A 72,089-nucleotide genomic window follows, 5' to 3' on the forward strand; every position below is an offset into this window, starting at 1 on the left:
TAATTAGATATAGGTCTCTTAAAAGTTTGTATTAAGTACATTTGGCTTTAAAGGATTAAGGATATAAATCAACTTTTTATTTTATTTTTTTAATCTAGCCTTTATTTAACCAGATAAAGCACATTGAGATTGAGGTCACTTTTACAAGGGTGACCTGGCCAAGAGATCTGCAACACACGTCACAATAAATAATACATTTTAGTGACAGATTACAACAATGAACAAATGAAAACATTTAAACAGTAATCTTTGTTCGGTAAACTTTGTGAGTTTCCATGAATGTGGAGGATTAAAAATCTTTAGTACCAATTAATCTTGGAATTTCTACTGTTAATTGAAAGTCATCTCCTTTTGTTGCTTTTTGAAATTCCACTGTGTTTTGTTGCATTTTGGATTTTTTAATTGTCTCAGACTAATGGAAATCGACTGACAGAACTGCTTTCATTATAAAAGGAAATAAAGAATTCAAGTACACCAAAAAGCATGGCATGAACTCAACTAAAGAAAGAGACTCTGGTATGGATTAAAAAGTAAAATAAGGGCATGGTAGAAAAAAGTGAAATGTCCAATAGCACAAGGTGCAGATGACTTCTGACTTGTCCATTGAGCTGTCTGTGAGTTTAGAGTGAAATGGGACATTGTTGAGCAGTGGTGGACTTATTTCACATCACTGGCTGCAAGGAGACATTGCAGTGGCTTAACCAAAGTGTGCTTGCACGAAATCCTTAATTGCATCAAGATTAATTCATTAATGCTGAAAGCCCTTGCAAAATCACAACCTGTCACAGGAAAGTTATTCTCTCACCTGCCTCAAAGTTTTTCTCCAAACTCCTGCACCCATTGAAGATGAAGATTCACCTCTAATTTCCATAGGATCTGTCTGTGCTGCGTTGAATCCATGCCATGCACTCTGGAGCCAGTCATGCCCTCTGTAGTCAATGCTTTTGTTTCCTCTGCCGTGGTTTTCTTTGACAGAGTCAACTCCGGCATGCTTAAAACTGAACAGAGTCGATCGACCAGGAAACATAAAAGTAAAGTGTCCAGTCCATTTCAAAATAAAACTCCAGATACAGACTCCTGATTAAAAATCCCATCACTATATTGAAATTCCAAAACCACAGCACTGATGGATCGCTGCAGACACAGAAACTGTGGGTATTAGAGACTAGCTAGCAACCAAAACTACAGATTATAATACTGAAACTTGTAGTATCTCCTTGTTGAGAGGGAGGGCCAAGGAAGTTGGTGCTTTTGTGTTGTTTTGCAGATGAGAGGCGGTATCATGACAAGGATCGTCAGTGTGCCATCAAGCTCTTCTCAAAGAAAGCTGAACCTAAAAGTTCTGTTAAATCTTTCCTGCCATCTAAATCCAAATTTAAGACGAGCACATTTGTCAGCATTTTCACGTGTTAACAGCTACTTCTGTCCAACATATCTAGTCTGTTTCTGATTTTGTTTCACAGAGACTATCAGAAGGCTGATGCCACTGACTCCAGCAGCCCAGCAGTGAAACAGAGAGCAGGTCAGCCGTTCACTGTGGCCCGATGGTTATCATGAATGGATCATTGTACCTACAAGAGACAAGAGCCTCCTAAATCCTCCAGTCAGTCACTCCCACTCTGGAGTGGTGAGGAGAGTGGGGGTCAGGTGGGGGGCTGGAGGGCAGGAGGGGGGTTTGTTTTCCAGAAATGTCGAATAAAGATAATTTAGAAAATGGGCTCCAGCACAGAGCTGCCTCTGTCTCCCCCCGCTCCCCTCCACACACTCAACTCCCCGAGGCTGCTCTGCTCATGTTTGTTTTGATTTGGCTCCCAGATTTGGGGTGAGTGGGGTTGGGGGGTGGGGGGTATGGTGGAGGACTTTAAGATGCATGGCAATGGTTAAGACAGATTGGACCAGAGACAATCCAACTAAACTAGAGGGAGTCATGCTATACTGTAGCTGTAGGCCTCAGTGTTTCTCTATCTCCGTGTTTTTATGACACAAGAGACAGTTGGAAGTGATCGAGGATTCCTGTGGTTCAGGAAATATCAGGAGAAGCTGTGCAGACGCTCTCTCTCCAGGCTCGGAGATGTTGAAATTTGCCACCTGTAACTCAAGTTAGGAACTCATTTTGTCACGCAAGGCGGGGAAATTCTGACAAACAGTATTTTAGGATCTATAAATATTTCTTTATAATGAAACATTAGAGGTAGCAGTCTGTAATGTGCAAAGAATTTAACACCTCTTGCCAAAATCCATCTTTGATTTAAGCTGTAGGGAAAGCGGTGGCTCTGTTTTACTGCATTAGACAGAAAACGGCTTGAAAAAGAAGATGACAGTTTACATTTTTATCTTCCTATTCGTCCCTATAAACAGTTTGATACTGATTTATTTATTTATTTAATTATGACATATGTAACCTGAGTACAGTCCTGATCTGAGTGGGACTAAAGTTACTTTTGCAGAATACATGGCCACCTCACATCTGTTATACTAGATTAGTTTTTACACTAGTGACTTGTAACTAACTAATAGTGGTGGGACAAACCATCAGTGGGATAACCTGTGTAGATAATGAATGAATATATGGATAAACTCTGAGATATTTTTCTACATTTTTGATTCTTAAAACTAAAGTGACTTTTGTTGTGTGGCTACCGTATAAGAAAACTTAATCACTGAAAAAATATGAAAAAAAAATCCTATCAAAAAGTCATCACAGTAACAATGCGTAACTTCAAACCAGTGTATTCAGCACATATTTAAGCCAAAAAAATTGGACTGTAATACAAACAAAAGTAATGCAATATATAAGAAATTTTCTGTTTCTGCTGTCTGATCAAAAATTAGATAAAAAACTGTAGATTTACACTCCTGGTTGTTTTTATTTGAGTAGTTTGTAACAGAAGCATTCTCCACAATGAGTCCTCTTCAAATCTTTATTTTTCCCTCCAATGTTGTAATTAAAACCTGAACCTCAATTCCCTGCCATGTTTAATACAAACTGCCAAAGAGTCTGTCAGCACTAATGTGGGGATTTACTGAGGAAAAATTATTTCTACTGTATAATAATCAATGCAACTGCTGCTACCTCCAGCATAGTCCACACAAAATAATAACACAGAAACAAGAGGCCCATTGATTCTCACAGCCATGATGAGATCTGTAATACTGGCATGACTGACTTTAACTGTAGAGTTTCACCATCTGACTGGGTTATTTTTCAAGACACTGACACTTCATGCTGTATGCAGAACAAATAACAACAGAAACTAAACGGCACTGAAGATAAAACTAAATGGTTATGCTTAAAGATCTCAATGGTGTGCTTACACATGCTTTTATTCACATCTCAGGCAGATCTTTGATTTGTTTTTATATAGCCTGAATTCTCTGTCATTATTTTAAGCTAACAATCTGTGCACACTGTTAATAATGCACACCCACTTCTTTGCAGTCTTTGCACACAAAAATATTTACACAGAAAAGGGCACCCATAAGGGCAGATAGAGGGGAGAGCTTTCCGGGGCCAAGCCATATGGAGGGCCCATGAAGGTAAACAAATTATGGTCCATTATAAAGTCAAGCTCTGATAACCATATTTTATATTTAACCAGAGTAGTAACACTTATCAAAGCAACAAAAAGGAATTTCATTCATTTATGTAGTACAGTATAGCCTTTACAAAATATAAACCCTCTTTCTTAAAACAGAATGACCTTTCTTGGTAATGTTAACACGCTGGATGGGTATACTGAGTTAACCACTTGGAGAGTAATGTTAGACCTCCTGGCTAACCCATGATTTGTACGAACATAAAGATGCCCGAAAATAAAGTAGAAGCAACCCAGATAACTTTAAGGAAAAATAATTACAATATTGTAAAAATGGGTTAAAAATGTCTTAAATGGGTTAGAAGTGGAAAAATTGGTTAAAAGAGGCAAAAAGTGACCAAAAAAAAATTACAATGGGAGTAAAGGGGCAAAAATGTGGCAAAAATTGATAGATAAAGTAGTGAAAATGGGTTAAAAGAGGCAGACAGGAGAAAAAAGTACACAAAATAGGTTAAAAGTGGCAAATGTCACAAGAATGGACCAAAAATGTAGTGAAAAGGAGTTAGAAGAGTGGCAAAAAAGTGGGTTAAAGAGGGGGAAAGTGGCAAAACTATCAAAAAAGCAAAAGTTTTCAAAAATAGACGGATTAGGTAGTGAAGAGGGGTTAAAGAGTAACAGGAACAATGGTTAAAAGATGCACAGTGGCCAAAATGATCAAAAATGGTTGAAAAGGGGCTAAAATGTTTTCAAAAAGTAGACGACTAAAGCAGTGAAAGTAAAAGAGTGTCAAAAATGGGTTTAAAAAGGCAAAACGGGACAAAATATATCAAAAATGGGTGAAAAGGGATAGATACAGCAGTGAAAAACAGTTAAAGAGTATCAAAAATTTGGGGGCGCAAAGAAGGTTTTCAGATGATTCATATGGACGTACCAACATACTCAGTACTCAACCTATTGTTTTGTATTTTTCTGTAATGTCCAAAAAAACTAAATAAAAAGATTTGGAAAGAGTATCAGAAACTGGGATGCAGGAGATATAAAGGGCTAGAAATATAAAAAAATGGGTCAAGACTGAAAAAAAACAGGCTATAAATGTCAGAAATGAGCAAAACAGTAGTGAAAATTGGTTAAAATGTGGCTGAATAAATCATTTCAACATCTTTACCCAACATAGTTTGACATACTTGTCATTTCTAAATGAGGTAACTGTCAGCCAGGCTGCTAACACCACTGCTCTGATCTAACACACATGCATGGATGTAATTAATAAATGGGGAGGGTCTGTTCGCTGGGTTTTCGGGGGCAATTCTGTGAGCGGGCCTGTCTACAAACATCAAAACTGCACTCACAGATACCAGACCCTGGGTATTTGTAATAAATGGTCCACATGGATTTAAAAATGGCTTTCTGTTTACTTACCACATCTTTGTTGTAGTGACTCATGTGATCCAGTTTGCACTCTAGACATATTTTGGTTCACTTTGACTCAGCATACCAACACTTTCTGATTCACTGGTGCTCATGATATGAATATGAGCAGAATCTAAGTGGCCAGTGATGAAGACACTGGGGTAAAGAAGAAGAAGGAGACAGAGGGATCATGTCAGACAGAAATGAAGAGGTTCAGACATACAGAAAAGCATGACCAGAGGTAAACCTGACAGCATATTGCAGTTAATTAATGGTACCCTTTACCTTTTAAGGAAAAGTGTGCATTCTTCTATTGGCCAGATATGATATATCATTATACGATTTACATCACTGATCTCAAAATTTCTGTATCGTGATATCCTTACCAGGGGCAATGTACTGTATTTGTGTCCTGAATGACCCTGCAATTTGTACCCATAATTCAAAAGTACTGTAGGTTTCAATCAGGTCCTAATGGCTGCTCGCTCATGCTGCTGGCTCCTAAAATATTTTTCCATGAGCAAAGACTGTGAATATGAAGTCAGAAAACCTCCAGATGCAGCTCAATAAGATCATTAGATACATTTATTGACAGTTTTTCAGACCTCATCCAACAGGAGTCATGGGATTTCACTAGATATGGGGATAAAATTGTAGGTTAGACTGTGACTGGGTCACTACTAACTACAATTTGCTTTTTCGGCCTGTAGATACCATAAATAGGACTTTTAAAGTGAGGAACCATCAATATTGCGTGAAAGTGGAACTAAAATGTTGAGTTCTTCCACACACGGATGAAACCAGACTCAAAAAAGTTTGCAGGAATTCGAAAAATTCTTCAGTTTGTAAGCCTCAGTCAGGTAAAGATCATAGGCACTTCTGTATCTGTTAACATCAGTGAAGCATACGTTTCCTTTAAAATAGCATTAAATATACATGTAGGGTTCTGTGTGTGTTTCTTGTATAAGTCAGGAGATCACAGTGACATAAATTAAAAATGTCAGCTTTTAATGGACACTTCTTTAACAAATCACATTTTCACACAGCTTGATCTCATAAACATTTTATTATAAAATTCAAACCTCCCACATGGAAAACTCTGAAGTGTTTACTGCTATGTTCGGAGATGATGAGATGAAAAATTGAAAACTCTAAATCACAACCGGTTTTATGGACAAAATCTGAGCTACATTCCTGTGTTTTATAATTAACTGCATGTTTGCAAACACTGACTTCTTTTACTGCATATGCTGTACTTATAAAATATATACACATTCTTCATGTTCTAGCTTCATAATTTAACATTTTAAACATTCTTCAAGACTTCATAGAAAACACAGATTAGTCGGACGATTTCAAGTGGCAAAGACACAAGATGGCAGCTTCATTACAGCTGATCGATATTAAAGACACTGTTGTTCTTTCCCTTTTTGCTGAACAGCTACATGCAGACTACGAGAAGAAGAGAGTGAGACAGAGAGACAGCTGGTTTGAACAAAAGGATCGTCACACAGGTAAAATGAACCCCATAAGATGCAGCACAGCACATCTAAACATACATACAGCACTGCAGGACATGAATGGTGTCAAACAATGAAGAAAAATCCTTCAAAATACATAAAAAAAAACTTCACTTTGAAACTTGAAATTAATCTCCTGTCTGAGTTTTTAATGACTTTTGCATTTCTTTAGAAATGACTTGGTAAAAATCCTGCATGTTTAAAGAAGGGGCGTGTCCAGGCTGTTTTGAGTGGGGTGGCCAACCGGGGTCATGAAGTTTTCTGTACACAAACAAATAAATAACAGTTCTTTACCTTTCTTTTTCATACCTGCTGCAATAACATTGGAAGTTCAATCCATTTTTAAATATCTGCACAACTTTTTCAGCTTAAAATGTAACTTCATCTCTTAAGGGCTCAAAATGAAATGAATATATAGTGGTATGCCTGAAAAACTTTGGGTTGTCTAACCTGTAAAATGACATTTATTGGCAACAGTGAAAGAGTGTAAAAGAGCTTTTAGCAACTTTTTATTGACTCATTTCTCTTGAGTGCATCTGTCTCATTTTATAGATCTGTGTGCAAAGTAAAGCTGGTAAAATTTCAATTACATCGCAACATAGCCTACTGCAATAGATGAAATTCTTCTTTATCTAAATGTATGCAATATTATGCCCGTGACATCATGCAAAAATTCAAGCGTTTCTTTGTAAATAATTTTTCCTTATCAAATGAGAATGACATAAAAATGATCATTCCCTTTGACACAACTCGTATCTAATTTGCGATGTGAATCAAAACCAACACAAATATATATTTTATCAAAATTATAAAGCCCTAGTTTAATCTATCATTGTGTTGGTTGTAATGTACAATGGTTTATCGCTTGTTTGCTGAAAATACATTAAATAAGAAACTTAAAAAAGAGTTGCATCTTAATTTGCCATTGATAGTGACAGTGCAACATCACTTTTCATGCTCCACAGTGGCCAAGCCCTCATTTCTGTCTAAACTGGCCTTGTATTTGAATGGCAGTAGATTAGGAAACACTGGTAACAAAGCGAGTAAACACAACTGAGTTGCATTTTGAGCATCAAATAATTAAAAGGCCATAACATACCACATATTTTTTAATCCTAAATTGAGAGAATGTAAAGAAGAGCTCAGTCTCTGTGGGCCAAAACTAGAGTTTATAGTGGTCAAATAAATGTCGGCCCTTTACTGTGTTTCCACCGACATTAAGCTAGTAATCGCTCTGTAGCTGCAGGAGCTTTAGTCCGCTCGCCTATAAACAGATATAATCTTTTAAAAGCTGACAATCAACTCATTTAACAGGGTTAAAACACGCATAAGGTAGATGAGGTTGGTTTATAACATCTCTGGTTGGGCTGAGCAGTTTGGGATAATAAAAATAACCTAATTACTATTTTTCCCATATTGAGATTTAATGTCATTATTTTTTAAGTTCCTCACGCTCTGTTTTTTGTTCCAACACAAGCCATAATCATTCTATATTATAACCAACACAAGTTATTACACCAGGGCTGAAAATTTTTGAAAAAAAAAAAAAAAAAAAAGCTGATTATTTTGACTCGTATTACAAATTCCATATAAAGAGAGTTATCATTTTTGTATGATTCTCATTTTGATTAAGAAAAACATACAAAACGAGGAAAACATTTTTTAATGTAAATTATTCTAAAAATGACACTTGAATGTTTACATTATGTGCAGTGCATTAACATTTCTGCTGCAATTAAAGTATTGCACAGTTATTTTGACTCACATTTAAGGTTATTGAAATATTGCACCTTCTGCTATTTGAAAATTGCACTAGGCCATGTTGCGATTTAAGCTAAATTTTAATGAACTACACAGCCCTAGTCTCTGGTCACAGCATGGGGTAGTTTATCCAGCTTGACTGAGAGACTTTTAAAAGCTCACTCACGCACATAGAACTTTTTTTTATATAATTTTAGGATGCCAATCATTATTCTGAAATGTCATCTTTTTATGCAAAACTCATTTTTTGGATTTGGGCTCTTAAAAACCATTCCAGTGTACAGTTTATGTAATTTAAGCTTTAAAATTGCTTATGACCCAGGCTTTTCCATTTACCACCATTCAAACCTGGATGCGTTATAGCTATCAATAGCAGAACTGAAAAAAAAACTCACACAACTAGATCATTTCCCCAAATTGTTCAGCCTTAGTACAAAGTACTAACTAAATACAAAACGTAGCATGTAAATGCAAAAACACTTGTTTCAAAACTGTCCAAACTACTGGTTCTAGCACAAGCCCTGCCTCTGACCAGGCACATTTTGAATTATTGTTTAGGATTTTTTTAGATGGCACCTATAGTTTAAGGGGTGCCACCTTTGGCCACCCTTCTGGACACACCCCTGATCAAAAGTACACATGCACTCCTGAAAATTTCCATACAGTTTCTTGTGAATTGCCCGTGAAATCTTCCTGAGATGGTTGTTCACACATGCAGCTCAAAGTGTGAGATGATCCTTCATTAAAGTCTGTGACATCCAAAGAACAGTGTGACAGTGGCGGGTGAAGCCATATAACACTATAATGAAGATATTTTGCTTTCAGTGCTACCTGTTCAACATATCAAACATCTACTGGAAAACAAAAAAATGTGGTGAAACTGAGTGCATGGAGATCACACCAGCTGTACAGTGTAAAGTCAGTGTTTGTGCTCCTGTTGCAGGATCTAAATGTCATGAGTCCTTCTCACCCCACCTGCTTGTGGGGAATTTCTTGAATATTTCTTGCTGCATTCTCACATAATCTCACCCTGACTCCATGTGGAAAATTTACTAGAGAACTGTCAGGAAAAAATTTCCAGTAAAGTCGAGGTGAGGAATTTGGATTTTTGCATTCACACATGCAGCTCATCGTGAAAATGACGGAAGTTTTCAGGATTTGTATGCATATGTGAGTAAGGCTTATGTGTGGCCTTTTTTAAATTAGTAAGGCTTGAACCTAGATATTTACCATAAAATCACTCTCATATTTAGACTGGTAAACTGGCTAAACTCATACAAAACAAAGACTCAGACCAGGTAAAGTTCTCCTCATGAGCAGTGTTGTGGACAAATTCCAGGCATGTTATGTTGACCTCCTCACACCAGCAGCTCAGTGTTTCCTGGCTTGTTTCTTGAGTGTGAAAGCAGTAATAAAGACAGGGGTCTTTTAAAGGCGTGAAAGGGGGCTGGCAGTAGGGAGGAAGAAGAAGCAGAAGTAGGGGTGGGGGGTGTCTCAGGAAAAGTTCAATAAAACAATCTCACGTGGGGGAGGGGCTGCAGAAAGCGCGGTGGAGAGGCGCTCCAGTTAATTTCAGTACTTGATCCCACACCCTCGTCTGTCCTTTGACTGTGCCCACAAATATTTGAAGTGTGGTAGCTGCAACAATGCTGAGGCCCCTGAAATGGAGAGCAGAGCAAACAGAAGCTGGATGGCTCCAATGTTTGTCTAACGTCTTAATAAGGCCACACTCCAAGTACCATTGAAACCAAACTAAACAAACAGAAGAGTGTTAAAGGCTCACAAGATGGCAACACGGTCCAGTGTGGTTCACTTCCTCTTATCCTCACCTCAAAGATCTTTTTCCATTTTTGACAACAGGCTTTCCTTCAGCTTAGCAACAAGGGAGCCGATCTTGGAGCGGTGTAAGGCATCTGTGAAGAGCTGAGTCAGCAGTCCTGACTGGCGTGTGCACAAAGATGAGTAAGTATGAAAACTGTGTGGCTGAGGAACGCCTACACAAATCACTACTGTTCTCACTGTCAATCTGCCACGAAACTTAGGTGACAAAACGGCCTGTAGCTTCTTTAAACTAACAGTTAAGCACATGAACATCAAGTGACAGTCAGTACGTTTACATGCAATTAGAAGAAGATAAATCAAGGCTCATTTATGCTCCCTTCAAGTACGAAAATAGATCAGTGCATTTAAAACACTGACACCGTCACTGCCCACATACTAGTCTGTTACACTGAGGAGGATGTTAAAAATGTATTCACATGGACCTCCATAACTCCTTCATGGTGCTCTGTTGTAGTTGTCTGTCTGTGCCCAGGTGAGTTAACGTCATATATATGTTTTAGGATCAAACAACTCATAATAATGGGCATTTTTTCTTTGAAAGCAAAGTTCAACCATCTTCTCAAAGTATTCCTCATGGTTGTGTTTTTGCTGCTCTGGCTTGAAATGTTGGCTATATTGCTCAACATCTCCCCATGATTACCAGTGGTACTGCAATGTTTTAGGTTCTAGAAAATGTGCAGAAATACAGAAAAAAATAACATAAAGGGGCGGGAAGTTCCATCCTACCCATATTCATTTTGAATGCAGAGCATAAATGAGCCTTTAATGTGTTGGTCCAACTAAAACTGAACAAAATACATGCAAATATGTCATTCCAACTTAAATGATATTCAATCTAATTTCTCTAAGATGGACCAACACAATGAGATAATGCAGCTAAAGACTTATAAATTTTTGCATGTAAACACCTCAGTCAGTTCCAAACTGGACTATGCGTACTAAGCATGCCGCACTGTTTCCATGCCAGGCTTTGACCTAGATGTAGCATAAATTCTAACCATAGCAGAAGTTGTCATCTAAATTTTCACTCACCATAAGGGACCAGTTTTAACTGTTCAACAAATAGCCTCTTAGCCTGCAAGCTAAACTGAAAAAGGTCTAGTGGTAGAGTTCTAGAGGTGCCAATACCTATGTTTAAAATAGTATAGAATCAGTATAGAATCCCCATCCAGGCACAAGAGATTTCATAATATGTAAACGTACTCTTCGAGGATGTTTCATGCAAAAAATGTAAGCTTCTGGGCACTGGTTTGACTCAGTGGGTAGAGTGCATGCACCCATTTACTGAGGCTACAGTCGTCACCGCATTGGTTGCAAGATCGATTCCTGGTCTCTGTGCATGTCTGGTGCATGTCGTCCCCCGCTCTATCTCCCTATATTTCCTGTCTCTCTCTCTAGTGGTCCTTTCAAATATATGCGTAAAAAATCTGCTCCTTACACTGTCTTTTTAACATTTTTTTTCCTACAGACATTATCCTGTGCTCCCGCTCAACTGCTATGATAACAGAATATCAATTGAAACGCTACAAGAGGTAAGTGATGATATTTGTGCATTTCTATACAACGTACTGCTGATGAATACTGTCAAAAGAGCAGAGCCACACAAAAAATAATCGTAAATGATGTGGGTGGGATGGCCCCCTTTGCCACCCAAGTATAGTCTGATTCTGTGGAAGACACTGGGTTCTGATAGCTACGTTTTTTTCATTGTTTCTTTTGGTGTATGGCTCCTACTATCCCAACATTTTCTGTCATGTTTGGCCCTGAGACAGAAAAGAGTCTAACAGGTGACGTGTTCTTCTCAGTAAAATATCTCGTCTTTCATTCAGCATACCAGATGCCAGCATTAAACTGAATGGACACAACAGACTGGCTGCTGATGTCTGTTCATGCCACGTTGTTTGCAGACTGCTGATATTTGACAACAGGGCCTAATCGGCAGGTGCAGATGTTAAACCAATGCATCGATGGATCCCTTATCGCCACCTAGTGTAATGGTAATGGTTATAGACTGAGACAAAAACAGTTATCAAGTTCAATATCCTACTCAAGCTATAACCATAGTCAACCTAACTGTGCATGTAAACGTACTGACTGTAAGGCATCTGTGAAGGCAGCTGTCCTGACTGAAATGTGCACAAAGGTGAATTAGTCTGAGAACTGTTTGACTGAGGAATGCCTGAATAACTCATTACGATTCTTACTGTCAATCCATGACTATGTTTAGAGGACAGAGGCCTGTTGCCTCTCTTATCAGGCAGTTTTAGCCCATGAACATCAAGTCAGTCCTTGGACAACATGTCTGTTATCAAGTCACTTATTCCTCACTAGCTCCAGTTAGACTTTTAGCTCCATGGATCCTTCAGAGCAACAATGAAATGCTCAAACTTCCAGCTATATCTCCATCAGATGTTAAACCCACAGTCAGCTCAGTAAAATATCCATGCTAAGGAGAGAAACAGGAGGGTCATGAAGCTGGCTGACCCCTGTGAAGCAGAGGAATGGTCAGTAAACACCTCCTCTCTGTCGTTTTTCGGGTCATAGTCTTCATCCTCGTACATGTCATCCACATCAGGCTGGTCTGAAATAACAGTGCTGTCTCCTATGGAGCAAAGTTTGCTCATGTTCTCCTTGACCACTTCACAGAAAGGCCTCTCGACCCCATCACAAACACAGCGGTTCAGCAGCATGCCGTTCGGGATGAAGAGCATCTGCTGGATGGTGGCTTTGCACTTGGAGGAGCACTTCCTGCCGTTAAACAGCTGGCCGCAGTACGACAAGTAAGCCGTGAGGGAGGTGTGGCAGCTGCTGTCCTCCTCGCAGCGTTGCCGGGCTTCCATGCAGCCGATCCCCCCGGCGTCGCTGGGGTGTCTGCGGGGGAGGCACGGCTCGATGGCTCGCTTGGCGCTCTGGCACTCGAGGTCCTGTGCGCAATCGCAGGTCTCCAAGTCAGGCCCGCTGCGCGTGTGATTGAGGCGTATGAGCGCGTTGATGCAGTGGCTGGGACACTGCTTCCTCGTGCCTCTGATGTTACCTTCACAGGCTGCTAAATACTGACTGTACGCGAGGTCGCACTCGGGCTCTTCGTGGCACCGGAGGAGCGCCTGCCAGCAGATTAGCTGGGCATCTAAGGCCACCAGCACCCACGGGAGAAGTGCCAGGGCGCTGCACCAGCATTTCATGCTTGGATGGAGTTCTGCTTCGGTGACGTGAACTTTCCCCACGAGCACATTAGAAGCAGGAATATTTACACACCGAGTCTTGCAGATTTAACTCCATAAGAGTTCCATTTTTGCGCCTGCGTCGAAGAAAATCCTTGCCACAAGTTGGCTTTACCTTTCACTGAAACGGGATTTAAATCAGGAAAATCTCCACGCGTGGCTGCAGAAAGTTATTCCAGGAACATGTCCGTTCAGAAGTGAGGACTCATACTCCAATGTGTAGTCTGAGTCAGCTCCATGCCACTGCTGCAGGACACCGAAACGCACCGCAGGGCTATCCAAAGTTAACGCGCACTCTTACCACAGTTATCGTCCACAACTCAGTTAGTGCACTTGAAATCATCTTTCTGGCCATTGTAAGATTAGATTCCTCTTCCCAGCTGCACAACTTCTCACATCCACCCGCAAGTTTCCGTGTTTTCTTTTTTCACAACTTGTTAGAGGGTTGTATGTGTCGCTTTCTGTCCCGCTATGTGCGTCTTTGTCCCCCTTCTTGCTGTTACGCTTCACGGTCCGCCGAGCATTTCCCCACAACACCCCTCCCTCTGTCGAAAAAAAGAAAGAAAAGTTTTCCTTCCCCCCTCTCTCGCTCTCTCATTTACAATCCTGGCCACCGATTGGTCGTCATTGAGGAGTCAGCCGTGGGACCCACTTCCAAGCCTGCAGCAGCGAGGCTCTGCGCACAAATCCTCTCAGTACATGACGAGAGATAGTCTGGAGCAAAATGTTTATGATTCAGCTTGCATGAAACCCATCAGATCTGTGTGGTCCTCTCCTCTCTTGGAGCAAAAACACAAGTGAAAGACAGGGGGGGAGGCATGCATGGGGAGAGGGGGGCTTGCAAAACGCATTCCTTTGCAAGAAGCTCACATCTGCAACTTCACTGCTCCAATTTTCAGCGCAGACCAACAAATCTGTTCCCTTTTAGCCACAGACAGAGAAGGGGGAAGCTCTGTGATAACTCTCTGCTTGTTGAGGGTTTCACTTAAAGGTTCTCGCTAATTGTGGCTCTTTCTCCCTCACTCTGCCCTGCCTCTCATTCTGCGCCGTTTGTAAGCCTCGATTGATAGAGGAGAATGGAGGAGAATAGTATTTTCTGGCCCGTTTCACCCCAATTGTGTCAGATTGGCCATGCAGTGGCCCCGTGTCTTTCCAGGCCGCAGATTGTCCACGCACTGCGGCCTATCAATGGAGAGGGGGTTCAGCATCAATATATTTTACAGCCATCTCCTTTCTCTCCGCACTCCAAAACTACCAATGGGCCAGGCTTCTCTGCCATTCACATGGTAACTAACTTGATTTTTTTTTTCTGCACCCACTGAGAGTCTGTGCCACTTTAGCGCCAGCTCCATAAAACCAGATGGATGCCCGATCTGGGATCTGTCCAGGACTACAATATGACACATAGCTGCTCTGCAGCATGAAGACCGGGCAAAGAATTAGCATTAAAACTGCATGTGAGGAAACAACATTATGTAACGCAAATCAATTAGGGGTGTTGACTGTCAGTAATGAGAGGATGTTGTGTCACAATGATGCAGCAATCTTTCTGAGTTATTTGGTACGGAAGCCCAAAGAGAATATGCCACCATATGTTGTTTCTACCCCATTTTTCCATCACAATTAGTAAATTTTGGTTGCTTTCTTTAGATCTTGCCTCCCTGTCTCATCTTGGGGAAATGCTTGTTTATGTCAAAATAGCAGATCTGAACTGAAACAGAACAGAATGCCTTTATAGTCATGGTGAAACAGGACACAGTGAGACTTGGGGTGCTACTCTTTGGAGGGTGCATGCATTAAAAAAATTGGATACTGCATGTAAAACTTTGCACATAGATTACTGAGGAATATCCATATAGCTCAGCTGGTGTTCAAACTATGGCCCAGGGGCCAAATGCAGCCTGCTGTTCGTTTTTGATTGGCCTATAGCAATTGTTGAAACTGAAAAGAAATGCATCCCACATTAGAACATGAAGCTAATGCTTTATTATGCTTGTTGTTGTTGTGATTGAATTGAGACAACACCGTAGATGGTAATCTGAGTGAAAACCAAAACAATGATATCAAGGTTGCTAACAGTGGTTCTCAACTGGTGGGTGGGGACCCAAAAGTGGGTTGCAAAACCTTTTTCAGTGGCCTTTAAACATGCTTATTTTGCCCCGTTGCTTCAATTTGTTGTGTACTATTTTTCATTGAATAAATCTGATTGGTCAAAAACATCCAAAACTTGGATTGAAATTTCTCATTTAGGAGCTGATGGTGGGTCCCGGGACCCATCCAGTCCAGAACCACAGATTTATGACCTCCTGATGGATTACAGGAGTTGTTCCTCCACCTGCTCCATGTCAAGATCCAATTTTCAAAGCATAATTTTCACCAACATTCCTTTAAACTTAGGCGGTTTGGTGCAATTTGCTCTTGTTTTGTGTCTGAATCTGGAAATGAGTCATGAGCGTCTCCCTTCTGTAAGGGTTGTTCTCATTCTGACCAGGAGCCTAGCCAGGTCCAGCTGGGGTCCTCTGAAATCTTATTGCCCTCCCCCCCCCCCCAAAAAAAAAAAAAAACAGAAAGCGATTGGCTTACCTTGTCAGCAATTGTCTAAACATTTAAGAATCATCAGGCATATTTTAACCTACATTGGGGTAGTTATACTACCTTTTTTATTCTAAAGGTGAGGTATACTGAAGTAACCTCCCATCCTCATATTTTCTGTATGTGTCCCTCCATTGTTAAAGGTTTGGACACTCCTGATATAGCTAAAGAAAACCACCATATTACACTTAACAATGAGCGCTGTGATCTGGAGAAAATGACTGAAGTGAAAATGTTATCCACAGAAAACAAGTCTTTTTATTCCATGATAAAGAGAGGAGATAAATACAATCATGCTGGTTATGCTGAAAAGGTTCGATCTTGCATGTATGTCCACTTATTGCTTCCATAATTTTGCAAACTGTTGGCAATGATGATATTACTGAAAGGAATTCTATCTCTTTGGGATGATCTGGATTATTTTGACCTTGCAAAGCTGATGGATTTGCCAGACGTCATCAGACAAATCCATCTTACAAAGCTCCAATCTATTGTGCCGAACCAAAACAGCTCTGCCCAATCAGCATTTGAGGAGAATAAATAATAGCTATGGATTTAGTTGTGCAGTGAGCATATAGCAATGGCTACCATCAGTTTAGTAGTTAGCTTGGATGTAGCTGTAGAAAAGGGGCAGTTTAATCAGACCTCCACCACATTTCTTTATTAAAACAAGATCACAATCACAGCCTCTTAGCAGAGAAGATATTTTTGCACATGTCCAGATAAGATTTGGCAAAAATTTTAGCCTCTGACATGCTTCGCTGTTCATCAATACGGCAGCACTAGCCTGTAGAGCTCAGGTTAGCAGTGGAACAAGTCTACTACCTCCTTTTGACTTGTTGCTGTGATTGGCCCATCATGAATGTGACACACAAAACATTCGTCCAGTTTCCTGCTGAAATTTTTTGGAAAAGTCCTGCCCTTCCCAAATGCTTTGTATTGGAGGTTTCCCAGCTGAATGTGAAATATATCCATGCAATGGAGATATGACACAGTCTGTTGTGTCAGGTTCCATTTAGAGAAATCTCATATAACTATTATCCAAAATGTCCCTTCTCTTCAAATTTCAGATGAATCTGCTTGTTGGCTAAGCCATATGACACCCTCAGTATTGAACATGAATGTTATAGCTTGGTCCAAAGGGGTCAACTGGACTTCACTGAGCTTCTTGAAGACACCTAACCTCTCCTTCAGAACTGAATAACCCTCTGTCAGGAGAGGCAAGACGTCTTCAAGAACCTCAGCAAGTCCAGCTGCCCCCTAGCTTCAGAAAACCATGACCTGGATGAATGAGAACCTATAAAGACATTAATGTTATACCATTAAGAATAAGTCCTAATGTGTGGTCTTCCTCTGGAGGAGAGGTGTTGAAAGAAGATCATCCCTCATAACAAAAATGTGAAAATAAAGATACTGAGAGCAGGAGCAGACTCCAACCTTAACATAAACATGTCTTTACTCAACTCTCTCTGACTGTATTTCCTGTCTCTCTTCATACATCCTTTCAAAAACAAGGCAAAACAACCCCCCAAAAAGTATCTTTAAAAATTAAGAAGGCTGAGTTTATCAAAAACTGTAGGAAATTCTTGCATGCTGTTGAAACTGCATGTGTGCAGGAGTTTACCTGCAATTTTTGACAATTAAAACAACAAATGACCAACTGTAGGGTGCCTGGGACTTGTATTTACTGTGATATCAAACAGAAATCAATATTGTTTGATTTTTATTTAAATCATGTTGAAGTTTAAAACATGGTAAACATCTTGTTTGAAGAAAGCACAAATGAGACCTGATTTACTCGCTGTGAGTAAGAATACCCAACAGAACAGGCTGGACCCCTAAGAAACCCAGACAGTGGTTTTGATTGATTGATTCATGTATGTCAGATCAGTAGCATTCATGCTAGTGTCCTAGCTAACAGTTTCTCAATTTTGTACCTAAAAAGTGTGTCAAACTATAGCTGGGTTTTGATGTTGGAATTATTTATTTGTGCTACTTTTTAACCCCTTTTCAACATGTATACCACATTTTAGCTCATTCTTTCTGCCACTTATACTAACTTTTGTTTTTGACACTCTTTTGGTGACTTTTTCCCCAAGTCTAAACCTTTTTGCCACTTTGATTCCAATTTTGAGGTTCAATTTTGACAATTTTTGAAACCATTTTGTGTCTTTAAGCCAATTTTTGCCACTCTCTGCCCATTTTTGCTGGGTTTTTTTGTCACTTTGTGCCACTCTTTTTGGCTATTTTTTCCACTTTATCCCATTTTTCCCACTTTTTGGAATTTTTACCAGTTTTTCCCTTAATTTGCTGCTTCTTTTTCCAGGTTTAGCCTTTTTTTTGACAGTTTTCGCCCATATCTGCCCCTGTTTTAATCAATTTTTTCCCTTTTTTGCTCATATCGACCTTATCTTTTTTTTTTTGCCAGTTTTAACCCATTTTTGCCTCATTTTGTCCACATTTGCCACTTCTCTTTGGCCTTTTAACTCATTTTTTATGTTTTTGCCAATATTTCTACATCTTTTTTCCAATTTATACCAATTTTTGCTGATGATTTCTACTTAGTTTTGGCTGTTTTAACCCCTGTTTGATGCTTTTTGGTCGTTTTCCCACTGTTTGCCCCTTATAAACCTCGCTTTTATGCCACTTTTGGCCTATTTTGCCACTTTTTTCACAATTATGTAATTAATTTCCATTTAAGTCTTGTTTTTTCTGCTTTATTTTCTTACATCCTGATGTTTGTGCACATCATGGCTTGGCTCTGAAGTCTGACATTACTTTCCAAATGTTGTAGTACACTGAGCCCATCCACACTGTAAACATTACCCATGAAAAGGTAATTCTGTTTTTAAAACAAGTAATTTACATTGTGAAAAGAGCTATACTGTACCACAGCACAGATAAATGACATACATGTTTTGTTGCTTTGATAAGAGTAGTTTGATTCGGGTTGAAAATGAAATATGGCTTATCACAGTTTACAGTGGACCATGATTTTGCTGACCTCCATGGGCCCCCGGTTTGGCTGGACCCCAGAAAGCTCTTCCCTTTGCCCCCCACCACCACAGGCAGCCTTGAGAAGATCTGCCAATGCATTGAGAAGAATAATTTAATCATGTAAATTAATTATTTACACTTACGAAGAACTATAACAAGACTGGATGATAATGAGAGAATAGTTAAAAATCCACTAGGGGCTTGTAGAAAGGCTTTCCCCTGGTACAATACTAAAATAATAATCACAATGTATGCATAATTTATACACATATACTTATCTTACAATATTTAATACACACAGAATTCAAATTATGATATAAGAGGAAATGTTTTATTTCAAAAAGGTAATTTTTTTTTTGCTGTACAGCAGCCATTTTTGCTCCCTTATTGGTAATTCAGGTCTTATTTTTGCCCCTTATTTCTTAAAACAAGATGTTAACCTAGACTCTCTGAATAGGTTTGATTGATTTAAAGTGTAATAAAATATTTAAAAGTGGAAATCAGTCAACAATAACCTGGTAAGATCTGATTTTTTTGCATTGTGCAGCCTTACTCTTTGATGCTTTTGCAGCTTTAAGTGTGTTTTTGTCTCCCCCTGGTGGTGTGGTTGCAGCACATATCAAACTGCTGGTAAATCACTGCAAAAATCACACAACACAGTTTATTTTACTAAAAATCAGTTTATTGCGGTTACAACTGAAAAATCACTGAGATACTTTCAGAGACAGAACCATGGAAACAAAGAAACAGTCAAAGAAGGAGGAGTGACTGCACGTCACGGCAGCCGCTTCCTCAAAATGAAGCTTTAAATCTTGAAGGATGACAACACAAAAAGATACATTTGTTTATTCAGATTATGATTATTATCATTAGTATTGAGTTACTGAATAATTAGTTTTTGCACACACTCATACATGGCAAACAGTTTACATTATGGCTTCTATTCCAACCATTTATAATCCGTCATGATCAAACATGACAGATTTATTACCTCTATTAGAAAAGGACTTATTGCAACTTTTCCTCTGCTTTATAATATTTATAATAAATGTAACAACACACTTCATCTATCACAGGACGACGACCACTGTACTGAAAAGATTTAGCTGTTGCCTCAGTATTCACTCAGCAGAAGTTTGGCACACAGAAGGAGATTCCCTTAGAAATCAAGCTAAGACAAAATAGCAGAGTAAACTGCAAAAACTCTAATTTTAGCTTGTGCATTGTCTAAAACCAAAAAATTGACTGGAATGCAAAAAATACCTGTCTAGTTTCTTGAAATGACATGTCTTTATCTAAATAAGGTAGTACATCTCGTTTCAAGACATTTGAGTGAGCTCCGCTTGCTGCAATTCAGGCTTTAATTTTGGCTGTTTATACCCTAAAAAAAGATTTTTGTCTAGACTTGTTAGGCAAAAATGGTACATAATAAGTGCAATGAAATATTTTTGACTAAATATTAGACAAATACACCTGTTATTGGTGAATTTTTGCAGTGCACTCAAATAAAAAAATTGCATTAAAATATAACATAAATCAAAAGGGGACAGGTATGAGATGAAAGCTGACGTCACTCTCAGCACCACAGCTACATAAAATCAAACACCGGTCAAATGTAGCGTAAATGAATTCAACACAACATCAACAACATCCCCTCTGGACTCCCCTCTCTTGTGCTTGTCTTGAAAACAACATGGAGAATACTGAGTTACACAGTGAGCCCACAGTGTTGCGTTACCATCAGCAGCCACAGAGTGAGCTTTTTTTTTTCTTATTTTTTACAAAGACATCACTAGAAATATCACATCAGCTAAGCAACACGACTCCACCAGCACAAAACAGCACCACTGAGACGCAGGGATCAATGAGATGGAGGACAGGCCGATGGTCATGGGACGGTCGACGACACTTCTGATGAGAACAGATGAGCTGCTGCTGACAGCAGAGGCAAACAGCAGATACATTTACAGCTTATACAACATAATGTGGATTTATACGCACACCGCAGTTACAGTTTTACATGTTTGTGCTTTTTTTCTTTCATGTTTTCTCAACTGCAGCTTTGGCATGCGCCTCATAAAGCAGTTACATCTCTCTCATCTGAGCAGCTTTGAAGGTTTTTTACATTTGGGTGTAGATCTGAGGTCATTTCTCACATCAGCAGAGCAGGTTTTAGGTTGTACACATCATTGTCGTCACAATCATAGGGGAGATAAGGGCTGGTTGTCATATTGCTCATTACAACCAATGGCAGGGCTCTGTTAATCATGTTAGTATCAAATATTTAACCTGATGCACAACCCAGAAATTTTCTGGTTTTTATGTATTTTTTATTTAAAAAGTTTCCAGGTACTTAGTCATTTTGTCTCTTGCTAAAAAGCATAAAGAGCAGTTAAATTGATTGCTCAGACAATGCATTATCAGGGATTAGTGGCACAATTTTGGCATTCAGATACCAAGTGACTGCATGTTAGCATGTAAGTCCATGCTATGCATTATTCATTATTCAAACATCATGGCAAGGCACAGTGATGCAACTCTAGGACAGGAATTGTACAACAACAAAAGATGCTGTTACATGAGTAACAATGCCCATTTGGCATGGATAGGGCTTGCCTTGTTATTCGGTGTGCTTTGGGAAAAACACTTTGAAATCCACTTAATTATCAACACGTCTTTATAAACGATCTGATATTTAGACACACTTGCCTGCCTCTTATGCAAACCATCATTTCTGTGGCTCTCTTTATGTCCATCCAGCCTTGCTTGGGTTCATGGGAATTTCAGCTCATTTTGGAGATGTGGACTTTTTGTCTCAGCTCAGCAATTAACACCATTTCAGCTCACAAACGCTCTTATTTTGGTACCATTTTGCCTTTACTATGCTTTTAAACAAGAGCTGGCATTTAAAATGTATAGGGGCCAACTAGCTATGAGTTAAGAAGGTAGTTCTGCATATTTAACAGCTTATTTCCTCAGTGTAGTCGAATGCTTGCAATAAAAGGACACTTTAATACATAGTTTAGCTCTTAAATCTCCTGGGGGGCTGGGTAAATTAGTAACAAGGGTGTTGGGATGTGTTGTTCACAGATGAGCTTAAAGATGGTGCCAGGAACTAGTTCTCATTTGAAAGGTGTTTTCCTTTTTGTCAGTTTTTGTTGTTTTGAAGGCATAAACTAGTGATGGGAACTTCGGCTCAGATGATATCTGCCTACTGGCTGGGATGTATGACACAGCTGGCATAAAACATTTATGTTACACCATCAAACATGAGTCCTTAATGCATGGTATGTCTGGGGTAGAGGATAAAAGATCATCCCTACTAACCAATCAAATAACACACAGACACACACAATCTATAGTTATAATAATATAAAACAGCTGGGATCTGGCTCTTATCGTTCATGTAAAAGAGCTGGCTCTTTGAACCGGTTCGTTCATGAATGACCCATCACTAGCATAAACAGGCAAACTGGTACCAAATGAGGAGTGGTGTAGATGCTGATAGACCAACTCTTATTACTGAGCTGAGACAAAAAGGCCAGATTGCTAGAAAGAACTTAACTTCCGATCACTCCAAGCGAGGCTGAATAGAGCCATTCTTTTTTGTTTACTAGGGGATCAGAAGGTAGTCTCAATCGACATGGTGGTCTTACATGTGTGCAAGTACGTGTGTCCACAGAACCAGCCTAGTCTGGATGAAAGCATCCCAGACTACCTCTGAGAGCAGTCTGAGCTCTCTGATATCGAACTGTTTTGGTATCCAAACCACCAAATCAGATATAAATCCGAGTTAATGCATTGCACTGACAGGGTAAGACACGTATTTGACCACTTTTTTATTTACCTTAACCTCACTGATAACTACAGGAACAGCTTAACCTATAGTTATATGTCACTGATTGTTAATAACTTGCTGTTTGAATAATCCACACATGTAAAAAGGATACCTCTTTAACCTCAAGACCGTAAGCTTCCATCTTATTAAGAAATGATCACTGTGATATGGACTGATCATAAGCAATCCTCAAAAAACCCCTGATCTCCCCTATGATGGACTGCTGGACTTTGTGCCTCATATCTCTCTGTACATCTATCACAACAACATCCATACGAGTTACATTATATGCAGGGATTTTTTGTCTTTCTGCATTTTTTATGATGGTTTCATGGACTTCATTGCAAGCCACATTGCCATTTAGGGACAAGAAGAAGCTTCCATTTCATTGCAGAACCACAGATTTGCTCCCTATGCAGTTGTTAAAGTAGAGATTATAGTTTAAACCAGGAGCACAGTTATTGCACACACCTACTGTGATTCCTATTATGATACAAAATGCAAATCCACATATCGGTTGTTGCTTTACTAACACCAAAAGTAGGAAACAAACAAATACCAATAAGAATCTTTGTAAAAAGTAGCTTACAGGTGTTTATGATCTAAAGAAGGTAACCAAGGCACACTGAAGTATGGAGAAAGATTTTTAAAAAAGGCTTTATAATGATATGTTCAGGAAAAGATTAAAACTAGGATTAATGCAGCACACAGGATGTGTTCATCAGGGCACCAGGTGGTCAACACCAGTAAGCTACTTAAACAAAAATCAGCCTTTTGTTGCTTTGAATGACTATTGCACGAGGATTTGTGCTTTTGTGCATGGAATAAAAACATCAATGTTTTCCAAATACCATATGTCGCACACACAGCCTCGCGTGAGCCAGCATCATCGTTGTGTATGTGCTCAAACAAACAGCTCATCTCAACGATGATGAGCATTTCTTCATCGGTGAAGTCATCCGCTGTTTGTTTGGAGGAAAACCTGCACATACACAACAACGCACGCACCTGAGACCTCTGCTGCAGGATGGTATCACCGCTCACTTGAGGTACAGAGAGGGAGGGAGGCAAAGGAGAGACGGAGGAGTAATTCTTGGAGGAGTTGCTCTGAAGGCGGGAATAATCTCAGTGTTTAAATCTCAGTGGAAGACGCCGGATTCACAGTCTATGGGGTGCAAATGGGAGGCTGTCGAACTTTTCAATGCTTCGATACTTCTTGTGTTTTAAATGATACAATCTCAGCTGTTGTAATGATCGGCAGCATCAAAAAGTACCAGAGCTTACCAAAAAGCTGCTGCAAGTGTGGGAAAGGCACAGCTGAAGTTGCAAACATATGTTGGAAACATGCATTTGTGCAATTTCAACAGTGTTTAATAGTTTGTCTGCAAGTTTAGGCAATTAATTTTTGTTGCTTTGCTATTATACAGGATTCTATTTTATTTAACTTTTACTGTAATTGTATTGAAGTTTCAAAAGGTGGTTCAAGGTGGCTAATTTCTATGAATGACATTCAAACTGTTGGGATATCTGAGGGTCACCTGAAAGGTCCATATTCTCAGTTCCAGTAAGTGAAACATGACTCTGATTTGATGTTTTTTTCTGCAGCTCCTGTCTCCCTTTGCACAGCTCCAAAAACTGTCATTACGCGGCTCTGCCATCTGACATTCCACCCAAGCACTGAGAATATTTTTTACCCCCAGAGCAGCTCTGCCTTTGAAAAATATTTGTACAAGTCAAACTCTAATCTTGTGGGAGATCACATGAGACTGCAATTCTCCGTCTGCTTTTTGAGGTCTTCCAGTGTGGCTTGCGCTTTGTCTTTCAGCTGGTCGATGTCCACGTTCTGGATGTTGGACAGCTGGCCCAGCACCGACTGCTTGTGCGTCTCCTCCTGGTTGTCCTCAGCGATCATCTTGGCCAACTCTGTGGGCAACACCACGTCATCCCCCGCCTGCTGGATCTGGGTCTCATCCAGCTCATTCTGATGCAGGCATGTCCACACAGACACACCCATCAGGACAGGAGGAAAGAGGACAAAGAAACTTAGCACAATCTGACTGCATTTTATAGAAATAAAGAGCTGAGCTAAAGGCCAGTGTTGCTTTTCCACAGTGAGTAAACGTACTCATCTTTAATGTTTACATCAGAGCTGGATCTGTTTACCTTTGGTAGTCTGTACTTGTCCCGGAAGTGACTTCTAACTGTGGCTCGCTCTGCTTTCTTCTGAGCAAAACTGGCTTCTCGTTCTTGTCTGCAAGAGAGGAGAAAAAGTTTGCTCAGAGGTGAAGAATATGCAAATCAATCAGTGCTGAAAAAAAAAAAAACCCTGCAGAACTCCAAATAACTGCAGTTCCCCAAGTGCCCACTTGAGGCTGTTTGCAAAAGCAAGGAAGCCCTATTAGGTTTCATATTAGGATGCCTGTTTTAAAAGTAGAAATATACATGTTTATAGCCACATTCAACAAGTTAATTCACTACCAATCACACATCTTCATTAGTATATTTTTCCAGAGGGGTGAATTTTCTTATTACTTAGCTGTTTTGATTCACTTAAGCCTTGAAATTACTCATAAATGTAGAAAATTACCGTAATAACTTGTGCAAGTGGCACGCTTTCATGATCTATTTTTGAACCATAACAGTTGTGGGCAACTGGTGGCTTGTGGGCCACATGCCACCCTCCCTCTCACTCATCGTGGCCCTCAAATTAATTTCAAACATTTCTGAATTGTAAAAATGAGAAAACACAATACAGTCTGCCATGGAAGCATGAAAAATAGAAACGTTACTACAGTTATCTTTCAGAACTGGTATAAACTGGTAAGAAATAAGAGATGTAAATAAAAATACACTCAAATAACTATTAACTGCTCTATAAAGCATTTAAATGAGCTTAAATTCTGTGTTAATCTGATTAAATTAAACATAAATATTTGTATTTACATAATGAAAATGATACATTTGTTCGTTTTGGTAAATTTAAAGTTATAATAACTGTCCAATTGAGAGTATGCAAAGTTCGTAACAACCTGGCCCTCTAGCAGTGAGATTAAAAATAATGTGGTCCTCTCAATAATCAAAGTTGACCATCCCTGATCTATAAAGTGGGCTTTGTCATATAAACCAGTGTGACTAATATACTGGAACAAAATCAGGAGACATGCCTCGTCATTACTGCAAGTACAGCCGTCACTATCACTGTGTACGCTCAAACATGCCATTTTGATTCAAACCAGGCTGGACTTGACACTTTTTAACAGCTTTTCTCCCTCATTAAAGAGAAAGTGGTATAATGTTAAGTTAATAAATGTCATGGAGTGCTGATTTGATTGGAAAGACTCAACAATTAAAGACAACAAGGAACCAGGCGAGGGTGGCTGTCTGGCTTGCAGGAGGTCATGATGGACACGAGTAATCAAATACTTATGGCCGTCATTATTAGAGTTATGTTTCATGAATTGGGCACTGCACACACGCTATTTTAGACAAGGGATTCTCAAACTTTTCAGCCTGCAAAATAAAGGTGCCAGAGACCAGGGATGCCCCCTGCACCTGAACGTGGTTGAAGCATTACTTTGATTTCAGCATAAATCTCACCAAATGAACTAATTTTATGTATATATTTCTATAAAGATTGGTAAAATAAACAATTTGAAAATCATTTTAAAATATTCCTTGTTTTTTGGAAGGTATCTGGCAACCCCCTCTCAGTGTCTCATGACCCCCAAGGGGATCCTGACCCCCATGCTGAGAACCACTGTATTAGACTGCGGCATTTCGACTTATTTAGAGTGAAATGTGTGATTGAACTTTCTGGGTTCATCAAAGATGAAAGAAGAAATAAGTAAATAATTGACAATGCACAGAGGTTTAACTTCTGCAGCCATGGTTTTGGCTGTATTAGCACAGAGCTACAGAGACTCTCAAAGGACACATTATCCAAAAGTTGAGCAGCACCAGTTAGCAGACATTGCTTGTTACAAAACTAGATCAGAAATGATCAGCCTGCCAATCCAGCAAAACTGAAGCCTGGAGATACTCAAGTTACATCTGGTGGAGGGAGAAGGCTTCTGCAACCAGGCAGTGTTTGTTTAAAAGTCCCCATCTTGGCTAACAGCAGCTACTCAAGTGGAACAGATGTAGCAGGAAAGAACAGGCAAACTGAGCGTTGACAACATAGTAGTGACTGTTGCTCTTCCCATTAAGTTATGTGTTACTGCTGGCTGTTTTGTCTTGAAGGGGGATTTTAACTCAGAGTAGAAGTAGTTGTCTCGTTCAAGCTACTGAGCTTCATGTTGATTTTTTCTTTGATTTAATGTTGTTTAGGCACAACTAATAACCTCCAGTTAGGGTATCATTTCTTATTGTTTATCTAAAATGCTGATGAGCAGTGCTATACAGAAAGAATAGTGGGTCACTGGCAGGTTCATGTGCAATGTCTTTTTTTATGGTAAACATGATTGGAGTGCTCATTTGTATAAAGTTGTGCAAGTACTCGAGTTCTGAAATTCCCATGAAATCCCATCCCTAGCAGGCGGTGTATCATTCTTCACAACTATCACTGCTAGCCGAAGGCTCAACTACACAAACATTGCATGTTATGGACTTTGATGGTTGCAATGGAAACTGTCATATACTGGAGGGAAGTTAAATCTTTTTTATCTGGAAGACCCCAAAACAGACTGTGTCTTATACGCCAGTACTACTAATGTTCTGGATGTTACAGGTAGGTGCATGGCTGATTTTAATAACTGGCAGGCACATTGTAGCTGTTATTAGAAGCCTTTAGGCCTGCCCAACTCCAGCTCTTTGCCTGTTTCTAATCAGAGCCTAAGTAGTTGCTTGGATGACAGCCATCATTAGACTTAAAAAGTTCACTTCCGAAACCAAGGGATGATGTCAATACAGCTAAGTCCATGGTTTATGCAAGGTTTCATATGAAAATAATAGATTAATTTTATTTGAAAAGCATTTCAAACAACTCCTCCTTCTTTTTTTACTTGTTTGAAGCTTTTGAATAGTAGTGCTAACTCCTTGTGTCACGTTTATGTGAGAGAATTTCCCCAAATAGTTCAAAACAACCCCATCATCCATCATCCCCATTGTTTGGCTTCAAAAGTGCACTTCAGAAATGGAATGGTGATGTCACTGAAGCTAGGTCCATGCTTACACAGAGTTAGATATAAAATGATGTAGCTGTAGATCAGCTTAGTCTGAAAAACAGTCTCTCAGTATGTGTCACCTTTTTTACATGTTGGAAGATTTTAAAACAAAGCTGACTCCCATCATCACATTGATATAGAAGATTTCCCTGAACAGTTACAAACAACCCCCTCCATTTATATGAATAAATTAATAAAATCAATATTTATTGTCAACTAATTTTGTTGAATTTCTTCTTCATAAAGAAACTTTGAACCTTGGAGGCCTTTGAGCCTAGCCTGACCCCCTCTTTTTGCTAACTACAGTGTGAGGAGCCAGCAGAAGGCGGAGCAGCAGCGGCAGCGATGCCAAAGAAGAGGGGAAGTGAAGCAGGAAGAGATGCCCTGCTTATGTTTAACAGCCCCAGAAGCAGCTTCCTGCCAATCCTGCATGCCTTTGAGTGTTTTTTTTCTCTTGCTCTTGGGATGTGGACTACTGGAGGTAACCTACTAACTGCTCTCACTACCACTCCCCCACTTTCACAGCTGTCAGACCATCAGATTTATCCTGAATTTACCTCCGTTAAGATGTGCAGCATTGCTGTTTGCCTCTTCAGATGCATTCGAATGTCTGAAATCTGGACTAATTTCACCTTTTATGGCTGAAAAATATCATTAAAGCTGCATCTTTGCAGAAGTGACAGTTTTAGGCAAACTACAAACACAAATTAGAGGTGACACTCAAAGTTTGTAATTGCCTGGAGTCTAGCTTTGCAAACAAGGATTGGTTTGGGGCATTTCCTAAAAATATACACATCAGCTTTTGGGGATGTGTCTGTAAGCGTGTTGTCATTTTTATCCCCTGGACAATCCAGCCTGCAGTATGCACTGCCTCCAGCAGAGGGCAGGCATCAGGCTGCTGTGCTCTCTCCACTCAACATCACTGGAATATTTATGGCTTCAGTCTACTTCATAATGGCCCTTGTAAATAGTTGCAGAAATGCTTCTAACATCATGAGTCAACAACGTGATTTAATGCTTAACAAACTAAAGGCCACATTTAACGGAGCCAGTGAAATATGGTTGGTGCTTAAAACAAAATAACCATGATAGATGATGCATTTCAAAGCAACATTGTGCCTAAAGAGATCAAATCAGCAGTGTAATCTAAAGTCAGAGGGACATCGGGCGACCACGGGCGTGTTTTACAAAGTGTTTGCACCCAATGTGTCAGAGGAAGGTCGTTTTATCAGGAGATCCAACATTCAGGGGGCTGTCCACGCGAGCCTGAGTTCACTTTAAATTAACATGAGTGGACCAGACACCAAATGGCACACAGACCCATGCAGCGCTCACTTGCAGCCAATAAGCAGAGCTGTGTGTCTTCCCCTCTCAAGGGCATCAGATGACCAGGGATGTCACTGTGGCCTGGCTGCTGAGGGTGATAAAATGTCTACATGTGACATGTCAGAGAGAGAAATCCCAGCCCCCGCTCCAACCTTATTCCGCTTTAATGTGAGCAGGAAGGCCTTCTCAGTGATATATGCTCATGTTTAGTGCCTCTGACTAATATTTCACCACCACTGAAGGTCACATTATAGAGGCAGAGCGCTGAGCATCTGAACATGCTTCTGTTGGATGAGATGAGCGTTAATACTGCCAGAATTAGGACTTCACCTCCCACTTGTGCCTAAAGTGTCTGCAGATGTCATCGAATTGTTCGTCTGGAGTGGTTTTGCTTATGGAAATGAGCCATAGATGGAAAATGGGATAAACGCCTTTATGATAAGTGCATATTCCTGAAAAGACCACATTACTCCGCCTACAGACTACTAATGTGTACAATTACGATCTGCTACTTTCCTAAAACTCTGTTTTAAAGCCTTTATTCCACATTATTAATCTTTTGTATCCCTTTCAAAGGCTCATATGGGATGTTGAGCTCCAAGGGAACATCACACTAATCAGTAGTGAGTTTCTGTCTTCTGGGTGAACTCTTGTTTGTCAGATGACCTTGCTGTTACCTTGTATTGTCCTCCAGTGGCTTGGGGAGATAGCAACCATGGCAAATGTTTAAATTAGTGAGAAATTAATATTAAAAGGATGCAACTTTGGGAGTGAGGCAAAGACAAAGATGGCAACGATGGAAGAAAACTTGAGGAAACAATGGAAATACACATCAGATGTGTTCTAAAGATGTAGAAAATATCTCCTCCAGAATAAACTGGAGATATGATGGAGTCCAAAGCATTCAAAATTCAATTATTAATATTTTCATGCAGCAACACATTACTATCATGGGAATTTTTATGCAACATGGAGTATTTTCCATGACATCATATGGGTTAATGCTATTTTCCCCACTGAAATCACCCAAATTAAGCCACTTAATTGAGACTTTCTTACTCATTACTCGGTCCCACGCACATCTATAGACACATGTTTCGCCTCAGGCATGAACTCTGCACACATCTCCATGAACGAACGATTCCAGGAATCCCAAATTGAAATCGGAGCTGCACACTTTGGAGAAGCGGAGACGCACAGAGCTCCCTGGGCGAGAGGAGCAGCTGTGAGAGGAGCGCTCGTGTTATAGCACTGATGCGTAAAATAGCGCACGGCGCACTGGGAGCGCTCAGCTCTTTACACACGAAAACGCGCTCTTCAATCATGCCATGTCTCCGCTATTCTACCAGCAACTACAACAACCTTTTAGTACAACTTTACAAGAAAAAGCGTCAATTAATGCCTTACTTTTCCTCCTCTAACTGTTGCTGATACTGCTCGAATTCCTCTTGAGTCATCCCCTGCGCCGCCGCTTCTGATTTCTCTCCTTCAGGTTTCTCCTCCGTCAGTCCGCCTGTCAGGTTCTTCAGCTGTCCCCCCACCATGTGTTTCACCATGAAAGCCATGGCTGCGACGCGGAGAGTCCTCTACTTGATCGGAGAAGAAGTTGAAGGCTTGATGCGCTCTTTGATAGAGCGGTGAAGGCGGATGATAGTCCGTCAAATTGACGCTCAAAACAGCCGCGTGGAAGTGCAGTGAAAACGCATTTAACTTTAAAACACTGGGCGCGTGAAATTAAACCGTAAAAAAAAAGTCGGAAATATTCCAACGGCGCGTCGGAAGCTGGCAGTTTCAGCACCACTGGCCGTGGACAGCTCCGCGTCGTGAAGGATGGAGCTCAGTTATGAGTCAACAAGTTTGGCGCTGAACTCTACCAATCCTGTGACTCCGTCCGCAGCCACCACTCCCTCCACCCAATCCCAGGCATCGCCGGACTGGGTGTGCGCTCGCATGGCGCGCGTCGGCAGCGTGGGCTGCTCCCGTGATTCGCCGTCTGATTATAACTCATGATGGAGTCAGGCAGGGCTCCGCGAGGGGCAAACAACACGTGACGAGCCTCAGTGTCTCCTGGCGCTTTTTGGTGCCTCTGTCTCTCTCTTGGGGGTCATCTGCGCGCTCGAGCTCACAGTGTGTACACTCACAAAGAGCTTCATAATTGCAAATTAGTCAAATGGCTGTCTATGACCCACGGCTCGAGATCTGTTTATTGACTTAATCACTTAGAACTGATCTGACTTGCTGCCTTCTGTGTATGATGGACCAGAAAAGCTCTTATTTGAAATTTGACAGGAGATTAGAATGAAATAAACGCGCGTGTTGTGTGCGTAAGTGAATGCATCTGTACGTGCGTCTCCAAGCATGGAAATATCCCCCTGCCTCTAACATTCAAGAAGAAGACATGGCATCCTAAAATTAGAAATTTTGTGTCCAGTTGCATCACCATAACATTCTGTAGTGACTCATGTGTCTGTAGTACACACAGCTGAGTATATAATATCACTGTCTCACGCTTATTAGCCCTCCTATAGGATTTCCTCAGCAAAGTCTGCTCATGTGTCTGTGTTTGTGGGTTTGATGGGTTAGGCGGTTTAATAGTTCAACTTCAGTCTTCAGAGGAGATGGTTTATAAAAAGACTGGATGTCACCGTGTGAAGAAGTGTTCAGCTGTAAAGTCTCACTTCTGAAGAATGTGACCTACATGTGTATGTGAGAGGAATATTTTAAACCCCTCTCTATGTGAGATTCTTGACATCCAAAGTGTGAAAAAGGAACTTTGATTACAAGTCAACAACTTCAGTCCTGATCCTCGCAGCAGTCTGACACCGAGCCTGGCCTACTTTTTTTTTCGGTCCCTGTGGATCAGGAGAGACAGAGCTCGTCTTAGTGTCTTTTTTGTCACCAGCTTAGCGAGGCCCTGTTAGCCTGTACCTGGCTCACTTTTAAATCTCTCTCTAACTTCAAAGCTGCCAGCGCCGGAAAGATTGAAATGTAGCACAGAGAATAAGATCAGGAGTGTAATCTCTGTGAAATTTAATAAGAAGAATGAATTTGCCTAACCAGCGTGTTTCTACATCAAGTGATATCTTCTGGATGAAGATGTTGGCACACATGATCTCATAGCTCACTTTTGCAGGGATTTTCTCTGAGCTCTGACTACAGGTGATCCAGCAGGTAGACAGCAGGAGGTCTGACATGTATTACACAGCCTAACTCGATGATGGGGTTCCTACGTTTCACTGAAGGAGAATACAACCTTCACATGAAGACAGCAGAGCGTCACAGAGCAGCTGTTTCAGCCTGAGACCTGAATGCAGGTTCTGGATCGTAGATGGCACTCCTGATGCCTCAGCAGACCTGCAGGACCCTTCTTTACTCATTCTGGGCAGGAAGAACTGCTCATTCGTGGTACTGCTGCTCTAGATCAGTGGTTCTCAACCTTGGGGTCAGGACCCCATCTGGGGTCGTGAGACACTGAGAGGGGGTCCCCAGATTCCCTAAAAAAACTAAGAATATTTTTTTATTACACAGTTGCCACTTTACACCAATTCTAACCCATTTTCATCAATTTTCCTTCATTTTAAACACATTTTTGCCATTTAACACCTATTTTTGTCTGTTTTAAACTCTTTCCACCACTTTTTTCTACCTTTTTTTGCCACTTTTAAACCAGTTCTTGCCATTTAAGATTAATGTTGCCTCTGTTGACCCATTATTGCCACTATTAACCCCTTTTTACCACTTTTTTACACCATTTTACCCACTTTTTACTATCTGATATGCCAGTTTTTGCTAGTTCAACCAATTTCTGCAAATATCTGCCTATTTTCCCTTTCTTAGTTAACATTTTTGCCAGTTTATATCAATTTTTCAATTCAATTCAGTTTTTCACCAAATTTCCCCATGTTTTTGCCAATTTAAAGCCTTTTCAGTTGAACTCCCTTTTACCACTATTTATGCCATTTTTTCCACTTTCACCCATTTTTGCCATTGATTTTTTTTTTTTTTTTTGGCAATTTTTAAATTGTTGCCACTTCTAACCCATTTCTGCTTCTTTTAAAATCCATTTTCACCACTTTTCCACATTTTTTGCCATTTTTTTTTTAGCCATTTAAGCATTTTTTAACCCATTTTAATTTATTTTTTTGCAACTAAAGGGATCCACATTTTTAAGAAGGCTATTTACTACACAAATAATGAAAAAGATATTTATTTCTTTGATCAGCATGATTATTTCATCAGGTCAGATATAAATTATGGTTATCACAACTTAACTTTATAATGGATCATGATTTTGCTGACCTCCATGGGCCCCCAGTTTGGCTGGGCACCTGAAAGCTCTCCCATTTACCCCCCTTATGGGTGACCTTGTCTGCAGATGACTATCTTGAAAGTGCATGGCTTGTTGTTCCACCTTCAAGTACAGTGGAGGTCCCCGGTCCGTGGCACTTCTATTTTGGGGGTCGCAGGCTGAAAAGGTTGAGAACCCCTGCTCCAGATAATCATTGGTGGTGGACGGATGTTGGAAAAAAGGTCATTCAGATGCCTGTCAGCCCAAATGTAGCTTAGTCTATGAGGTAGACATACATGGCTCACTCTAGAGGCTGCATATCTGCTCTTCAGTGTGATTCAAATGCAGTGATGGTGACAAGACAGCTGAGCTGCTAAGGCATTCAGGCAGAAGTGCCAATTAAGACAGTGCTGTCAAATGTTACCTACTCAGGATGTTCTCAGCTGGCCGACTGAACTATTAAACACTGCCACACTTCCTAATCAGCTCAAGAATAACTAGTCGGTTCTAGGGGAGCTCACACTGCTCACTCACTGAGTGTGAATCAATCAGTGCAGTGCCAGGTGTGATAACCCCTGATTGAGACCAGGTGTGACAAGCTAATATAGACTCTTGGGTTAAAGCGCTGCATACTGACTCATTATCTCACCATCAGAGATAGTGAGAACGTCTCCTTGTGGTTTCCTGTGTGGTTTAGTAAGTGTGAGAGTCTGCTTTAGTACTTCTGGAACTTTTCTATCTGAATTTTTAAGAGGCTTCTGGCTGCAGACCTCTATGGCTGAATTTTGGACTCATCTGTTGCAGACCTCTACAATGGGGCGCTCTCAACTGTGGGGCAGGAAGTGATGTACATTACACTTGTTGAGTTTTTCCTTAGTTGTGTTGTGTGTTATCTTTAATCTTATTCCTCCCCCCTTTACCCTAACCCTAACCTTTAGGGTTCCGGTACCTAACCCTAACCCCCTTTGGGTTTTTGTTTAGTTTGTGGTCTTTTATTTTTAATCTTATTCCCTCCCCCTTAGCCTTACCCTAACTTTTAGGGTCCTGGTGCCTAACCTTAACCCCTTTTTGGGTTTTTGTTTAGTTTGTGGTGTGTTATTTTTAATTCTATCCCCTCCCTGTTCGCCCAACCCTAACCTTTAGGGTTGGGGTGCCTAACCCTAACCGTCGGTGGGTTTTCTTTACTTTGTGGTGTTTGAAATTTAAATTTATCTCCCTCAGTAAATTTTAATTCATAAAATTCTGCTGTTGGGCAAAGTAGCCACCTACAGTAACCTCTGACACACAGCAGAAAATATGCATCATTGAGTATGGCATTCTGGTTCCGGCCCAGGTTATGTACGTCATTTCTTACCCACACAGGTGAGGTCGCCCACTGTAGAGGTCTGCAGCCAGATTCTCTTGTGGAATATTATGAGATTTACCACTTGCTCTAAGATTGAGGTTTGTTAGGTGCTGGATGCCATTATCCAGCCTTTTTGTTTCTCTTATAACAGCAGTATGATGGCTTTCGTGAGTCATTCTAAGATAATTTTTCTAAGTCTCCCACAGAGACTTAGAAAATTAGTCAGCTGTAGGGCAGCAGTGGTTTATTTTCTCCCTATTCCCAATGTTATTAAAAACTGGAGCTCATTAGTTTTGGTTTGTTACCGTTTTGTTTTGCCTGTTCCCCTCCTCATATTAATTGTTCATGATTTTAGTGGTTATTATTATCTTCTGAGATAACTTTCTAGTCCTGTTTTTCTATTTCCTGAAAGTGGTTTAATGAATCATTAGTTTTCTTCTTCTTGGTGTAGGCTAAAAGTCGTGTCTAGGCTGTAACACAGCTACCCACCACCAGCTGTGGCTGTACTCTGGATCTGGCCAGCTCCTCTCACTCTACTGCCTGGATGTAAACCAGCCGTGCATGGATGGTAAAGGAGCAGACACTATTTTGAGGTAGAAATGAAGATATACGGGTGCATCTCAAAAATGTAGAATTCATTTATCCAGGTGATTTACTTCGGAAAGTTAAATTTTCATGTATTCAAGATTGGTCTCATACAAGGAGTAGACTGAGGCTGGAGTCAGTGGATCAAGAGCCACTCACAGTAAGTGAATTGGATTAACCCATGCTGACAATTGCATTGAATTTAGTGCACTTTGTAGGGTCTTCCACCTGTGTGCAGCACAAAAGCTGAAGGACGATTTTCCATTTAGAGTTTTTACCTTGGCACTTGAAGCATTAGCCAATCACTTGATAAAGTCTGGCGGTAATTATCTGCCTAGTTTAATAAAGAATTAATGTAAGAAGGCAGATTTCCAGAGAGCTTTATAGATAAATAGTAGCCAGTGTCTTTCCTGTCTCACTTTTCCAGGGCAAACCAACTTTATCACACAGGGTGCAATGATGAGTGGATTAGCTGTCACCGGTGATAAATCTAAGGGCAGGATGATAAACTGAGTCTAAGGGTTTTATAGTGGAGGAAAATGACATTTCCATAATCCAAAACAGGCATGAAGATGGCTCTGGTTAACTGTTTTCTACAGGCCAGTGGGAACTTGTGTTTGTTTCCGTACAGATGTCTTATTTTTTGTCTTAATTTAGTGGTTTGTGAATAAATAATTTAATAGAATTCTTAATGCAGTTTTAGTATCAATATTCATTTACCTAGTCATGAAAGTGGTATATAGGTGAAATATTCTATACGTCACTAGTTCCAAAGTATTGTAAGGCAGGGCCCCTGCAGGACTGCCATGGGGGGCAGGGCTCAGGTGATGGTGTGTCTGAGTGCAGGTGTGCTGCTGTGATTGAGGAGCACTGAGTCTGCTGTGGGGATTCCACGTGGTGAGCGATGGCTGCTGGGCATTGTGTGGCGGATTTTTTGCTTGAATATGGCTGGATTAAGAGGTATGAATCAATTTCCAATTTTATAATGTATTAAGGAATGAGAGCTGTATAGGTTGATCATGTGTTATTTATATCTAGGCTGTGTGGGTGTGGGGCAACTCAGGAGAAGCTGGAGTGGACTTTTCTGTGTCATAGCTGACTCAGTATGTGATTTTATTAATGTATGTGGAATTTGAACATTTGTTTTGGATGTGGTGGCTACTTTGATTATTGATTATTGCTTTTTCTGTGTTATGGTTTTAAAGGTGAGTTGGGCACAATGGAGTAAAAGGAAAACTTATGCCTCTGTTTTATTGTTTGTGTGTTAGGGCTTCTGTGAACTGACTCGCCACAGACGGCACAAATTGATTGATGAACGACTAATAAAACTGTGTGAAGATAATCCGACCTTGAGTTCGTGGTACTTGTGTGTGTGACTGGGGTGGACAACATGGCTTGCTGGGTGTTGGCGTTAGCAGATAGCTGGTCTACAAAAGCTGCAAATATCAAATAGATATCATTATCATATTTTTCCATTTATACTGAGTGCATATTGGTTAAGTGAATTTAAAAGGAAGCTTTGTTATCACCTCATAAAGATTAACCCCACTATTGTATAATTTGTGATTAAATTATATTGTCACCGAAAGGTAACTAAAAGTGATAACACACTGGACAGCAGTAACATTATGAGCACAGACAGGTGAAGAGAATAGCACTGATTGTCTCTTACACTAGAGCCAGTGGGATGGATATGTTAAACAGCAAGTAAACACTTTGTTCTCATAATGAGCAGGGAAAAGGAAGGATGTGAGTGGCTGTGACAAGGGCTAAATTGTGATGGCCAGACTATGAGGTCAGATCATCTCCTACTCTGCTCTTGTGGGGTGTTCCCGGTCTGCATCGGTCAGTACCAAAAATGCTCCAAGGAAGGACAACCAGCCAACTTAAGACAGGGTCATAGGCAGCAAAGGCTCACTGACATGCACAGGGAAATCCAACTCGTGTTGTCCTAGCCAACAAAAGAGCTACTGCAGCTCAGATTGTTTCAAATGTTCATTTTAGTCCCAAGAGAAAAGTGTCAGATTCAGTGCTGGGCAGCAGCAGCACAACAGAAAGGAACATTATTGGTTTAACTACATTTTCCAGTAGCTTTATGGTACTGTTGATGTTCTCTTAATCAAACAGATTTTCAGTAGTTCAACTGTTTTATTGATCAAGTAGTGAAGTAGTATCTAAACAAGCAAATATCAGCAGCAAATTCAACAAAGCCCTCTGTCACAGTCTGGATCACACTCGTAAGGGTGAGCAGAAGAAGCCAGCTGACACATCGACATGCATCTTTGAAGGACCATTTACCTCCAGAAGACAGTAACTTCAGTGCGTACTTACTGACTCTCATGTCTCTGCAGCTGGTGAGCGTGCAGACGGGTGTGCATAAATGTACCTACCAGGGAGAAAAGGTGAATCCAAAAATAAACTAACATGACAAACCCTATAACGTTAACCATTGCTGATGCTTTCTACACTTTTTAATGAATATTCTTACACATCACCTTTAACAGACTATGAAGGAGAGAGAGGCTCTGATAAAGTTCTTGCCTTTTTTTGTACTCAAATCTTAGTTTTGTCTGTCATCAAATCAGCAGCACGGTATGGTAAGCCAAATTTAGCTAGAAATGTACAAATTAAAGCTGATTAATTCCTGCAGATTCTCATCAAAAAGAGGCAGTTGAGGTGATTTGGACATCCGATCAGGAGGTCTCCTGGTCCTCTCACTGTGAGGGTCTTCCAGTCACGTACAAGGGGGAGAAGATGCCAGGTAGACCTAGAACCCATTAGAGGGATTATACATCCCATCGGGCATGTAAACACCTCAGGATCCCACAGGATTTGTTGCAAAAATCCCCCATAAGGGCCTGACAGCTCACAGGATTCAAAGGATCTGCTATGTTGCCAGACACCACACCACTGATTCAGAGGTCTGGTGGATGCCTTGGTGTTTTATTGTGTAGTAACCATGCAAAACAGATGGATTAGCTAGATTCCATATCAATTGATTTATATTGCAAAGCTTCAAGCTCAAAGGTTTGTTGCTGGTTGGAGCATGAGCATGACTGAGCTACAGTCAAGGTTTAGATGTAATGCAGGTATGTAAACAATGGTGACTGGGGGAGATGGAAGTAGCTATTGCAGCAATTTTATCAAAACTAGACAACATTTCTTTTAAAAGATGTGCAAAGACTGGTACAGAAAGCTTTTCTTGGTTAAAAAAACAAACATGTTTTTGCTTTTTTTTCTGACTGGCTGTGGCAAGACTTGAATTCAACAACTGGCTCCACTGATATTGAACATCACTAATGGCCGCCTCTTGACTTTGTGTTGTGTAGTTCATTCCCAAGGTTGATGCGTGCCGTCTGTGTCATATGTTTTGTTGTCTTTTTGGCATTCAGGACATTTAAAGTATTACATTTCTTATGCACTTCTTCTTCTTATGCAAAAGAAAAAAACACTCTTTTAATATATTGTGTAAACTAAAACTAAAAAATTTTAACTTCTAGTAACAACGTAGAGTCCTATATCAAGCATACTTTAACTAGAAGACAAAGATCATTATGAGCACAGTTACACTCAGGAGCTCTCTTGTTACCCAAAGAGACAAGCAGATTTAATGCCATCCAGAGGAGGGCAGAGTTTGTTTGGTGACATTTGGTTAACAAGATTCATTTCCTGTTTTACTGTCCATTTTATGATGACTCATAGATGTACTTTTTAGGAAATATCTTTGATTGCTTTCATGTGGAGTGTTTTGCAAACTCCAAGTGGGCTTTCATGTGTTTTGTACCAAGGAGAGGCTTCAAAGTAGCCACTCAGATCGATGGAGGGCTGCAGTGATGGTCTTTCTTCTGGGACTTTGTCCTGTCTCCACACAGGATCTCTGGAGCTCAGTCAGGGTCACCATAGGGTTCTTGGTCACCTCTCTTACTAAAGCCCTTCTTCCCCAATTGCTCAGTTTTGCCTGGTGACCAGTTCATTGAAGAGTCCTAGTTGTGCTGAACTTCATCCATTTTAGAAAAAATTGGAGACAACTGGGCTCTTTGGAGCCTTCAGTGCAGCAGAACTTTGTTGGCAGCCTTCCAAAGCCTATTGGCTAAGCAGGTTGTTTTTCAATATGTTTGTTAAAATATGACTTGTGTTGTGCAAAACTCTGGGTAATGAGTTTCTTCACCACATCCAGAGTGACTCAGGAGATGCATCAGCCCCTTTGCCAGTGTGTTCTTCACGTCCTTTCCTGGCATTGTGTTCGTTGATACGGAGCAGCCGGAGGGTTTCTCCAGGTCATGGAAGGCGGGAAGTGTGGATGAGAGCAGCAGGCTCACATTAGCTGTTAGCAAAATCTCTCTGGTGTAGTGGCCTGGTTATCCAGCTGCTTGGCTAACAATTAGCTGTTGGTGTGGGCCTGCTGGTGGATATGAGAGGCGCGCTTACTTGTTAGACTTCAGTGGGGGAGCCCATGAAACAAGCTGCTGGGTCGATGGCCATTGGCGCGGGCTAACTGGTGGAGAAGCCCACACAGGCAGCTGTTGGGCTACAAATAGGTGTTGGCTGGGACTTGCTGGTAGAGAAGCCCACATAGCCAGCTGCAGGGCTACAGATAGCTGTTAAAGTGGACTCGATGGTGGAGAAACCAATGTAGCCAGCTGCAGGGCTACCATTAGCGGTTAGCGCAGACTCGTGGGTGGTGAAGCCCACATGACAAGCTGCTAGGCTACTTAAATATGTTGGTGAGGACTCGCTGGTGGAGGTGGCGACAGAGACCTTCCCCTAACTAAGAGGCAGGACTGTTGAGCAGACCAGGCTCATCTCTGTCGAAGCTGCACTCGGGCTGGAAAGGACTAGAAGGGGGGGCAGGGGTGGGAGAAAAGCAGGAAAAGGAGAGGGACAAGAGAAACAACAAAACACCAAATGAAAGACAGATTTATGGCAGTGGGGCCATGAAATCATCTCCAATTTTGTAGGAAATTGCCATATCTTCATTGGTGTTGGTAATAAAATATGAAAAATATCCAGTAGCGGCTATGATTAATTGAAAAAATGTGATAGAAAACAAAGAACGCAACAATGTAGTATTAGCATTAACAGCTAGGATGGTAATGAAATAAGGAGAGTGAAGTCGTATTGCTCTTGGATTTAATGAAACTGTTCTAGAAATGATTATAGAAGTAAAACTGATGTCCATAGATGAAGCAATGATCACTGTAATACTGGTTTTACTTTGTCGTGTGTGTGCTGAGGGCAGATTAATGAGAAAAAATGAATTTAAATGTTTGCCAGGCTGACTGAGGCTGCAACATAAAAAAATTGGAAAAAAATTTAGAAGGGTCCAAAATCTTTCTGAATGTCCTATAGATAAAGAGCATCCAGTCAATGATGAATAGCCTGACCTAGCCCACACACCGTCTGCGTTTGATAGACGGATATGAAACACGTCCCATGCCATGGTTATGTGGAAAGTCTATCCTGTCATTTTATAAAACATAAGGCAAGTCATCATGATGTTAAGGCTGATGTAGGGACTGTTTTCACATCTGTTTTTTGAAAAAACTGCACACTGGCATTAAGCTTTTGATGGCAGCTGTCTCTAAAAATGTCACAATCAGTAACATTTTGAAAAATAACATGATATTTCTGAATTGTCTGCTTAGAAAGAGGTAGCAATCAGCTGATTACACGCAGAGCTCTCATCATCAAAATGCAAACTTCACCTGAGTCACAGAACCTGATATAGAAATAGACTGTTAACACTGCCTGGTTTCCGCTTCTGCTCAGTGAAAATGCGTAATTATGGTCTGTTTGACCGTATATGATGTATAAGTGCCTGTGAACCTTTTACACAGATGTTTGTTATGAACAACATGCTTCACTTCACACAACCTGACATGTAACTCTGACTGCACAAACATCTGTGATTAGTTGTCATCAGTGTGTTTCTCTGATTTGTTTTGAAAGAAAAAATCAGGATGAGTAAAGCAAATGAAGATAGAAATGCAGATTTTGTGTTGAAAAATTAAAGTTTGAGTATGAGTATTTGAGCCAATAACGTCAAACGCTCTCAGAAGTATGACGTAGTGTGGTTGTAAAGCGGGGGTGATTATGGTGTGAGTCAACCTTACTCAGAGCGTCATGCCAGCTCCCGCCCAGTCACACTTCAGCCTAGTTCCACTTGATCTTCTGGGATTAGGAACCAGTGTGGGAATAGCAGAGATGGGTTTATGTACACCTCCACACATACACAAACATACGCTGATCCTCAGTAGCAGAGTGTTGCACCTTTTGTTTCCTTAGACATGGGATGACAAGGGATTAGACTCATCAAACAAGTGTGCCTCGCAGCAAACAATATGCACATTCAGGGAGTTTTTAAATTCACACAGGCGGGATGACGCCATTAGCAAGTCACTAGAGTCTGTCTCCAGAAAATCAGGGTGTGAGTGGCAGCCCCCTCATGAGATGACAAATATCACACTAATCCCATTAGAAGTGAAAAGTGCTCTGTGTACTCGACGAAAAACTGGTTTTTGTAAAAAGAAAGCATCTGAGGCTGTTCGGTTTGGCGTACGATTGGCTGAGATTTCTTTTGACCTGCGTCAGGCCCGGTCCAGAGATGGAACAGGCAGGTGGGGTCACAGCAGCGAGGCACCATATGGCGGAAAGCGAGTCACTCCAGCAGCATAGGTCTGATGCCCCGCAGGCTGTCTGGGAGGTGTTGAACTTCACCGCTTGTCTGCCTGGAAACTGTCCCCCCAGTTAATGTCAATGAGACCCCCAGGAGCTGAAAATAAGGGCCCTAAAAAAGACAACCATTTAACGCTGACATTTTTGACATTTAAATCTGCATAAACTGGGAAAGAAACCGTTTGATGTTCATGTTACTGTCGTTGGCAGAATAATCCAAACAGCCACAGGGCCTCTCTCAAATCACACCTTGTCTCCTTTCACTCTGTTAGCAACTGCAGGATAACTCAACATGACACACAAATATGGTCCACGTCAATGATCATATAAAACACCTCTAAAAACAACAGTCTTTCAACAACATCTGGGAAGTGAGGAGACCAGATCCTGGAGTTTTGGTAGAGGAATGTTGTCCCATTCTTGTCTGATGAAGGATTCTAGCTGCTCAACAGTCCTGGGTCTTCTTTGCCGGATCTTTCCTTTCATGATGCACCAGATGTTTACTGGTGAAAGATCTGGACTGTAGGCAGGCCGGTTCAGAACCCAGACTCTTTTACTGTGAAGCCATGCTGTTGTGATAGATGTGGAATGTGGTTTAGTATTGTCTTGCTGAATTATGCAAGGCCTTCCCCGACAGGGATGTTGTCTGGATGGGAGCATATGTTACTCCAATCTCTATATACTTTTCAGCATTGATCATGCCTTTCCATATGTGTAGGCTGCTTACACCACAGGCATGAGGTCACTAAAAAGCAGGCAGTGATCCAGATCTGGACCCCAGTGCCGTCCAGTATTGACCCATGCGTTCCTGTTATGTCATTTCGAAGACCGCTCCTCTATCAACCTGTACAGTTTTTTTTTTTTTATTTAAAGTGCTATTACTTGAGCAGCTGTCTTGTCTCAGCAGTAGCTACACGTGACGCTACACGGCCAATCAAATGCTTCACTCAGACGAGACACTGTCGGTAAAGATGGCGGGGGTTTGAGCAGCCTACAGCTGCACAGAAGCACAGAGAAGTCAGCAAAGTCACAGAAACGAAGTGGAGGAAGTGATAGGGAAGAGTAAAGATGCTGAGCTTTTACATAAGAAAAAGGTGAAAACAAAAAAGAGATTTTTAGAGAATATTAATTGAAGACCCCTGCCATAGGCACTAATGCAGCCTCATACCATCAGAGAGGCAGGCTTTTGAACAAGCGGGATAGTCCCTCCCCTCTTTAGTCCACAGGACACAGCGTCTGTCCATCTTGTCGTAACGTCAGAAAGATCAGCAATGTTTCTGCATCTGGATTAAGAATAATGCTTTGGTGAAAAAGCTGATGACAGATGAAAAAACATATAAAGAGACATCAAATCTGTCAGACTTTAGCATAAAACCCCCAAAATACCTAAGACAGGAAAAGCGAGCTATAGAAACCTTAACTGCCAATATGCCATGCTGTAAACGTGATCTACTGCTGTAGACCTGGAAATTATAATTCAGGGCATTGTTGACTTCTTTTGAAAGGACGTTTGAAATGGACCCTTGATGAGCTGCTTTCTGGCACCATTTCTCATGGTTGCAGCTCCACTTGGACCAGCTCATCTGATTCAGTTTGGATGAGAAACTTTTACTTTTTTACTCCTAAACTTATCTTGTGTCAATGTGAATAACACCAGGAGGACATGTGTTTCAGGTGAGCTGATCTTTAATATTGCCAATAGAGTATTTTAGCCTCTCAGTATGATCAGATATATTTTATTAATCCTACCGAATTAACATGCAGCGACAATTAAATCCAAACAAGTCTGTGAAATATATTTCCTGCAAAAGTGGCCTCTACAAACAGGAGCTCATGCTGGGATTCAAATTGCACATTGGCACTGTTAAAAGTGTGAAAAGAAGCAGGCAAGCAGCTAAGGGACACAGCCAGTGACAAAATTCACAGCAGGAAAATACACAGATCAAAAGTGAGAATGATGAAACACAATTGCTGGGAGAATTGGCTGAAATGGGTTGTGAAATTGAGTGTTAACAGGAAAAGGGACCCATATGGGTCGGACACGTTTCAGAACAGCCCTCCCTCCCCAAAATAATAAGATTGCTCTAACGCAGCAAAACAGAAACCAGGAGCACAAAACGGTTTGAAAGAGATGTTCAGAGCAGCTGAGACAACTTTGGTACAGACAGACTTACAGGAGGCATGATCCAGAGTCAGTATCAGTGAGGCTCCATTTAAAAATGCCTGAGTAGAAAGAAGAATTTAACATATTTACAGCAAGAGACAGTTACAGCCTCCATAAATAAATCTTTACAGGGGTATTTTTACTCTGATTGTTGGTGTTGCTAGCTTTCTGCTAAGTGTCATAACAGCTAACAGTCATTAAACTCAACCCCAGGGCCAGGTTTGTGCTGCTGCTCCTTTTAAAAAAAATTTATTATGCCAATATCAGCAAGTTCACACAGAGTGCTGTTTGAAAAGTCTGTTTTTGGTTTTGGTTGACTTGAATTATTCTGTGATTTATGGAAGCACTTACAAGAATACTTTTACTTACCAGAGTCGGTTTACATTACTTCAAAAGTGTTGCATTAATAACACATAAGAGCAGTAGTACGCTACCATGCTCAACCAAAAATCCAAATTGTTGAAAAAATACCTTTGCAAGAGCCTCAGTCCAAACCTGGGGTGTGTATATATAAAGATATGTATTGCATGTTCCCTTTTGTGTGTATCCCATGGAAGTGGACAGACAAAAAAAAACAAAAAAACAAAAAAACAAAAAAAACAACTTGATATCTTAATTTGATTATTAAAGCCTCTAAGTGTGGGAAACAAATTGACTGACATTACTTGCAATGGATTATTTCTGAAGTCCAAAGTTTTTTGAAGGTTTCCTTGGGGGTAGGAGCAGTGCGATATTTAGCATAGCAACATTTTGCAGAACAAACAGAAACAAAATCAAGTATTGATAAGAAAACTATAAATTAGTCTTTACTCACCAGAGTATATAAATTTGTTTAATTTTTTATTAAGTTTTGACCCTCCCTATTCCCAATGGGGAGGCTCCCCTTCATGGAGTCAGCCATCTTGGATTTTTGCAACATAATAATAACATAAACATAATCAACTGGAGGCCCCCAGAGGATTATTAAATTCAGAAAGTTTGAGAGGGCAAAAATATGGCATGCTATAGTTTAACTTTTTTCTTGAAGTCTTAGTAAAACCTTATCAGACAAGAAGCACACTACTATTTCTGCAATGTGGCATTGTAAACACATGCTCATTATTGTTATCTTGATTAAAGTTGCCATTTTCCATGAAATGCTCTTTGAGAGTGCAGTTTCCCTCCTCTGAGAATCTTCACAGATCTGTTTCCTGCATGTGCTTTTGGCCAACCACAACACAGCATATTAGCATCAAACTCAGTGATAGATATAAAGAGGGCTCCACAAATATGTAGCTAAAATGTTTCAGTCGCCCCCTTGTGGCTGGCTGCAGTAAAGGCGATAGAGACTGATCTCATCGTTAAAGACTTCAAGTTCCAATAATTTTGGAGGGAAATTATATTTTTAAAAGAATATTTTAATTAGACACAAATATTGACATTATTTCAATGTCCGGCCCACACAGCGTCAGTCAAGAAAAAGCCGGCCCTTGTGAAAAATAGAGTTGATGACCCCTGTCCTAAAGTATCACTGATGGGGAGAAAATAACAGAAATCAATTTTTAACATTTCACTGGTTGCCACAATTAGCATCAGAAGTGGGACATCACAGACTAGATTCTGTCTGTTAGATGTTGCTAATATTCCCAATTTTTACACACTACACCTTTAAAAGACCTACAAGTTGTCACAAAAGAGCCCCACGTTGAGTACGATTAGAGTGTTTTCACATAACCAAAATTTAAAACCCTTTTACAGCTGCACACATGTTGATTTACTGGCTTTTACTTGCAGAGCATACACAAACATCCCAGAAGAAATGCAACAAGTATCCTACAGCAAACACAATTAAACTACACATGATTCTCACCATATGAGACAGGTTTAATTAGACTTAAGACAAAGTTAGAGAGATCCTACCATCACTTTCTGAGTGGAGGATGACTAACCAGCAGCAGCAGACAAGTTTGTTTTAAATCAGGCAGCTGAAGGCGCTGTATTTTGGTTTAATTTGATCCCCTATGACAGGGGCCATCAACTACATTTGAACATTGGCCAACTTTGTTCTTTGCAGATGCTTTCGGGGCCAGACTTTCAAATAATGTAAATTTGAATTGATATTTTGGTGTAATTAGCATTATTGTATTAGTATACACGTTTTCTTTTCAAATGTAAATATTTTTAAAAAATTAAATATGAGATCAGTCCCTATTGCCTATACTGCAATAGGGACTAATCAGGGGAAAATTAAAGTATTTTCGCTACATGTTTAAAGGGCTGCCATGTTGTCCATCACTGGGTTAGAGGCTAATATTCTGCATCCTGATTTGTTAAAAAAAAAAAAAAAAAAACCTATGCAGGAAACAGAAAAATTGTACTCTCCAAGATCCTGAGATAGAAAGTTAACACAGAAAAGTGCAGATTAAATCAGGACTGTGCTGTTAAGTATGTGTATGTGTGAATACATCACATTTACTAATAATGGCTGCCCAGTGGATTTCTGTATAAACACATCAAAACATTTCTGATTAAAACTGTTTCAGTGTTAAAAGTTTTTGGGTGGATTTATTAGCTGTAGGGATCTAAAGATCCCCAATAACCACAACATTTCCTTTCCTTCTCATCTTTTATGGATTTAATTGTCTTTTTCAGGCCAGATGGGGAGCTATGGGGGCCTCCACTGCCCAGTATGAATAAGTTTGACACATATTTGCTTGCAGTTAAATAAACCCATATGATTAAACACACATAAACACAGAGTTTCAGCTGCAGACACCAAAGTATTGACCAGAGATGTTTGGTTTTGGCAATCAGCTACCAGAAGCATATATTTTTTTGTGTTGATCACATGTTTTTAATATAATTGGCTGATAAGATACATAGATTACCCTAGAATATAGTATGGTAAAGTCCTTGTAGCATTGTTCCATGTCATGTTGAATCGTTTCTTAGTGGGTCATATTGTTACCTTCTCAGGGGTTCCCATCTCTTGTATCAGCCACACTGCTTCAAAAAGCATTGCACAAACTGGTGTTAAAGTGGTTGAGTGCATTTTTATCTTACAGTCTGTGTCACAGTTTAAGAGTCTGTAAATTCTTATCACTTGTTTTGTCTTTTTAAAAAAACTTGTAATCACTTCAGTAACTGTCAGCACTAACCCTGACTTGACTTTCATGTCCTTTTTTCCATCCGAGTGTTGTTGGATCCACATGCAGTGCACTCAGAGTTCCTTATTTTCTGTTAAACTGCTGTTGACCCTTTAAACCCCTTTAAAGAAACCAGCTAACATCAAATAAATCTGGTATCTTCATGTGTGCACGAGCTTCTTCTCAGTGCATGAAGTTGCATTAGAGTAAGTCGCTCTGCTGGGTTTTAACCTTTCAGCGTTGTTGCCTTGCAGTGACCGCCAGAGTCCAAAGTGGGTTAAGATGCTCCGCAGTGAGACAGACAGGCAGTGATTTCATCAGTGAGCTGGACTTCAGAATGATCAAATAGGGGTGAATTTTATCCCGATTATATTAAGTAGTCACAGTAAATCTTAAATATAGGAGAGGAGAGTGACAGTGAACAATGAAGTAATGAGAAAATGAGAGCAATTAGGATGTATTATAAGGAAGTATGTTATTATACAATAGAACTCTCCATGTTAATGTAGTGAGCACAAAGCCCACTCAGGGCTGTAATGTCTCTGCTTATTATCCCTATATACGTCTCTTACACCTCTCCTACACTGCTCTCAATTTCCTTACCCTCCTCTAACCCTTTCGTCTTATCCTCCCTCCCCCTCTCTGCCAGCTTCCATCCCTCCCTCCCTCAAATCTCTCACATCCTCACATCCCCCCCCCTCCCCCGTCTTCCCAGCCTGATTTAGACCTCTAGCCTGAGAGGAACATCAGAGCACAATGGGTTAGTGCCGGCTGAGCTTAAATGGAATGAGAAAACCGGAAAATTCTCTTTCATGAATAGATGCAAACATTCGGCGGGGCGAGGGTGAATGAAGGAGGGAGAGGAGGGTGAGATAAAGAAGGCTGGGATGAAGGAGGAGTGAGACAGTGATGAATAAAAATGGCAGGAGACGGGGTGAAGGTCAGTGAGGAGGGGGCAGTGGCTGGACAGAAAGCAAGGACGGGTTTAATTTTAAAAAGTCGTTTGAACCACAAATTGTTTTGTGACATTTGTGGCCTCTTAATAATCTAAACATAATCCCATTTTTGTGTACGCTGATTTTTTTAGGAGGAAGGTCCTTAACTGCAAAAACTTTCAATTACACTCTGCTTTGAGTTTAATATTTAGCTCTATGAGGATTTTTTTTATCAGAGGAAATCCAGCAAACAGTAGCCTGGATTTCAACACTGGAATTTTGTGGAAAACAGACTGAAATCAGGTTTGGAGTCTAAGAAATCATCTTTTCAATATTTGTTACAACTTTAATGATAATTCCATTACTAACAATCATTTTAGTGTTTGTTCCAATGTTTGTGATAGTAATAGTTCTCATAACAGTGATATAGTTGTGCCTGCAGAGGTGGGTAGTGATGAAACACTTCAGTATTGGACTTAATGAGCTGTCTGACTCCGCCCCCTGAACACGCCCCTCTCAGGAAATGGATGTGGGGTCAGGAGAGGAGGGTGGAACTTTCTTCTAATCAAGGCAGGCCAAACGAATCTGGGGCGGGGCTGACTCCCCTCATGACATCATGAGGAGAAAATCTGAGAACGGCTTGTTTTGGGAGGGGGGGGGTCTCTACAATCCCCCCTGATTCTTGGGGGGATTGCAGACAGGCTGGGACTCATATTTTTGCTTGAAAAGCCTATTTTGCATAATATGTGACCAATAAAACTAACTTGTTACAGTACTTTTGCGTTACCTCGCCAGCAGAATGGACGATGTGGAGCTGTGGATTTCTGACCCCCGCTTGGACGACTGTGTTTGCTGTTACAGAGGAGACTGCCAAACGAAATTTCATTGTATTTTTACTATGCAATGGCAATAACCTATCTATGTGAGCTTTGTAGGCAGTTTCTTTGACCTCATGGCTTGGTTTTTGCTCTGATATACAGCCGTGAGGCCTTCTTTGGAGAGCTGTGTGCCTTTCCAAATCATATCCAATCAATTTAATTTACCACAATCAAGGTGTAGAAACATCTCAGCAAAGATTGAGAGTAATAGGAGGAACCTGAGATACATTTCAGGTGTTTTTCAGAAGCATCAGAATACTTGGTTATATTATAGTTCAGTTACAGTCAGTATTTTTCTTAAATTCTTACTTGTGTACTCTGTGGACATAAGAAAGTGGGTACACTCCAATGAGACTAAATAATAAGTGAGTATACTCAATGTGCCTGCGTTTGCCCTGCACTGCGCCATTGCTTCCTATAATAATAATAATTGTTGGTTATCAGGGGGAGTATTGCTCTCCTCCTCCCCCTTAGCAGGCAGACCAGACTCAAGCACCACACAATGCATCAAAATAGATCTATAGTGACACTCCAGCAAGGTTGACCACACCAATTCAAGGTCTTTGTTTATTTTGTCTATTTATTTGTCTTAAAGGTTACTCCAGATGCTGGAGGTCCTAAAAACAAAGGGCCTGGTCCCTTGACAAACACACCCCAGACCCTGAGGAGGAACAGGGATGGACCGTTATATTGATCAGGATTTATTGGTTGATTTTTATTTGATTTTTTGAGAGTAAACAAGTTCCTTAAAGACCTTAAAGACAGGGTCTGAGTCCTGGTCTTCAAGGAGATGCACCTGTGCGTCGACATCAGGACAAATCCTTGTTCTTATACAGAGACATACACAAGATTAATCTTTTATGCACTATAACAGTGGTTCTCAACTGGTGGGTCGGGACCCAAAAGTAGGTCGCAAAGCTATTTTTAGTGGGTCATGAAGGCGTGCCTGGACAAACTGTGGGATGAGGTCCATGATGTATGGAAGGTTGAAGCAAACAGATTAGTTTTGTTTTACTCTTTTTTTCCATAGGAACAAGTATATTTTTGTGGTTTTATTGAGATCTTAACTTTTCAAGAGGAAACAAAACTGGTTGTTGAATCTTTAGGTGCTTATTTCTGGAAATATCCAGGAAAAACAACCAAAATGTACACCTTGCTTTGAGAAACGGAATAAAATGCAATGTATTCATGCCTGTCGGTTTAGGGTTTTTATAATGGTATCCCTTCAGTTTTTTTTTTTCATATATGATACTATGATGATTTATATGTGTTCCTGTAAAGCGTCATTGGCGCTATATAAATTCAAGATATTATTATTATTATTATTATTATACAAATTTCAATATTCTTTGGTAGAATAATATAAGTTGTTGAACATTTTTAAGGAATTTGGGTTGTGATTTTTCATCAAGGAGGTGGTGGTGGGTCCTGAGGCCAGACCAGATGAGAACCACTGCTCAGTAACACAAAGAGGGCAACCCTAAACTCATTTAACTCTTCTTTTGTGGGTACTTGTTGAAAACTATGCTTCAGCTGCTTGTTTGGTGTGAGCATCGTGCTTTTATCTTGAGTGTCACTCAGGGTTTGAGGGTCTAAAGCTACTAAAAAAACGCTACCTGTACAGCTTTCTGTCAGAACGTTAACTTCGCCTGTTCATTGAGAGATATTATGTCAAGTTCACAGCAGCAGGGAGTTGTTACTGGCCCGGATGAAGTTCACGCTATACCATCCCATTCTTGTCCTTTGGTGCAATGGATTCAAGTGCATATCTCCAAGCCTTAAAAGACGTCTTGATCTGAACTGCTCTGTTATCTTTTGTTTTCCTTCTGCATGGACTTTAGCCAACGTCATGTGAGTTATGTCAGACAACATGCATGAGTGCAAATGAAAAGGGACATTTGATTTGTTATGCAGATAATTAAGGACCTTAAAGTAATGATAATTGTTCAGAAAGCAGTTGCAATGTGATGCATTACAGTAATACATTAGTTTGTGATTTGTGACCCCAATACTGGGACTGATCTGCACCAACTTTCATCAGAATTGAGAGTCAAACCTGTGAGTGGAGCAGTGAGAATGGCAGTGAAAATGGTGCCTGCTCTTCTGACTGTGGCTCAGTAGATAAATCATCACAATGTAAGTGGTTTGATCCCCAGCTCCTGCAGTAACATGTCCATGTGCCCGTTGGTCAGACACTAAACCCCAAAATGCTCCCCCTGCTGCATCAGAGGCATGTGAATGTGCATGTATGCATATGAATGTGATTTGTTAATCATGATGGCTACTCTATATAGCAGACTTCATCATCAGTGTGTGAATGAGGAGCAAGTGTAACCTGCTGTGTGGAGAAAAAAGGTCAGATGACCAGAAAAGTAACATGCAAGGTTAATGGTACCACATTACAGTTTTGTTTTATGCTTCTGATACTTGAAAGAAATCCTGATTGTGGTGCGATTTGTCCAGAATCATTTTGCAGTAGTGGGTGGATTTCTGTCGACACAAACATTACACCCTTTTTTGCATAGAGGAAATAGCACCTTTTGGGGTGTTTGGTGCTAACAAGGAGGTATGAAGACAACCTGAAGTGAGCAGATTTAATCAGCCTGCAAAGAGGAAGAAAAAAGAAGAGTGCACATGGACAAATCCAACGCTGTCCAGCTCGGACTGCAAAGACGGAAATACCTCTAGGTGCTGACAAAGTTACGTCATACCTGACGGGATCCGTGTTCGCTGAAATGTCAGTGGCTGATCAGACTTGAAAGCAGCAGCCATGATTTTGAAACCAGATCTTATCTAAAGTGAATTTTGCGTTTAGTGATTGTGATGTGCTGCTCACTTATACAACCATGTCAGCTGCTAGAAATATGAGATGCAAAAAAAAAGAACAAAACAAAAAAAAAAAAACCTGTTAATTACAGTGTGAACATTTTGAGACATTTTCTGGAGAAATTTGCTTAATAATTAACATCTAATTAACACCTTCAAATAGTCAGTGATGAAACTGTCATTTTCATATCAGTTTTGATACGTGGAAATAAACATCTCAACATTTCTTTCTTTTAGAAATAATGGAAAAGGAGGTTTTCCTTAACATGTCCTTTTAAAATTAAATTGTTGGTCAGACATGAAACATCTGCGCTCATGAATTCTGACGAACTAAATCCTTCATAATTTGAGCAGCAGTAACATATTTTATCGATTTGTCCCCAGCATGATGTCCTTGTTTCTAAAGCATCACCCTCTTATCCAAAGTCACCAAGATTATGATGGCCTAAGTTCATAATTTAAGACTTAGAAATGGCAGTATAGAAAAACCAGTAGATGATGTCACTTTGGCTTTTTTTACAGTCTGTCATTGAATCCAACAAAAGTAAACTTTTGGTAGTAGATTAGTGCCATGTGACTGGCATTGCTGGGTCATTTTTTCTGAATTTGTGGCTCTTCTAAACATGTGCAACTGTCACTCTACATTTGAGCTTTGTAATTTTCCCTTGTGGCTAAATATTGCCTTTAATTAGCAAAATTGTCACAGGCCTGCCTAAATGATGCTTCTGTGGTTAGGGTATCTTTCAAATGGTTCTCTTCATGCTTCTTTTATGGACATCAAATTCTGTAAACACATTCAAAAGGAAATCACATAATTTCATTCGACAGTAGTTATATCAACTTTCACCATAATTAGTTTTGATAATATTTAAACTAATTTGTCTGCGGTTATTAATTAGGTCTATGACAGACCACATCCTGGTACTTCAGGCCCTCCCTTCCTGATGTCTGCCCTTTTACCTGGTAACAAGAGTGCTGTAGAGGTGCACCTTGGGTCTTCTTCAGTACCTGTACTGACTTGACAATGGGGTGGGTTCCAAGGGCAGTGGACTGTGGAGAGTCATTTGGTGATATCCAGTTTACAGATCTGGATTTTGCTGATGATGCTGTGATCCTTGCGGAGACTGTCAATGTCCTTACAGCGGCTTTTAAATTTGGGAGTGAAGAGGCTGAAACATTGGGCCTACAAGTCTACTAAACCAAAACAAAGTTCCATGAAGGAGGTTCGAGGATGCTGACATCAAATCTTTGTCTGTGGATGGTGAGGGTGTGGAATTTGTGGAGAAGTTCACCCACCTTGGTAGCATATTCCATTGACCTGCTGACAACTAGGATGAGATCAACCACAGACTTGCACATGTGGGGATGGGTTTGCTTTGCAAGGTGGTGTGGCACTCCCGGTATCTCAGCACAAGGACGAAAGTCACAGTCTTTCGGTCCTTCGTCTTCCTGGTCTTGCTATACTTTTGTGGGGCCTGGATAAAGACTGATGGGCATAGATGCCAGCTAGACTCCTCTGTGACAACTTCTCTTCCGCACATTTTTGGGTATTGTTGGTAAATCCATATGTGGATTCTTAGGTGGAAGCTGCACTTCTACAGGCATATGGCGTGCTTATCCAGCTCAATGCATACTGGGTGCCCGGTGTGCTGGATCAGGCCTTGAGAGCAGCTGTATGCATTGTGGAGGGGTCAGTTGGGAGGGTACCTGGAGAGATGGGGCACACAACAAATTGCCAAACTGGCATATGCTCCCATAAATGACCAGACCCATTAATTAAGTTAAAGTAACAATACAGATTTAAGAATTGGTTTGGTGTGCTTTGGCACCCACCAAAGGCCTTTAAATGCAACTGCACTATTGTGAAACACAGTGCTGTTTACGTCTACCCATCATAGACAACATGTGCTTGCACAAGCCGAACCATGATAACTGACAAGGTACAGTAAAGTTACTAGATTATTTGCATCACTGCTTTTCCATTAGGTGAGAGACAGATCATAATACCTGGATGGGCAATACTTTAGCTAGTTTGCAAACGTGCACTGGCCACATAACCAGCTCAATGTGAGACAAGCAGCCCAGTGTTTTGTAAAGCTCTCTCTGATGCTCTGATGATTTACTTTTGCCTTGCTTCCTTCTTACTTTTCTTTGCATCTGTCCCTGTCTCTAAGCAGTTTTATCAAACAGCTTTATGCTTTTTGCTCCAGATTTGTGGCCTGATGCGAAAGTTACACAGTGCTGAAAGCAGACATACACAGTGCTCTGTGCTCTGCTAGTCATCACACTATCGTAGACTGATTTTGACAGAAAAAAAGTTGCATATTGTTGCTTTTATGGTGCTTCTGCAGCTGTTGCATGCATCCTCCAAGACTGTACTTGTAAATTAAATTGCCATTGAAATATATCAGGAAGATCTTGTCTTGAACATCAGACTCTGCACAAAAAAAACATTAGCTGTGATAAGACTCGATTTCATTGCACCAGAATTAGTTGTAATTTTAATCTGATTCGTCTACATCTTTTGGTTGGTTAAATTCATAATAAACTGAACTGTCAGTTCTTCCAGTTTGGAAAAGACTCATTGCACAGACTGCACAATATATTCTGCATGTTTGTGAAGATGTAGTGTGCCATCTCCTCCATATATCCTGTCATCTTTTCATCACCTCGAGGTTTGCCTGGAGCCTCATTCTCCATCTGTTTCCTGTGTGATGAATAGTTACAGCTTCATTCCTCTCTCATGCACACATTCAAACTGACAGACTGAGAAACAGACACACAAATACACACAAATAACTCTCAGAAACATCTTTTGGCAGCTTGCTACATTAGCAACGGAAGCATGGATGGGGGTGTTTGTGTTCGGAGGATACTCTAGCTTCATCTGCTGACATACACGCACCACACACACATGCACAGCCATGCCAGCTACATGCATCCTTTTCTCCTTGTTATGTAACCCCCCTCCCCTTGCAGCACAATGAGAAGTTACAACAGAAGTTATGACCCCGAGTCTGACACGCTCCTTGCTCCTGACTCTCCTACAAACACACACTTTGCATGTATACATAGGCTCTGAAATGATGACGTTTCCCAGCTAAGAGTCACATGTGTTTGAGTCACAGCAGAGCTCAGCTTGTTTTTACATTCAAATAAACACAGTCTTAGTGTGTTTACACTACGAGCACCAACTCCCTCAGCCTGACCTCAGAAAACCTGCTCTCTGGCCAGGCGTTACCCCAGCCCGCTCCCCTAGAAGTGGCTGGACTCTAGGATTAACACAAACATGAGGAAAGAGAGCAGAAAAGAGCACGTGCTCCTCTGGAATTAGAGCGATTTTCCTGGGTTTTGAGACCCTCATAGCAAAGATCCTGCAGCCCCTTCAGTCTGCCACACTGACCCGTCTCCTGACGAACATGCACACATGGTTAGTGAGGATATTTTGTTTGCCTTTGCGTGCAGCCTCTCTGTCTGTCCATTCACCGGAAGCTTGTGAGCGTTGATGTTTGCACAGTCCCGGCAGACGTAACCAATCTGAGAACAGCTGAATCTCTGCAAACATGCGGCCCTATGGAGGCGGAACAGATTGGAACGGGGGCATTCTCATGTGCTCTTATGTGCTATAAATAGCTGTCTGATTTGTTTACGCTCATGCAAATGGCGCTTTATGAGCTTATTAACAGCAGTGTGCAAATTCTGTACTAAAACTCTCGCTTGTTAAGGTGTGAAGCATGTACATTTTCAAAGATTAAACACCTATTTATCATCTCACACTGCCATTTGGTGTTAATTTTTGCATTGATTAGTTATTTTGCAACATATATTTAGAAGTTTAGATCAATTAAAAAACAAAACAAAACCCCAATGAAGTCTTTAACTTTGAATGAAGGGGAGCAGAAGAATAAAGCTATATAATCTACCCCTTCTTCACAAGACATTAATAACAAGGCACATACGATGCTGTGTAAAAGTATTTTCCCACTTCCTGATTTCTTGCTTTTTTGCACATGTCACACTTAAATGTTTCAAATCATCACAAAAATGAATATTAGACAAAGATAACCTGATAATTGATAACTGACAATGGGTCTTTCATATTGCTGTGTGGGAATTTTGGCCCACTCTTTAGACACTTTAGATAGGCCTTCACTTTGTTTTTCTAAGCCATTCAGAGGTGAACTTGCTGGTGTGTTTCAGATCATTACCAGCTGAATAACCCAAGTGTGCTCGACCTTGAGGTCACCTTGCATAAACACAATGTAATTGCACATGCAACAGCTGTAGATAAACTTTGCTCGACAATGCTCAAACATACAAATAAGAAAAAACACCACACTGGGGAGAGAAAAGCCACTGCACTGATGTGTGCCATCATCTTGCTATATCTGTTACCATTACTCCAGATGCAATGGGACGCACACCTCCAAAAAAGTTCAACTTTTTTCTTGTAAATCCATGGAATATTATCCCCAAAGTCTTGAGGATCATCAAGATCCATTTTTTCTACCTCTTATCCCAGGGGGCTGGAGCCTATCCCAGCTGTCATTAGGAAAGAGGTGGGGTACACCCTGGACTGGTCACCAGTCTATATAGAGACAAACAACCAGGTATGCTCACATTCACATAGAGCCAATTTAGAGTGATCAGTTAACCAGTGGTGGGGGCAAGTCGGAGTAACCAGAGAGAACCCACGTATGCACAAAGAGAACATGCAAATTCTGCACAGACATGACCTGAAAGTGAACCAGGAACCTTCTTGCTGTGAGGCAACAGCGCTAACTCCTGCTGTGCAGCCTGGATCATCAAGATGCTTTTGGTAAATGTTTGACGAGCCTTTGTGTTCATTTTGGTCAGCAGTGGTTTTGGCCTTGGAACTGTCCCATGAATGCCACTACCAGACTCAATTTCCAATCCCTAACCTATATAAGCACGCCTCACTCATCCAAATGCCTCTGACTCTGCATTCACATCCCTCCCTCCCAAACCTCTTTTATTCCTTACTTTTCTGTCTTAAAACAGGAAGCAATGGGGGGCTCCTTACTGAGAGCCTCAAGGAAACGTTGCCCCACTCAGAGTCTCCACCCCTTTGGCTCCCTCATGTTGTACTAACATCAGCAGACTCCCACCAGTCCTTTGACCCCTCTATCCAGGTCTCAACTTGAGTCGATCATCCATCTTAGACCATAACTAACATCACCACTCAAGTCTTGTCTCCTCAATTTTCCTCAGACAATAGTCCATCATCATCTCTGCATCTATCTGCTCAGTCCCTCACCCCTCTACTTCTTTGCCCTTATCATCTCAATATTAAACTATCTAAACCCATTTTTGTCTGGAGTAATTTTGGTAAGCTGGCCTCTCCTGAGAAGGTTCAACTCTGTTTCAAGTTTTCTACATTTGTGGCTAATGCTCTCACCATGGTTTGCTGGAGTCCCAAAGTTTTAGAAATGGCTTTGTAACCTTTTCCAGACTGATAGATGTCAATGACTTTGTTTCTCATCTTTTCTTGAATGTCTTTAGAGAATATGTTGCTGGCAACAGTTTTTTATGAGCTTTATATAAAATTTGCAAAATACTGTAATCTGTTAAATCATAGAATTTCAACAGCCATAAATGAAGGGGTACTGGGTTGATGGGTCTTTGTTTTGTCTTCTACAGATGGTTCTTCTTGCTCTTTTTTGTAAAACAAAAATAGTCAGACATCTAATAGTATCTTCTGTCAGCAAACACCACAGTGACAGCATCCTGACATATGCTGTGACTAAAAGCATCCTCTCCCTCTCTCTCTAACACAACACTTCCTCAGAGAGCCCCAGCCTGGGACAAACTCCTCGGAGCTCGCTGCGTCTGATGACCTCGTCTGATCTCGGCCCTCACACATCACTGCCCCTGAATCCCAGTTATCCTTAGAGGCCTCATATCTGTGTACACAAATAACTACACACAGAGATTTAGAGAGAGGATGTGTTGTTCCCCATGTGAGGAGGCTGTGTGAGTCAGTCTGTGTTTGTGTGCACGTGCGCAGGGATGGGGGAAGGGGGCTAATCGTCCTCATCCTGTCACTTCCTCTCTTCCTCTGTCTGCTCAGGTTCTGTGATGACTGTACATATAAACAACAGACCATGGACACAGAACAGGTTACGATCATCACACTGATGGTCACATAGAGCCTCGGCTCTTCCAAAAGAACATTTATCAGCTGCATCAAAACACCAGACTTGCAGAGAACATTTCTCTGAATAACACAACGATGAATCATCAGAGTGAAATAGATTAAACTTTACTACCCTAAAAGATTAGGATTTAGCAACCACATAAGACATAACCCCTGAAAAAGATGCTTCATAAATCCGTGACAATTAATCAGTTTCTTGACTTGCAAGGTCCTGTAAGAAGAACTTACAGTGCAGTCTTTGCAATAACACTAAATTTAGCTCAAGTTCCTCCTATTTCGCTTGATCTTTACTGAGATGTTTCTACCCCTTGATTGAAGTCCACCTGTGGTAAATTAAATTAGTTGGACATGATTTTGAAAGGCACACACCTCTATAAAAAAAGCCTCACAGCTGACAATGCATATCAGAACACAAAACAAGCCATGAGGTCAAAAGCACTGCCTGCAGAGACAGGATTGTTGAATCTGGGGAAGGCTACAAAAGATATGTGCTGCACTGAAGGTACCGAAGAGCACAGTGGCCTCGTTAATTCTCAAAAGGAAGAAGTTTGGCACAACCAGGATTCTTCCAAGAGCTGGTCACCCAGCCAAACTGAGCAATTACAGGAGAAGGGCCTTAGTAAGAGGGGTGGCCAAGAACCTCATGGTCATTCAGAGATCCTGTGTGTAGATGGGAAAAAGATCCTTAAAGACAACCATCACTGCAGCCCTCCACTGATCTGGGATTTATGTCAGAGTAACTAGATAAATGCCTCTACTCAGTGCAAAACACATGAAAGCCTGCTTTGAGTTTGCAGAACACTTTATGTGAAAGCCACACAAAAGAGAAAAAGTTTTAAAACAGACCTGAACTTTTCTTTAAAGCTCCTCTATGACCATGGGGCATATGCATGTCAGTACTCTCTGCTGTGACTCTGCCTGCTCTCTCTCTCTTCCACTCTGTGAGAAACTTCTGAAGTCAAGACGACTGCAGCTGAAGAGAGTAAAGCAAACATCTCTCTGTAAGTCCGAGGCCAGGGTGGGGGAGGGTGTCTCTTGCCCAAGTGGAGGAGTTCAAGTATCTTGGGATCTTGTTTACCAGTGATGGTAGAAATGAAACTCCTCAGGAGGGTGTCTGGGCTCTGCCTCAGAGATAGGGTGAGGAGCTCAGACATCCAGAGAGATCTCTGAGTAGAGCCACTGCTCCTTCAACTCACAGATGTCAAACTGAATTGTCCACATCCTGCAGGTGCTGATTCCCTGTTAGAGACACGTCAATATTGATCAGATAGTATCATGACAGTTTATCAGAAGTGTTTCCTTTAAGAAATAATGGCTTCTTTCTTTTGTTTTATGTTATTTAAATCCTCCGACAATAATTTATAAAAGTTAGAACAGGAGAGTATTTTTGCTACACTCACTTCTCAGAGTCAGATACAGGAGATAAGGCCGGGTTAAGTTACGTGACTGTTGACCCTGGCCTGTAGGCTCCTTAGGCTGGCGACGCTGTACTCCCTGCTCAGGCAAAATGACTTCCTAAGGTTGCTATGGTTACTCCTATCATCTAACGGCTGCTGCACATTAATTTGAAACAGTGTGAAGATTTTTTTGACCGAGACTATTTTAGAAGTTCCACAGGTGTCCAAATATCAGAAGTTATTGGACAGCAATGGAACTTTCTGAGCCAATCAGAATTGAGCATTCACTAAGACTATGGTATAAGTCTTTTTCAACCAGGGCAGACAGCCGGTTCGCACCAAAAGATACCAAGGTCAAATTTTCATCCCAGTCCAGCACCGATGACAGCATATCATGACATTTCTCTGTATGTGCTGTTAAATTTTGAACATGGAAAAGAGCTTTCTAGAAGGAAAGCTTAATGTGATTGGGTTGATTAAACAAAGCATTAGAAAGATTAGTCTCATTCAGGATGTACAATATTCATTTCTGTTTTATACAAGACTGCAAACTTTGTCCATTTTTCCAGTTTTCTCCTAGTTTGATAAGGACAAATGTTTGAATGTGCAAACTGCAGTGTTTACTTACATTTCCAGGGATTGTTAATCCAGCTTAAATCTTCGCTTGCCAAAGTCAAGCTTTATCATTTAAATATGGTTTCTGGACACCATTAGCCGCAGTGGCTGTTGAGTGAAAAACAGAGGACGGAGTGCAGGGATAGTTTTTCAGTTTGGAATCAGTGGTTTGATTTTTAATCCAAACTACTACACATCAATTATCTGGTTTGGGATTTGTCATTAAGTCTCCTCTGTTTGTACAATAGAAATGACTGATGATAGTAGATTCTCCTTTCTTCTTAAATTTGAGCCAGGTTTCTCCTCGCCTCAGAAGCCCTTACGTAAGATGGTGTGTATTGGTAAATGTTTCAGCCCAACCTCACGCGGCCTCTGTTCAACCCAAACAACATGAGGCCGGCGCTGATGAAACCCTCTGAAAACGGCTCATATGCTCTACTGCATCAAGCCCTCACCCCAGAGGCAAATTCATCATCTCCATCCCCGTTGGAGCGCTAACGTCGCTTCCTCTACTCCCTCCTCCCTCCACGCCAGACCTTTGCTCACCAATTCAATTAACTCTGGCTCAATCAGAGCATCGCCGCATGCGTCACAGCTGAAGGTGAAGGTAAGGTGAGCTCCTAAAGTAGACTGTTGAGAAGTCAGGGACGAATGCTGGAGCTATCAAACTCTGGAAGCTGGACAGGATGTGGGATTTATGTGACAGGCTGCCTGAAGACGTTAGCATTTCTGGGCGTCACGGACCTCGTCAAGGCAATGGCCTCGCCGCCACGTGACACGGACAGCTGCACATAGGCTGTTTAGACCACCACGCACACACAGGCCGGAGAGGGAGAGAGTGTGTCCGTCACGGCTTGTCCCCGATAACCATGAGACCTGTCACAGTCCAACACGCCACACCTGGCTGACGCATCACAGGAAACACAGCAGTTAGATAAACATCAAAATAAGACAAAACACACTGGTTAAAAGTGCAGCTACACAATCACAACAATGAAACACAAACTGTACTTCTTTAGTGTAGCTGAGTGTTTCTTGGAGTATTAAAATAACTTCCTTTCATAAACTTAAGCTACTTTAAATCTAATACTACTCTTTTGCTTCTTATTTGACCAATATATTGAACAAAGGCCTAAACAACTGAATTTATATCACTCATCATGTTGCCCTTAAAGTAAATTAAGGCATAAAATAATGTATAATAAATGACAAAAAGGAATGAACTCTGGAATATAAGTTAAACCAGTGCATAGGACAATCTGTTTAGGGCCATGGTTCCTGACCTGAGGTCTGGGACCCTCTTTGGGGGGCGCCAGAGATATCAAGCAGGTTGTGAGTGTCTGCTTTGAGGTTGCCAAAATTTGATTCACTTGTGCTAACTGAAACATGATAAAACACTTATGAATGGTTCATGCAAAGGCTCTTGATGAGAAAACCTTTGTGAGGGGCTATTTTATATAGATTCAAACAATAAAACTTTTAAAACGTAGAAAAGAAGGGATGGGAGAGTGCTACGTGGGGTCAAAGTATCCAACACTGGACTTCCATTAACAAACAAAAGGCAAATCACTGCCCCCCCTTCTTTGAATAAAACTTTTAAATTTGATATTAATTTTTGACATCCATGTGTCACATTTTGTTTGTGTGGGTCCTGGGGGTACACAGCTCCTCTACAATACAGGTAAAGGGGGCTCATTTGAAAAAAGGTTGGGAACCACTGGTTTAGGGGGTCTCCCAGAGGAAAAAATTATCTTCCTGTGTGGTGACTTTCACTGCATATACAATTGCAAAGTCAACAAAGTTCAGTTTTTGTTGCAGTTGTGTTGCTTTTATAGCACCATCTGTTTTCACCTCCTGCTGCCAGCTAGTAATGCTGCAGCTCTCAGCCCACAGAATGTCAATAGTTATGGAGCACAGATCCATGTGCTTTATTTTCCAACTGTATACCACTGTTCTCTTTAATTGCAGGATTAAGACCTACGGAGGGGGAAAAGCTGTTAAAAAGTGGTGCTGCCAACCCAGTGTGTGTTACTAAGTGGCCACATGCAAAACACAATTAAAGAGTTACTAATTTTCAGTCCTATCAGATCGATGCAGTGTGTGACGGTGGCAGCTGCTTGCAGAGGTGACGTGCGTTTCCCAGTATTTCATAGTACTGATCACCAGTGTGGGGTATTGTTACTTTAAAAAAATTCATTACTACATTACATACATAGAAACGCAATACATCAGAATCCTGTTGCATTACCAAAAAGTAAAACTGACTCTTGTAACTGCTTGTTCCATTCGCAGGTTATTAGAATGGTGCATAGCCTGCAGTATGTCTGCCCTTGAATGTGTTGACACTAGTGTCATTGAACAGCCTCATTTACAACGCATGATCCGTTACTCTGCAACCTGATAACATCAATAACAGAAGTCAAAGCCTTTACAGCTTTTTAATGTGGCAGAGGCATACTGTATTATTTAAAGGCTGTGTGTAATAAATGAAGCCTAGCATGGCACAGTAGTCATACAGGTGTGATCAGCTAACAGCCAGCTTATCCCAATTATTGCCTCCCAACTCCCACAGCCAGTAACAGCTCTTTCTCTAAACACAGCGGTGAATTTAAAGATGACCTCCTACTCAGTGATCTCTGCTTGCATTAATGCGGATGGACCATGCTGCTGCTGGCAAAGCTTAACTTCCTCCACCCCAGCCTCCTCCTTTATAGCATAAAGCTTCTTACACCCTGATATTCAGATTTATGCTACTATGGATTAATCGCTTTTAAACAAATGTATTGTTTCCAATATGATTTATTATAAATTCTCATTTCCAATCTATAACAAGTTCCTTCTGGAGTTGGAGAGACCTATGCATGCAGTGGGAGAACATGCAAATTCCACACAGAAAGGCCCTGTCCAACCAGGATTCAAACCAGTAACCTTCTTGTTAATAAGGATTAACTATAGAAATCCTGAGATTGATAATAATTTAAACAATTCAACATTGGAGAGCCCTTAATAGTGCACAATAATCTTTTTTATCTTTTTTTAAATTTTGCTATTGGTAAAATGTTGGTAAAGGGGCAGTCTGTGGTACCCTTTCAGTTACCACCTTCCTTTTTTCTTCTTGGACCTGGAGTTGTTGATCAGCACCTCTGACTGGCATTTCAGCTCCTCCCGTGAGAGGACGCCGTCGTCATCCTTTCTACTCTCATCTTCCTCCTCAGAGAGGTCGTCTGGCAGCTCTATAAAGGTGTTAGAAGCTTGCAGTTGTCCCTTGGTCTGTAAGAAGCCCACCTCTTTCATCTCTGTCTTAATAGCAGCCAGGTCCTGTCCCTGAAGCTTCTCCCCCAGTAAGTCCATCTTGAGCTCGTACTCAGTCAGCAGCTCCAGTAAATACTCGTTTGAGTCAGGAGCAGAATCCACAACCGCTCTGTCCTCAGGTAGTTTGATGTGTTCAAGTTTTTCAGCGAGATTCTCCAACCAAACTCAGATGGTGACTTTGGTTTTGTCAAGCTTATTCAGTTGCACTTTAGCAGCGTCACACCTACGCTGTGCATCCTGGATCTGCTGCTTGCGTAGCTCCAGCTCTTGGTTGTTTCTGGACTGTTTCGCTTGTGCTTTTTCTTTCACATCCTCAAACTGTTGATCAGGATCAGTAGCTCCTTTTCCTCATTCAGTTGCTGCAGCATCTTCTCATTCTCCTCCTTCTGATTCACCAGATGCTGTTAGTTTTCCTCCATAGAGAGAAAGTGCTGTTTAAAATCCTGTATATTGGTAATACCAGTGGCCTTCTTGATTCTCTGAGAAGCTTCATTATAAATGACTCTGGCTTTCTCTCCCTCGTCTGCCATCATGATGCTACGCTGGGCCTTTCTTCTCTGCTTCTCTCTCTGCTCGTTTTTTTCTCTGAATATCTTTACTGAGCTCTTCAATATGGGCCTGGAGCTCCTTTATCGGCTTCCTCTTGCTAACTTTAATGGTCTCCACCTCCATGAGTTTCTCATCGTGATATTTCTCCATCTGCTTTGACTCAGCCTCTGTAGCCTTGTTTAACTGCTGGGCGATGGCGAGACTGGAGTGTAAATCTTCAAGTTCTTTTTTGTCCCTCAGCTTTTTGCTTCTGCTCTTTCCATCTGGGCTGGAAAAGTGGGAGCCTCTTTCTGCAGCTGACTTTTGACTTTCTGCAGATCAGCTATGCAGCTCTGCAGCTCCTTGGTCTCTGACTTGATCCTCTCCACATCCTCCTTCAGCTCTGAAAGGTTCTTGAAAAATTTCTGTTGTTCATGGGTCTAAGCATCAGCAATAGACTGTGCTCTCTTTAACTCCATTTTCAGCTCTTCCTGGTGGCGTTGGTTGACCTGAATGTCATTATCGAGGACACAGAGCTCTTTTTTCAACACCAGTTTCTTTGGGTGTAAAAATGCTAAGGCCTTCTCCACTGACATGTTTGAACAGAGATGCAATAACTCAGGTTTGTCATGTAGAGCCTCTCTGATCACATTTGCATCTCAATTACCTTCTTCAGTGATTTGTTTCCTCAGCAGCTCGATCTCCTGCTTCAGCTGTGTGACGTAGGCTTTTCTAGTGTTAGCCCTGGCTTCAGCCTCTTTGTTAAACGTAGCTCTTTGGGCCTTTTTTAGCTGGAGTTCAGAGCGGGCCTGCTCAATTTGCAGTGGAATTTTCTTCAGGCCTTTGGATGGCATTTCTTTGCTGTTGTACAGAGAAAAATGTTTAGAAAGGTATACCGACATGGCTTTGTCTTGGTGCTAATCTCTGTCCTGTGTGTCAGAAAGTCCAACTTTAGAAGAAAATAGTTTAAAAACAAAAACATCAACATTGTTTTGGCTGAAGTGCATCAACTCTGGAATTTCATGAAATGCTTTTAGAATGCCTCTGGATTATTTTACACCTTTAGAATGCATTTAAATGAAACAGCTTTTTAAAAGCACAGACCAAAGATTCACAAAGAGACAAGTTGAACCTTGCAACTGTTGCAACAGGCCACTCTGGGATGTTCTAAACACTGCTAGTTCACATCACTTTAACACAAGGAGCGATGCATATTTAATAGATGCAGCTTTGGCTGCAATCACAGCACTAAGTCTGTGTGTGAGGTCTCAATCAGGCTTGCACATCTAGACACAACAATTTTACTCAATCCTTCTTGCAAAACTGCTCAAGCCCTTTCAGGTTGCACAGGGATCAGGCATGGAAAGCCCTTTTTAAGTTAAGCCTTATGTTCAACAGGTCTGTAGCCTGTTGCACCAGCTATATGTAAGTTCTGCCTTAAGCTATGACGTAAAGCCCACACTAAACCCTACATTGAAACTAGTGAAATTCTTACTTAAGTTTGTTTGGTTGTACCACAAAGACATAAGGTTGATCTTAACTAGTAGAGATTTATATCCAAACTAACCAAAATATTGTTGCACTTTAACCAATCACTGAAAAGCATTTTATAACCCAGTGCTTACTACAGACACTAATGGCTAAAAATAATGTACTAACTGCTGTTAATCCTCAAATAGCGTCCAGTGTGGATGAACAATATGACCAGGTACAAAATAACAACACTGACACAGAGTGGTGAAATCGCTAATAACTCAAGATCATTTACAGTGGATGGTAGAAATTATCTCCGCTCATGGAGAACAACCTTGTTATTGATCATGGTGAAGGCAGTACTGACAACAAATTGCTGGTAAAATCTTCCACTCCTCGTTACTCTCTGGGTTATTCCCTCAGAGCTATAACTATTACAGCCATATTCTAAGGAGGACTTTACACCTAGTAGGGGTTAAGTAAGATTTAAGTCATAACTGAAGCCTACGTTGAAACGTTCATGGCTGGTGCAACACCTTAAATGTTAGGAGAGTGTAAACTTCATTGTAAGTAAGAACTTACATTTAAATTAGGCTATGTTTGAACTTACTCACAGCTGGTGCAACCCATAGCTGGACTTTGACTCGGCCACTCCAGAACATTCACCTTGTTATCTTAAAACCATTTTGTGTAGCTTTCATTGTGAGTCATTGTCTTGCTGGAGAATAAATCCTCTCCCAAGCCATCGTTCTCTTGCGAACTGGCTGAGATTTTCTTCCAGGATTTTCACAAATTTTTCTGCATTAATTTTACCCTCTACCTTTAGGAGCCTTCCAGGGCTGGCTGCTGAGAATCATCCCCACAGCATGCTCATATTGGTTTTACTTGGCTCATCATGTGGTGATCGTCACGTCTTCAGTTTTATTTTGGTAACTTCCTGTTCCGGTGTGCTGATGTGAGAGGCAACTTTACTAGCTGCTATGAGGCGCTCTCCCTTCCCCCCCTTGGCACGGAGATGGAGCTGCACACCTGAGTTAGATCTCCAATCAAGCTCTCCCTTGAAGAAGGCAGCAGACGCTCCTTTCCGATGCCAGTGTATTATTGTCCTTCCACTGTGGTACATCGGCTCACTCACTAATTCATTCTCTAGTGATTAATTGAGTAACCTCTAGTGAAAACCTTGTTGATTTTCGTGACTAACCGTGCCTCTCCTCCTTCTTTTCTAGTGCCTCACTCCTGCCTCTCGTCAGCCCCAAACCCAGCACACTCTCACTTGGATTCTATTCACTCTCTGGACTCACGGATCCCCCCTCCCTTTTCCAGCACTAGCACCTACAATAAAATTGTTAAACCTTCCTCCTCATCTGCTTTTGGGTTCAAACCACACTCCACACGTCACACATCAGTTCACTCAAAAACACTCTGGTCATTTAAACATTTTATTGCAAAATGGATATACAGTTTTACTTATAGGAGAAGGCTCTGCTCAAAAAATGCTCCCTGGGTTAGTCAAGCAGCATGCTTTGACTTTCCAGGGAGTGCATTGCTAGAAACTCCCGTATGGATAGATACTTTTATGGTGATCCCATCCATCCATTTTCAAAACCGCTTATCCCGTTGGGGGTCGTGGGGGGGCTGGAGCCTATCCCAGCTGTCATTGGGCGAGATGCGGGGTGCACCCTGGACTGGTCGCAAGTCAATCACAGGGCTGACATATAGAGACAGACAACCAGGTACATTGACACTTTCACCTACAGCCAATTTAGAATCACCAATTATCCTAACAACCAATTATGGCGATGCATGACAAAATTGGTTAAAAAAAAGCAATTAATCCATAGTAGAATGAATCTGAATATGAGGGGGCAACATGCTGTATGCTATAAAGGAAGAGGCTGGGCTGGAGGATGACTCATTGACAGAATATCCTGCCATTGGCTGCCACAGCCCAGTCATAAAGTATTGTGAGACACAAAATAAACATTATGGCAGCTAGCATTAGCCGCTAGAAGAAGAAGTTATGAAATAAGAATTAAAAATGTATAAAAGATGTTTGCTTTTGGAGTGACAAGTGTGGATTTAATTTTTAAAGACCCTAGAAAGTCACCCAAGTTCCAGGCTTGCTAAAAAAAAGCTAACATAAGGGCTACGAAGGCATGGATAGCATCATTGAAATGGCAGAACATATGGCCTCCAGAGGGGAAAAAAGTAAGTGACTACAATGTATGGTTAGAAAGTTATTTAATTTATTGTAACCTGTTTCTCCTTTTGTTGCATATAATGTTGGTCTCAAAGGGTTTAGAAAAACATGGCTTATTCATGATCTCTGGGAAAAAAAAAAACTACACTGTCCACAATCTTAGACTTTCAAACTTACAACTCTGTTTGGTGGAGCCAGCTCAGATTTTGGCCATTAGCTGTTACTCTAAACTTAACTGTCGTGGGAAGACTGAACAGTCACTATTGAGCTCTGTGGTGACAAAAGCTGGCACCATCACCTGCCTCCAGATTAACCAGTAGAAAAGTTCAATTGCAGTAGCTGGGTTTCAACCTGCAGAGGGCAGTCATTTTGTATATTTCTTATATTTAATGTAAAATTTAAATACTGTGTACTCAAATGTGAAGATTTGGACCTGAATTAAACAACAATACTTCTAAATGCCCATACCAAAAGGTATAACACTGTGGTCTTGGGGGCTTAGTTTCCATAAAAACTGACAGGCAGATTTGCCTAAAGCCTGGAGAACATACTGTACATACATTGAAAGTCCCAGTCCCGACTCTTTGGAGCTCTGAGACAGCCCAGGAAACATGAACATGTTGAACTGCAGCTCTCAGTGGAGGTAAAAGAATAGCTACAGATCAATACCTGGTTCCCAGCAAGAACATTCACAAATAAATCTGATCAAGGTCAGGGTTAGTGTTACTGTACATAGGTGCTGATTTAGAAGACTTGGAAGGAGAATGCGTCACCTTTAGTTTTCTCACAGAATTGTTCAGGAACACTGTGCCCCCTACAGACATCTTCTCTCTTCCTACAACTTCTGACAGTAGCCACTTCTAATCCTTTCTTTTAGCCAGTGTAGAGTTAAAGGGAACAATCTTTGGAGCCACGTGAGTCATGAGAGCACAACATTGCTGCCCACATCTGAAAGAGGGGGCGATGAGTAATCAGGCTTGGACTGAGGCAGGATTAAGCCTTTGTAGCACAGCAGGGAAATACAGAAGCACAGATGAGGCTAAGCATATGGGTAGTGCCAATCTAATGCTAAACCAGTTAGTCATCTTGGTGAGAATATTACTATAAACCGAAGTTTGATCCCATTCAGGGGTTCTCTCTCAAATATCTCAATGAAATAATATGGTATAAAGAAAAGTAGATCACTATTGCAGCCAGAAGAGCAGGGATAAAGCCCTGACTCTGGACTCATATGGCCCAAAAAGTCTCCTTTGTTGCAAAAATAATCTGCAGGCGAGCAGCAGCAGGAACATGAAAGTAGTGATGTAAAAGTGGCCCCAGGCTGCATGAACAACAAAGCAAAGGATTTCTTACATAAAGGGTTTCAGTGCAGCGAGGTCTTACTATCAGCTGATCCAGGGTCAGATTGCAACCGGTCCAAACCACTTTAACAATCACACATCAGGACGGAGCGGACAGTCAAGAGGGGCTGCCAGCAGATCACTGAGGATTATAATGTAAAACAATATGTAACATATGTGCAGGAACAACATGGTGACAGTATATCAAGCTGCTACTTTGTGGGCCTCTTAACTTTTGTTTGGTTGTTATCAGCAATTCAGTCAGTCAATCAATTTTTATTTGCATAGAGCATATTCATAACAAATGCAATTTAAAATCACTTTACAAAGAGGGCAGGCCACGATCATACTGTTTTTATATTAGCAAAGACCAAACATTAATCTCTAGCAGACACAGACTGCCAAAGTTTTGCTGTTTGTTGGTATAAAACTACCTCCTGATTCTTTTTCGAACCAGAAGATAACCAGAATTTAAAAAATGGTCAAGGCCTGAGTGACAACAGCTGTCTAGTGAAAAATGAAAGAAAACAGCAAGTTCACTGTTAGTGTTAACGTTACCGTCAAGTGCTGGTTTGACTGGAAACACTCTTTAGTAAGGACGACAAGTAACAGGCAGAGAAGGGCTGAATGTTTGTCTCACAAAAATCACCAGAGGCTGAGAGCTCAACTTCTACACTAAAGCCAGCAGTTATTCCGTTAGCCGAAGTTTACATGGCTTTGGTCGGTTTCACAGGTGGATGTCTGGCAGATAAGAATGTTAACAGCTAAAATGTCTGGTAGAAAAACATGTCAATTAACAAATAAGTAAATAGTGAATAATTACATATTATGCTACGTGTTACCTAGAAGATATGATGTCGAGTATCCTTTAATGTAATTTTACAACCTACTTCCTGTACGGTGCTGGGGTTGTTTATGTACGTAACCCTGCACAAAAAAAAAACAAAACTTATCTCAGGGGAAGTTTAGAACCACTAAAAACTATGCATAGAAATCATTGGTAGGATTTTGAATTCGCCGTCAATGCAGGTAACAAAGAAGGTCAAAACAAAGAAAACTGCAGATAGCTGAACGGCAGAAACACAGATGCAGCAGATGGGCCAAAACCAGAGGGTGGGTAAATGTACCTATGCTCAATTCTCAGCTGACTTGGAACAGAGTCTGTCTTGCTTAAAGGTGTGGGTGGTTTGGGCTGGTGGGCAGAGCTCCATCTCACGCCCCTGTAGCTGGGTGTTCATGTTCGGGGTGTCCTGGCTAATCAGCAGCATTGTGGGAAAAGTTATCGATGAGAGGAGGACTGTACTGAACTATCCACAGTAGATACATTTGTCTTTCTTTGGGACTACTCCAGACAAACCATGACGGCTGGATGGTACTGATTCAGAGCAGATTATGGTTGAAATCATCATGAGGACTGATATGGGACAACTGACAGTACAGTGGGTTGCAAAAGTATTAATACCCCTTGAATTTTTCCACATTTCTTCACGTTACAAATGTAAATATATTTTATTGGGATTTCATGTGATAGACTAACATAAAATGGTGCATAATTGTGAAGTTAAGGAAAATTACACATGGCTTTCCAAATTTTTTTACAAATAAAAATCTGAAAAGTGCGGTGCGTAAAAGTATTCAGCCCCCTGGAGTCAATACTTTTTTAGAGCCACCTTTTGCTGCAATTACAGCTGCAAGTCTTTTGGGGTATGTCTCTACCAACTTTGCACATCTAGAGACTGACATTTTTTGCCCATTCCTCTTTGCAAAACAGCTCAAGCTTAGTCAGATTTGATGAAGAGCATCTGTGAACAGCAATCTTCAAGTCTCACCAAAGATTCTCAATGGGATTTAGGTCTGGACTTTGACCGGGCCATTCTAACACACGAATATGCTTCAGTCTAAACTTCTAAAATTCCATTGTAGCTCTGGCTGTATGTTTAGGGTTGCTGTCCTGCTGGAAGATGAACATCTGCCCCAGTCTCAAATATTTTGCCAATTCTAGCAGGTTTTCCTCCAAGATTGCCCTGTATTTAGCTCCATCCATCTTGCCATCAACTCTGACCAGCTTCCCTGTCCCAGCTAAAGAAAAGCCACTTTGGCCGGGGACAAAAATCGAGCGAAACTCTCAAAGCTATAAGATGCACAAACTTAATATGGCGAAAACAGATGGTATTGAAAGATAATAAGTTTTATAAACCGTGGTGATCTATACATCAGATTTATAGTAAATTAGTAGATTCAGCAGCATGGCTGCTTTTACTGATAGGGGGATAATGTAGTTGTTTGCCAGAAGGTAGCTCCACCTCTTTGTCAGCTCCTAGATGAACTGAAAGTTTGGTGGAGTCAGAATTTCCAACGTGGCGTACAACAGAATTTAGTTTAAGGCCTCTACAGAAAAATCAGTGACGTCAGTGAGATTCTGTGTATGCAGTTTGAGACATTAACCTGCTGACTGCAGCTCACTGAAATCACCTTCCCAGATGTCTGTGTTTAGAAGTTAAAGTTTTCTGGGACGTCTTTCTGCTGTTTGGAGATTATGATGTGCAAAGTTTGTTTGTTCAGCTTGAAAGAATCGTCTCTTCTGACAGACCTGGCAGATGATGTGAGGTCTGATGAATCCTTGCTGCATGAGTCAGAGCAACAGTCTGACACCGAACACACGTCATGCCCGCTGTCATTCACAAGAGGGAGTTTGTTTTCACTTTTTTTCAGTGAGCAGCGAGTTGGGTGGCAGGCTGCCTGAGCCAACGACATCTGTGCGGACCATTTATAGCAGAGCGAGAAACTTTACACTGCGTCTCAGCTCGCATATCAGACCTGCAAAAATGAGGGATTACATGAAGGGCTTTGTAAGCATTCATGAGTACAACCCAAACATTGAATAATTCACTGCGGCTGTAGGCTCAAACTAACACGCACAGTGTGACAGTTACAGAGATGCAATGATAAACTGAAGATGAGAACACGTCTGAACAGTCCTGTCTCAGAAACAAAGAGGAATATTCTGTCTTTCGGGGTTT

General features: G+C 40.9%; 2 protein-coding genes across 2 annotated transcripts; both read right to left on the reverse strand.

Moving 5' to 3' along the window:
• Positions 1-12,498: 12,498 nt before the first annotated feature.
• Positions 12,499-13,251, reverse strand: LOC121511809 (growth arrest-specific protein 1). The gene has a single exon (XM_041790613.1). It carries the CDS (start codon positions 13,249-13,251, stop codon positions 12,499-12,501), a length of 753 nt encoding a protein of 250 aa, XP_041646547.1.
• Positions 13,252-19,715: 6,464 nt separating this feature from the next.
• cplx3b (complexin 3b) lies at positions 19,716-30,934 on the reverse strand. The gene is made up of 3 exons (XM_041816152.1): positions 30,613-30,934; positions 24,881-24,968; positions 19,716-24,698 (listed from the first exon to the last, which is right to left on the reverse strand). The coding sequence occupies exons 1-3, from the start codon at positions 30,768-30,770 to the stop codon at positions 24,474-24,476; spliced, it is 471 nt and encodes a 156-aa protein (XP_041672086.1). The 5' UTR covers positions 30,771-30,934; the 3' UTR covers positions 19,716-24,473.
• Positions 30,935-72,089: the final 41,155 nt, after the last annotated feature.

The sequence above is a fragment of the Cheilinus undulatus genome, linkage group 1 (assembly GCF_018320785.1).
Source record: "Cheilinus undulatus linkage group 1, ASM1832078v1, whole genome shotgun sequence".
NCBI lineage: Eukaryota > Metazoa > Chordata > Actinopteri > Labriformes > Labridae > Cheilinus > Cheilinus undulatus.

Coding starts and splice junctions, on each gene's coding strand:
- LOC121511809 (XM_041790613.1), bottom strand. CDS start 13,251: ATGAAATGCTGGTGCAGCGCCCTGGCACTTCTCCCGTGGGTGCTGGTG.
- cplx3b (XM_041816152.1), bottom strand. CDS start 30,770: ATGGCTTTCATGGTGAAACACATGGTGGGGGGACAGCTGAAGAACCTG. Junction 24,969..30,612: donor CAACAGTTAGAGGAGGAAAA/GTAAGGCATTAA, acceptor CCTCTCTTGCAG/ACAAGAACGAGAAGCCAGTT. Junction 24,699..24,880: donor ACAAGTACAGACTACCAAAG/GTAAACAGATCC, acceptor TGCCTGCATCAG/AATGAGCTGGATGAGACCCA.